Below are 72,089 nucleotides of genomic sequence, written 5' to 3'. Positions count from 1 at the left end.
CTCAAAGAGACCAACATAAACCAATTATTTCCCTAGCTGCAACTAAGGGACCAATTAGCAGCAGCTGACATAGAAGACTGCAGCCCAGTTAAAAAAGGAATAGCAGCCAGAGGGGTTAAGATCTATTTTGGAAAAGGGCCTCAGATCATAAATGTAGTTTTTAAAGAAAAAGAAGTATGTAGAACACAAAAGTCACATCTGTTAGAGATGAAGATAGGAGAAACCCAGAGAGGAGGAAAGCAGAGACCCTCATATGCTACTGACTCCTCTGACTCATATCTACAGGGGGCCAGGGAGGAATTGGCCTTTAAATGTAAAGGACAAGATGGGTCAACCTTCTGCAGTTGTAAGGGCTGAAGTGTGGGAATCAGACCCAGCAGACATTGCACTTTGTTTGTACTTTCTATTACACTTTGATTTCCCTGTTTCTCTGTCGTTTGAACTGGCTGGAATAATTCTAGCATGTCTCTTCAAAAGAAAGTGAAAAAGGATCCTGCCCCTGCAGCTTTGAACTGCTGCCTCTGTAATCTACCATCACACTGACCAGCTGAGCTGAATGATTTAAAACTTTCAAAAGGTTAAGACTGCACAAAGAAATGATGAACAGAGCAAGGTTCTCTCCCCAAATTGTGAAGTCAGTAAATTTGCTACATTCCATTCCATTTTGTTTTCTTCAATGCAGAGGTGTTGGTATAGTGTTTGAATCTCATTTTGAAAAGGAAAACAGAGGATTTTTTTCAGATGCATCTTTACAGTTAGAAACATTCCTTGTCCTGCAGTTTTCTACAAGGGAACTATTACTGTTTTTACTTTTCTATATGGAAAAAAAATCCAGCCTTGAATTGCTGAATTGGTCTATTCATATAAGTTTCTCCTTATTATTCCTTGGGATTTCTTTGAAATCAGGGCAGCAAATCTGAAGTGAAGAAACCCACTTGGATTCCTTTCCCTGTTGCTAGGTTATTTCAAGAACTGAAGTTAGCTTATTTAAAGGCAATTAGAAGTCCACTAAAACTCTGTATGTGACTTTACAGGGCACATGTCTCTTTAAATTTTTTTCCTTACTTTGACATTTCTGCCAAAAAGTGTTAACTGTTACAAGAAAATCTGTGGGTTTAGTTATAGATCCACACATAATATAAAATTATCTATTAATTCTTGCAATAGAAAACTAACATTCTGAGAAGCAAAAGTAGCTACTGTATATTGGACTGTGGATGTCGGGTGTTACATTTCTAGTACAGCTTTGTCAAAAGTCAGTGTCAGGAGTATCCTTAATACTAACTCTAAAAATCATGAGGTTTTCCAAAACCAAAAATTTCTATCTTTGTGTTAGCTTTTATCTTACTAATGTTTTCCTCTCTAATTTTTCTGGCACTTCCTAGTCCATTACCTTGAGCATGGCATTGTAGAATAGATATCAAAAAATAAATATCAATAGAAATTTAAGGGATTAACTGTTACACTGGTATATCATTAGTCACTCTTCATTTTTATTACCTAATCATAACCTCATCAATGTCTGTGTGCAAAATAAGATGACAAAGTAACACGGATCATAAGATAACCTTGTGTTTTGTGTTTACTTGTGTAACGAAGACGGTTGCATGTATCTGTTGAGATAGCAAGTGTAGGGACAATGCAGGTAGCTCAGTCTTTACGGTGGTACAAAAAATGACCTTTACTAAGTAGACAAAAAGTATAAAATGGCCACTAAAAATCCAATGGTGACTTTTGTTCTCAGGTACACTAATCCCACATATTCACCTATGACTGTAACCACAGTGAAGAACTTAAAATAAAAATTCTGCTCTTCTTGAGGTGATAAAACAAACTGGTCACACTGGTGATTATGCAGCTTGTTGCCATTGTTGATTTAAAACTTTTTTTAACTCAGCAAAGCTAACCACTTTTCATGCAGTTGGATGAAAATGTTTATGTTTCCCCTGAAGCTGACTGTGGACATCAAGACTTTTTTTATTATTTTTAATGCAGTTTCAATTAAAGAAAGGTCTCAGGGGTTTGTGATGTCATGCATACCTGATTTAGTTTGTGTTTGATATCAACATTAAATACTTCTGTAAAACTGTGGGTAAAAGCTGTTCAACTTGTGAGTGAGTGTGTGCACACTTACTTCTCTATCTTGCCTTTTATGTCTTTTAAAATACTGGCTCCATTTAGATTCCTTGATAATAATGTATAGTTGAAATGACTGAAAATAGAACTTGACATTGGAGCAACTCTATTAAGCATTTTAATTCTGACTGTGAAGTCATATTATTCATAACACAGTTTTACCCATTTGGTATTCTGCAATTATTAGCATTGTATTTAAATGTATTAGTCATATAGAATACTTCTTTATCATATAGTAGATTCATATATTGCCAATTTTATAAAAATAAAGGAAAGTTATGTCTCATATTGTCAAAAAAGAGAAAGTGTTCTTTTCTCTGTAATAAATTTCCTTGGGAGAAATCTTGTAAGATACTCATCTTAATTACACTAGTATTTTAGTAATGCTGCAAGGGTAAGATAATGATGAGGGTATGAGTCATGCTGAAAAGACCTACAGTCTAAATTAAAGATGATTATTTCTAACTTACTTAAAGCGTATTTCCCAAACTTTTAAACTACAAAGGGCATCTGTGTACATAATATTCCGCCTAAGGCTGAGTGAATTTGCCAGAATGTATTTTAATGTAGAAAATATGTTTTCTGAGGTGTATAACCAACACAGATTCATCCAAATTGCAACTACATTTTTTCTGTTAGTTCAATAAATAGAACTCTCACTTTGTAACTCCCACTTTTTAATTTGGACAAGAAAAATTTGACTTCCAAGCTAAACAAAGTACTATCCTAATATCTTTCACATCTATAACAAGCAAGCTTGTCAGAAAAACAGTCAGGAAAAAAAATCCAGAGCACAAAGGGTTGTGTAAGAAGAGTAAGAGTCAATTTGATATTGTTACCTAAACACAAGTGACCATACTTAAATGTTTAAAGTTTTGCTAGGTTAGTCCAAAGAAGTGTAGTCTGTTTGTTTAGCAGAGTCTAAAGAGATACCTGTTTTACCGACTGTTAGCATGTGGTGTGATTTCAGATTCATAAGTTATGAAAGATATGTGCATGCAACATCTCAGACAAGAAATAGAACATACAGGAAACTTGTCCTTCTGAAAAGCCAGGTGCCCCCCCCCCCAGTAGTTTGTATGGTGAGATGCCTACGTATGGACGAGTCAAGTTCATAGTGGCTGCTCCTGTGCTTAAGCCCTGATTTAGGCAACATAATCAGTGTACATTAAAAGTTTTTTTTAATTATGATGTCATGAAGAAATTCAGTACTTATGTCATGTTTTCAGGGATGTTTTTTATAAATCATTAGTAACAGGTACGTATTACATTCTATTCCAGGCTAAACTCAACGGTGCTTGAAACAGTGCTGCTTTAACCTTGGCAAACAGCCAAAAGCTCACCCAGCTGCTCCCTCGCTCCTCATCTTCCTCAAAGGGGAAGGGGAAGAAAATAGAATGAGAAAGATCATGAGATGTGATAAAGACAGAGAGATTGCATACCAAGTACTGTTGCAGGCAAAGCAGACTCAGATTGGAGAAAATTTATGTATAGTCAATTAAAAAAAGATTCAGGTTGTGAGAAACAAATACAAACATTAAACAGCACCTTTCCTTTCACCTCTTCCAGGTTCAGCCTATTGCCAGATGAAGAATTGTTTGCACCTGGTGGCTTAATACGATGCTTATTCCTCAAAAACTACTGGCATATGGAACCTCACAATGCTTTTTCTGTGGGAAGATCTGGAAAGTAACCAGCCCAGTTCTGCCAACTTTTACCAATTCACCAGGAGGTCAAGTATGACTTTGGGGTGCTGACCACCAGGGAACACCAAGGAGACCCCCAGGACAGAAGAGCTCATGCACAGAAGGGAGGAAACATATGCTAATAATTTTGAGGAAATGATTACGCTATGTGTGTTTATTCCAGCAAACTCAATGAATATGTATGTAAAATACAGTATATAAACAGGAGCTTTTTCTATAATCGGCATGTAAGCTCAGTGGTGTTATCCCCCATACATCCAGCTGAATGAATAATGCCAGCTTCTTAATGCTACACTGCTGCTAAGGAGTTTTATTTTTAGCAGGTTTTGGTAACAAGCCTCACTCCTCCACTGCTGACTTCTCTGCTACCCCAAGCAGTGCAGAGGGAGAGTGGGATGGGGGATTAAGGTCAATACTTATTGGTTCCTCTCTGCCACTGCTTTCACATGTTCTTCACCAGCACTAGCTTTCCCATGGAATGCAGCACTGCTCAAAAAATACCCCCTCAGTTTTTGCATGAGTCCTCCAAAGGTTGCTATTCCTTCAGGAAATGTTAATCTGCTCTGGTGTGTGTTCCTCCACAGGTTGCAGTGGATATTCACTCCATGGAGCACCTCCCTTCTGCTGCTCCCCACTATTTTTGTGTTCATCCTCTTCTGCCTGACAATCTCTTTTTGCCTTCTTAAATACTATTTCACAGAAGTGCCACCAGCTTTGCTGATGGGCTCAGCTGTGTCCTAGGGTGGGTCCATTGCAGTGTCAGCTGGAACCAGATGGAACCAGCTGTGCCCTGCATGGTGTAGGCCCCCGAACTCTTCCCATGAAGGGCACCCCTGCAGCTAATTCACTGGCAAAGTCTTAACACCTATATGCAGTTCAGAAGCCAAACAAAACAGGAAAAAAAAACCAAACCACAAATGTATTATTTACATCCAAATAATCCCTCTATAATTTGAATTCAGCAGTGAATCTGTCCAAAAGGCATAATGAGAACTTAATCAGCTCAGCAGTCATACCCACACCACTCATACCATGTTCTTATAAATGGTGATGAGAGAAGCTCCAATCTCCCTGAGATGATAACAGGGAGATCTTTGCAAGTAACAAATTATAAGCTGATCCTGTTGTTAAAAAGTCAGAAATTAATTCTAACCATTGTACATGTCCAGGACCACATTTCTCATCATTTCCTGCGTATCACCACTTATCTTCATATATATTAGAATGGAAGCAGAATCATTACAAATTTCACTTCTTACCAGCAATATTATTAAAGCATATATTTCTTTTCAATTCAGTAGTGAGGTTCAAATGTATGGATAGAGTCTTGATCTTATTTACTTGTAAATCATTTCAGTTGAAGTTGTCCAGCAGGTTGAAATGGTAAGGCTATGCCAGGTTCCCTTTATAATTACTGAAAAAATTACAAGTTTCCAGATGTTGATTTATCCCATCCTCAAAGAACAATATGGAATAGATTTTATGAACTGCTTTCTGAAAGTGACCAGGCTAGATTCAGCTGCCTAAGAAAGGCACCTAGTGCTGTTTTAAGTACCCCAGTGTATCCATTTCGGCCTCCAGCTGCTGTTCTAGAGAGGTCTCAGCATCCCATGGACTCCGTTCATATTTAGTTTATTTGTGTGAATTTCCTATATTCTCTCTGCCCCCAGTCTGTGTTCAGTGACTGATGCCAAATCACTCTTCACAAAAAGATGGATAGGCATCAATAACTCTATCAACTTGATTTTTTCTGAATTTCCATATTTGGAGTGTAGATAATCAGCATTCATGTGGATGTTTATACTCCAACAAATTAATTTAGGTTTTCTAACCTACAGCTGAATCTGATTCCCAAAATCAGTGAGAGGAGTTCCCTTCCAAAGTTGCATGTGCACTGAAAAACTAAGCAATGAACACTTGAAGTAACAGGAATATAACTACCTGCAGTGTTAGGTTTTTAGAATTTCAGTCAAGGTCACATCTCCCAAACTACTTCTGGCTATGCTTTAATAGTTAGCATAGGATAGATACCTTTCCCAGTAATCAGTTTGGATGTGATTTCCCTGGCCTGAGGTCTAATATAATTTATTAGTATGTATGTGGCCAGACTGTTCTAGCTGGCATAAAAGGCAGAAAACTCTGGCATTGTATTTACTTTGAAAGACATAGCCAGAAGGTGCCACGATTAGTCAGCTACAAATCCCCCTAGTGAAGAAGCAATTTGCAGCTAGTTAGCTAAATGCAAGAAAATTGTGTCCTTCTGCATTATCCACACACTCCTACAACCACACAGAAGACAGCACTGGTAGCATTCACCTATGAATATAAAGTCATGCTTAGGTTGTTCAAAATGCACATGTACCCTTTTTTATGTGCTGTGTATAAAATGAACCTGTTACAGCAGCACCAGTGGGCCATAGACTATCTTAGAGTAAGATAGTCTTCGTCTTCTCTGCTTCACCTCACTTTGGGGCATCCACTTACTATAGCTTTCCTACAGGCAAAAATCATAGAACCATAGAATGGTCTGAGTTGGAAAGGACCTTAAAGATCATTTTGTTCCAACCCTCCTGCCATGGGCAGGGACACCTTTCATGAGACCAGGTTTCTTGGGATGAGTAGATATGTTGGTTCTACAACCTGACTTTTAAGGTCAGAAAAGTGTAAGTCCCATTTTGATACCATGTATTCCACTTAGTCTTTCAGGAACTCTGGGGTTTTTTTCATGTTTCTTCTCTACATCTCTGTGTAAAGGAACAAAAATAGAAAAAGTAGGCACTATTTTTGTGTGCTGAGGGTATATTAAATTATTAAAACATAAAGCTATTCAGCAGAAAATACATGCTATGCTTTTCCCTTAATAGAAATTGGCAAATGCTCACTTTTTAATGCCATTTATATGCAACATTTTTCTGTTTTAAAATGTCTTATACTTTGTAAACTGTGCTTTAGAAGCCTCTAGAGATAGGATGATGAAATATTGATTGTCATTTTCTTGACTTTTCCCACTCCCCAAACCCTCTTCACCACCTGCAATTGTTCTGATTTATATTTTTTATTATTTTGACAAATTAAAAACACTTCATACTGTGAAATAACTGGTAACAAGGGAGAATTTCATATACACATACCTAAGAAAGAAAAACAAACTAGCATGAAGCATATATATTCCTATTACTGCTAGATGAGCTAACTTTTCAAGCCCTGAATTCTAGCTTTGCCTTTGAATTTATGAGTTGAATTCAGAACACTTAGTTCTTGATTCTGCAGACACTTGAGGGAATGACCAACTTCAAACTTATGAGCAATTATATGGAAGTCATATGTTAATAATTAAATATAGTGTTAAGTTCTTATAGGCTCTTTACTGTTAAGACAGCAATATTCTTGTAATTTATTTCAGTCATCCTAAGTTTGATCTGGATCATCTTTTTTCTTTTTTTAGCTTACTCCATGCCTCTTCTAAACTAGTCAAAATTAGGACCTATAAATTTAACTAGAAGTGATGTATTCTGGATTATGGAAATCCATGTAAGTTAACATCTCAGGTTAAAGCTGTGAAATTTTCCCTCTAGATAAGACCTAACAGGTAAATGTTTAAGAGCAAGCAGACCTTCAAAAACCTGAACGACATAAAATTGTACCCACACATACTGTAAGTTTTGTCTGCAAAACTACAACAGCAAAATTATGAGTGAAAGGCTCATGACGGCTGGAAGCAAAATTTGGTCTAACAAATCTGCATTCAAAATTTTGTTTTGCTGACTAGGAAACTGGCTCAAACTGTTGGTGACCAGGTTTAACTTCAACCCTTACCTTAAGGTGTCCCAAGAGGGCCTGCATCTACCTAATCCATGTTGAATCTTTCCTAATGCCCCTCAAAGTAAGGGGCATTAGGAAAGTAACTCCCACATGGCAAGAGTGTAAATCTCACCTGAAATCTACAGAAGAAGAAAAGGTATGCCAAAACCTGGGAGAAAACTTGTTTATTCATATAAAAAAATCACTTTAATATTCTATCATGATTAGCAAATAGAAAAATGCAATACATTCATGAAAAACATAATAACTCGTATTTCAAAAAGCAAAATGAAGTAGAAAGTCATTATATAACAGTATCTGGTGTCTTTTTAAAAACATGGACCATGAGAATCTATGAACATTTCACAGTCTGTCTTTCTGCTTACTCTAAGTTTTAAAAAACATAGGTCTATATGAAGGATATGGACATTTTTCAACATTCCACTTTAGCACAAAAGGTTTTCCCATTTTACAATTGGCTGTTATATTTCCATTGCAAATTCCGCCGTGTTGCAGTAAGAGGCAGACTAGCAGGCGATGACCCTTATCATTTTCACTCAGTAAGTAACTGATAATTAAAAAAGCACTGTACTTTAAAATAGCCTTTTGAATTATAACAGCAGCACAGTTTTAGGTATCACTGCTAATGCAGAAAAAGGGAAACTTGTACAGCTGAGTGCTAATCCTTCATACATGCTGTAAATTCAGTTCCCTTTTCAGATCTACCCACAATGACATTTCTGCAGTACAGCAGAAACAACTCAGAATAGAAACGATAGGACTGGCAATTACATCAACTAACCAGAAGCATTAGAAACAAGGTCATTTTTGGTACAGTAGTTATCACACACTGTTAATTCTTGACAATATACCACTTAAGATTGATTAATAGATCGTAGTTTTACACGTTGATCTGCATTGTTGGTGTCAGCATATAAAAGATTTGCCAATTCTTGCTAAGAGGTACTTTGAAACTTTTCTTTACAATTTGATCTAAAGGTTTTTATTGATTTGACCCCTATCTCACTGCTGTCACCAGCTCAACCAAACACTTTCAGTGGTCCTGATTCTTAACCGTGAGAGGTCAGAGCCATCCAATGTCTTCCACCTCTGCAACTTCTTTGAATTGAATTAAACACAAATCCTGGCTAACTACTGCAAGCACATTTTATTTTTAGAATTGACCTAAAGACTTCTGAGCACTATGGAAATTACAGCTATGGAGATAAAGAGCATGCCTTTTTCAATTTTTGCCCTACAGGTGATGCTACTGAATAGCTTTGACATTCAGTAAAGCTTTGCAGATACTTGCTTATCTTCTGCTACTTTATATCATTGTTCTAATTACAGATATCTTCTTTTCTTGTGTTTTACTAGCTATAGCTCTAAATGTCACAACAGCTGAATGGGGAGCTGATGTTGCTCGTTTGCATAGTCCAGGAAGCAGACCTGTTAACTATTTCACTCTTTGTTCACCATCCATTTACAGCTACACCCATTGAGTCAATATGGGTGTAGCTCTAGGCCTTAAATGAGGTTTCTTTTGGGAGATGAATGAAGAAGATTATTTTAGATGCTGACCTCTACAGAGAGTGTAGGGAAGGTAATATTAAATTTACCTTCTTTTAACCCATTCTTCAGCACTGATCAATTAGATATTGCATGCATACATGACATTTGTGCCTCCACAGCATGGTCTATGGAACACATCATGCACCTCTGTTGTGATGATATAATACAATTTTGTGGCAGACTATAGAGCAGCTGTCTCATTTTTCCTTGAATATTAAAAATATATTTAAACATTTCTTGGAACCAGAGTGATCGCCTCCTTGAAGGTCACAAAAATGTATGAATGATGGAATAAAACAAACAAATAAATCAAATCTCTGACAACAAATAATAAGATCTCTGACGAGGCTCCAACAGGAAATGCACATGGAATCTGCATTCAGTAGTAGTGTTATGTTGCAACAAAGTGGCACTTTCTTTTGAGACTGTGGTCTGTGGTCACAGAGGTAAGTATTGAAGATTTTATCCTAAAATTTTGCAAGCAATCAGGCTGGTTCTGCTAGAGAGTAATGGTTCAAGACTTGAAATTATACAAAGGCCACTGTAATTCTCAGAGCATTCAGCCTTTTCCTGGTCAGTTTTTCCTCAGACATCTTGGTCATTCCCTGAGTGCACACTTCCCAGATGCCCTCCTGTGAATTCTAGGCTTGATTAAAACATGTGTGTCTTCCGTCATTGTCTGTATATATCCATTAAAGAGACCAGGAGCTGTGAAACAGTAACTCTTGAAACAATATAGACTGGCACTTTGAACCACAGAAGCTGATGTCCAATGATGCGGAAAAAAAATCTATCTATTCATTCTAGATGAATAAATATAATAATCTTGTGAACACTGCTGAAAAAATGTCATGTTCCATTTAAGATACAAGTAATTCAGGCAACTAAGTCCAGTTGCCTAAAAGCTGGAATCTACCACATTTTCATATGCCTTATTTTATTTTTCCTGTCCATTCAATGGACATTCTCATTCTCAGGCCTTTTGCCACTGTTACTCAACCCATTGGGATGTGTCAGATACTCTTAAGGGCCCCAGATGACTATACACCTTTATTTGCGCAAAAAAAAATTGAGCCATGGAAGCCAAGAGGTAGAGGACTAGAAAAGACTGCCTCTCCATCACCTGCACAAAGAGCTGTCTGGATAGTTTTGATATATTTTTTTCTTTCCACAGTAAAATTACCCGGTAGTTAGAACAAAAACAGTAGAACCCAAAAGTTCCTATTCAGGAAGTTCTACTCAAATGAAACACACACTGCCTGGGGAGCATTAAAGCAAGAGTAGGGCAGGACTAAGCAGGATCAGAGGCAACTCTCTTATTGTATCACGAGCTGTGTAGCTCTGAAGTATATTTTTTAAAATTCATGGAAAAGGAAAAGATCAGTAAAGCTTAATGAGTCACTCTAGGAACATCAGAAACACCTTTTTATGAGAAGAATAAAAACTATTATTTCTATTATTTAAAGTTTATGTTATAGTTTTATAAGATAATGGTGTAAATCCACATGACATCTTAAAGCAAAAAGGAGGACTTTTTACAGTAAAAAAATAGTAAGACCTTGATCTTTAACCCATCTTTCAATCTCAAATTTTTACATGTAATTATTTTACTTGGGATCATCATTTTACAGTTTCTTTTTCTTGGTGGCAAAATGAGACAACGAGGCACCATTTCTAGAGCTGCCTATCTCAAATAATATTTAGCAGATACTGATTTCTATTTTGTTCTTTAAAATTTAATTTAAGGATTGATAAATGAAATAAAATTTAGTAATCATTAATATGTCTTTGGGGTGTGACTGAAACAAAGGTATATTATACATGCAAAAATCAAAACCATGAAAATCTGAATTATTCTATAGTATTTTATTTGTAAAATGTCAAATGGCATTTGTCAAACTAAAATACAAAGCCTTCCTACACAATTAGAGAGTTGGTTTCATATTAAGTAGTTAGGATTTAGAGTCTTACATCATGCATGAGCGTATATAAGATGGCATTCTTTTTGCCAAATATTTGCAGGGGTTTTTTTGTAGCTGGTTTATTAAGAAGTTATCTCACCTATACCACCCGGAGATGTTAAAAATTCATTCATTTTGAGTCTGAGCTGGACAGACAGGAGTGAAAATCTTTTAAAAATTGAAAACATTTTAAATTTAGCAATCTTGTCATTTGGGATTTTCTTCTTGAAATTTCCCATTATTTTGATACAATTTATTATGACACAAACTCCCTTGGATAATAGATTTAGTGCAAAAATCTGTTTCAAAAAGCTTTAAAAAAAAGACTAAATTCTGAGTTTCATTAGCTCATTCATCTTTTGTATTATACTGCCTTTTTCTCCTGTTCTGTCTATGGCTTGTGCATATAGGAGCACACAAATGATACTTCCATTGTATTCTGAATTTCTTTTCATTACTGTTCATGTGTTTTCATTACTGTTCCTGTGCGTCTCTCCCACTTTGTTGGTAATGAGATCAAGCTGGATTTCTACTAAGACTGTGACAGTTGTGCTGTCAGCTTTTAATCTATCAAGTCCCCATGAAACCTTCTTCAAGTGCTTTTGTGACTTAGTAGGTCTTTTGTAGTGTCCCTTTTTATATAAAATGTTTTGATCAAATTCCATCTCGTGTTCCATCCAGCTGTAACATGCATCCAGTCATTGTACAGAAATTTGGAGGACCACATTCCTTGCAGCTGACACACAACCTGTGTTTGGCTGACAGCTCAAGAAATTGCCATTCAGGAACTGGAATAGAAATCAGTCTTAGTCAAACAGACAGGAGTGTTGGCACTGCTGTGAATTTTACTCACTCCTTAGCAAGCTTGAAATGTTGTGACAAATGATAAGTATGTTTAGAATGATTGAAAAAATGGGTCTGCATAAAAAGATATTTCTTTATTAAAGATGTTTTATTGACATGACTGTCTTTGTCAGTCCCCCTGGCAACTCCCTTCAAGACTTGCCCCTCCATTTGTGCCTGAACTCAGGCTGTACACAGAAGGAGTGTATAAGGCTTGCATAGAAAAATAAGGTCTTTAAGAAACATAAGGTCAAAAACCCACAGTTTTAAAAAGGCATTTGACAAATTGACTTGTAATTCACTAGATTTCTGGGGCATCTTTGCAGTCATATTCTTTCCTTCTTCACTCCCTTGCCAATGGCTGGCATGCAAGTCCAAATCACTGAAGTCTGTTCTAACCCTTGAGTGATGAAGAATATCTGTTCCTTCTTGGATAACTCATTATGTCCTCTAAGGGAGCAGATATTTATGGTTAAAGATAACATTAAGATTAGTAAAATTAAAATTAGTAAAATTGTTTGAATTATCTATGGAATCATTAGACAGATAAAGTGACCAAAAGATCTGGAGAAGGATGTAGACTGTACAGGGCTGGTGGAACAGGTTTGGTATGCAATTAAATACATATCTAGGGAATCCCTGAGGACACAACGGAGAAAAATGCAGAGGATTTAACCCTAGACTGTTGTTCCTTTTAAAATACCAAGTCGTATCATAGACTTGGTGGATAGAAAATGGCATTCAAGGAACATGGACTTCAAAAGGTTTATTTTTTGTGCTTAGAATCTCTTAAGAGGTGGTCATAAGAAGTTGGTTTCCTTCAAGATGAGGAAGTAAAACAAAGAACTCTCCACAGGAGAGAAATAATGTCCAATTTAAGCTGGACAGAAAAACATTTTTCAGCAAGACTGGTTTAATTCTATTTACGTAGCAAGACATGAAACTACTGAGCTGGCTGCAAGGCTGACTGTAGTGCAGTGTCATAGAAACAGATGCTGGCCTCACGGGCATGACAAAAGTTGGAAGTCTCTGAAGGCATCAGAAGTCCTCCTTGCATATTCAGCTGTCAAAAGCTGAGATGGGGCACCTGGGAGCCTTGTTACATGCAGATCTCTGGGGACTACAAGGTCAACATGGCTAACAGTGTCAGAAGTGCCTTGTAAGCATGAAGTGTGGGATTCCTGGAATCCCTAACCTGCCCCTAACCTCTGTACATTTTGTTCAGAACAAGGCTTCCCTACAGGCTGATTCAGGGAAGGGCAGTAGAGGAATTCACAGTGCAGTCTCCCCGTGAGTCTTCCTTATGAAAGGCACCTTCCAAGGGTACCTGCATTAGCCATGTGAAGATTGAAAATGCCTTCACACCTTCATGTTCTTGAAGCCCTACAGTATTACAAAGTAGAATGGTGTGAGAGGAAATCTTCATAGGTCATGAACCTTGACTTATTTATTTGAATTTTTAACAATGCATCTCCTAACTTCTCTGGGTTTTACATGCTATGCAAGTATATCACTAAAAGATAATAATGGACCACTACTCAGGAATACCTCAAAGCACTAACCACAAGCATTCTTTTCTGTGAAATTAGAAGCATATTTAAGTAGCAGGGGCAAAAGCATTCCAGGGAGATACTTATAATGTAATCAAATTTACCACCTTTAAGTACTCTGGCATGAATTCCAGAAGCTATTATGCTCATTAAGAATCAGACCAGGAGGAAACTTCTTTGTATACAATTTAAATGCAGCCTGAAAATAAAAACTAAAATGTGAATATTGTCCCCTTTGTTCCCTATGGCCAACAAGCTATACCACATTATTGCCCCATATCATTATGTGTGATGAGTAGGCTGTAGAACACAAAGCCCCGGCCTAAGCTTACAATGGAATTGGAAGGAGTTCATTATTACTTGTTTCAGATCCAAAGAGAAGAGGCAGAAGGAAATAAATCACCAAAACACATCTGTCTGTGCTTGAACACCTCAGTTTTCTCTCAGAATCAACACAAACACAGTTTAGTTTAAACAAAAGGGTGAGGAATCACAACCAGCAGCATTAAATCATTTTAAAAATTATCAAATAAAATGTGGAAGTATTTTACGTAATCTTTATTTTTCACAGATAATTTTTTATTTGTTCAGTTTTAGAATATTTCCACAAAGAGACTCATTTTAGGTAATCAAAGCATACTGGATTTTCCCATTGTAGATCTTTGACTCCTAAAAGATCTAGACATTTAGTTCTCAAAAATATGTATGGCACCTATTTCTTCTTTATGCATATGTGTGTAGCTGTCAAATTCTTAATTTCACTGAACTCCTTAATTCTCAGACACAATTTATCAAAACACAGCTTCAGAATACATCTTCATTAAAAAGGTAGTTGAAGACCAGACTTTTCCAATTAGGAAAAAAATGAGACACTAATTTTTTGATGGCAAGTCAAGAAATTTATTTTAGAGTTAGGAACCTGATTTTCTAATGTCTAATTTACATGATTCAGTGTGCTCTAATGCCAGATCACAGGCTAACAAGACACACAGTTCTCTGAAACAAATTGCAAGTTCTCCTTGTGAAGCCACATCATCTTCTATAAATAATTGTTAATTTGGAACACATCTAGGATGTCTGCCTAAAAAATGATGAAGGAAAGACTGGTTCAAGTGACCCATTCAGATGATATTTAATTCCAAAAAGTTCCGTACAATTAACTGGCTTTGGTTTTGAGAGCTGCCAAGAGCTGACTCTGAGCCAGCAGAGCACCTTGGAAGCAAAGGAAGCCAACAGCATCCTGGGCTGTGTGAGGAGAAGTATTGCCAACAGGTCCAGAGAGGAGATCCTTCCTTTGTGTTCTGCGCTGGTGAGGCTACATCTGGGATCAGTTCCAGGCTTCCCAGTACAGGAGAAACATAGAGATGCTGGAGAGAGTCCAGTCAAGGGCCACTAAGGTGATTAAGGGTCTGGAGCATCTCTCTTCTGAGAAAAAGCTAAGACACCTGGGACTTTTTAGTCTGGTGAAGAGAAGACTCTGGGTGCACTTAATTAATGTATATAAATGCCTGAAATGGGGGTGAAAAGAGGACAGAGCCAGATTCCTCTCAGTGGTGGCCAGAGAAAGGACAAGAGGCAATGGGTTCAAGAAGAAATACAGGAAATTCTATTTAAGCATAAGAAAAAAAGAAACAAACAGTTTTTACTTTGAAGATATCAAACACTGGGATAGGTTACCCAAAGGGCCATAGAGTCTTTCTTCTTGGAGATATTAATAAATTGACTTGACACAGCCCTGAGCAACCTGTTCTGGCTGACCCCGCTTTGAGCAGGGATTTGGAGTAGACAAATCTCCAAAGGTCCCTGCCATCCTCAACCATTCTGCAATTCTGTGAAATTAAATCTAAATCACAGAGGCCAGACTCTTAACTAGGACATCATCAGGTTAGGAAGATACTTTGAATGATATTATAAATTTGTTTTAGTTAATTATTTTATTTTATACACAGATTTATTAACAAATAGAGTTTTTTTCAGTAGTGTTTCACAATTACTTATTTTCCTTGAGTATCATTCCAATGTTATTGCATGATAGTTCTGTCTAAGGCAATACCCTCTTCAGCCCTGAAGCTGAACATACGTATCACAGTAATACCATATGACCCAACAGGTTGGGTTGTGATCAAGTGACACTACATTAAATGGGATCTATAACAACAAATAAGAAGTTTCACACATCAGGGTGGAGACAGAAAGTAAACTGCCTGACACTAGGAGAATAATTTACCTTTGGTTCTTGGCAGATAAATACCTTTTCCCTTGCTATGTTTCACACTGAATTCAGCAATACTGTAAAAGGCATTGAGGGAAAAGTGTATCAAAACTATGGTGTAAGAAAATTAACATGTCCTTAGTTGTCGTGGCCAGTGAACCTACATTACAAGGGACAGAGAGTTTGCAGTAAGAAAAGTGCCTAGTACCACAAGAGCCACTTTAGGTTAGCGTGACCAGAAAGGCTTCTCCCAGGATGCATTGTTCTGTTATGTTAATCTACCCCAGTTTGGCTTCCCCGGTTGGCTGTCAGCCTTTACCCCCTCGTGAATCCCCCAGAGCTTCCCCACTGGTCCCCATTCCCTAGTCCCACCTTTTCCCTGCTCCCAGATAAAACCCCAGTTCTCCATTGTTCTCTCGCCTTTGCCTCTGTAACCTTCGAAAGCGTAGAAGCAATAAATGCTCCTGTTGGAATACACGCAAAGACCCTTCCTGTCTCTTTGCCATCGACTCTATACTGAAGCTAGCCGTGCGTTTGTGCGTGCATGTATGTGAGCTACAGAGCTGGACAGAGACAGTAATACTTAGTATCTTCCATTTTATACCTACAAAACCTAAAATACCAGTTTTTTAAAACATCAGTTGAAATTCTATGACAAGAAGGATGAGCTTGATTTTGATCTGAAAAATTTCATATTAATAATACATCTGTCGATCTCATCAGTTTTCTAGTCCTGATGACCTTCTCTTAAATAAGCACTCAGAGACAACACTGAATCCAGCAGTCCGATGAGCATTTTCCCTTTCCTGCCAATGGGGTTTACAGTTCTCTTATGTGGATTCTGATACCACTGGGGATTCACATTTCCTGTATGGTAACATCAACGTCAGGCCAGGCATTTGGCAGCTGTTATGATCCGGTTTAAACCCAGAAAAGCAAAGCAAGCTAAGTCTCTGTGCATAAACCGGAAAGAACTTAGAAGGTTCAAAATATCCCCAGAAACAAGATTAAAACCAAACTAGGTTAGATGTTGTTGCCAAAAAATTGATGTACTTTATTTAATAGTGGAGAGGCAAGGAGAAGGGAAAAGAAAGAAATGGAAAAAAGAAGTGTGCGGGGGGGGGGTGGGGTAACAGGGAGAGGTGACAGGAGTTAGGTGGAAGCAGATCACCCATTTGAGGGTCCCAACTACGCCTTGTTGCTCCCCTCCATCTGGTCTGCTGGTGGTGAGGGTCCCCCGTTGCCGCCGTGGCCATGCCGCTATATGGTGCCACATGCCATGTCACGCTGCCACACCACACGCCGCCACACCACACGCCAAAGAGTGCAGAACTCCGTGGATTAATATACACTTTGGGCCAGGTGGGAACGCCCACGTGTCTTTCTTGCAGGGGCTAGCTTGACACACTGTCCCTTGCAACACTCAGGGTGGGTTGCATCATCTCAGTGGCTCTGGTGCAGGGTCTGGGGGCCCCTGTGATGGGCCATGTCACCCCCTTCTGCTGTGGATAAGCCCCCCCGGTGAGGACCCCTCAGCTGGGCTCTGCACAGTGGAGGATGGGCACTCACTGCACCTCTGACCACAGGCTTTTCCAAGATACCCAGAGCCTCTCTTCCCCCCACCCTTTGGTGGAGGGTCTGTTCGAGCCTGGCAGCTGATAGCCCTGGGGCGGTGGTCTCTCCACTTTGGAGGTGTTAAGCTTGTGCTCCGTGAATGTCCCCAGCCCTGAGTTGTTACTTTATCTTATCTTCATCAGTGAGCAGTGTCAGGCCTCAGGGCCCCATTCAGGGTGTGGTAATCTCTGCAGCTTTTGTAATACAGTTTTAAAAGTCCTTTAAGAAAATGTTTAAGTCATAAAATATAATATTTCAGTCTCTGACAGCAGCATAGTGTAAAAACCACACAATCTCTTCTGGAGTTTTTAGACACCCACTGCCAGTGCAGTTGCCAAGAATTGTTTCTTGCAGAATAACACCAGTGAATGATCCCTGAAAATAGGAACCTTTGCCCAACAGAGCCATACCTGAGAGGAATGAGCCAGCCAGGTTAAGGCTATTCCCCCTGTAGAGCTGAGGCTGCTGTGGGGGCAGCACCCTTGACCAGCTGTGTTCAAAGGTGCTCATCGAGGGATAACCTTATGAAGTCCACCAGTTCAAGCAGGTCTAAGTGAAACAACATTCATACAAGAGATAGAAAAAAATGACATTACTGGAAAGATACAAAACTACAGAATAAAAAAAATATAAATAAAAGTGAAATGTTTTATTCATAGTTTATGGTCTCTTTCTTCAGTTGAGTAAATGTTGAAGTTCAGTGTAGTGTTGTCTGATACTGCCACATATCTGAGTTCTGTGTCATCACAAACATTATGTCAGAAGAGCTGATTTACTGCCAGAGTACATATCTGGTGAATGCCAGGAGATAATTTCACATTTACTTACTGTTATATAAAAGTCTCTTCCAAAATACTATTCTAAATTTTATTAGGCAACTATTTACCTAAACTTCCTTTTATGAAGTATACAGGATAGAGCTGATGAATAATGTGGTTTATCCAACAAATATATTCTGAGATCTGGTTGTTTTTTTATTTTTAGATACTCTTGATTAGTAAACAACTAGAATGATATATCAGAAGAGTGTGTGAGGAGGTTAATTGCACTAAGACCACAATACAGCTAAAAAAAAGTGACGTTATATTGCCTTATGTTCAAGTGTTTTGTATAATAATGTCTTTTAATAATACATTTTTAAAGGATACAAAAGCTGAAATAGCATCCTTACATATCATGCATCCACGTACAGAGAAAAACAACATAATGCTGAAATGTAGGGCTGGCAAAACTGTCAAGGGGTAACTTTTGGGTCGCAAAACCAAATTATTCTAATGCCAAAATATTTTGTGTATCTCAGACTGTGATATCTGTTTAAGAAACAGTAATTCCTACAGTAGTTTCCTGTGTCAGTGCATAGGATACAGGGAATATTTAATGCAACAGAGTATGGAACTACCTCTTCACTAATCTGTGTCTCCACAGCACAGCCATTCCATGTTTTATTTCAAAGAGGTTTTATAGTTGTTATTATTATTATATTTGCATTCTTCTATTCTAGCTCTGTAGAAGAGTTGACACACAGCAGAGAGCTTGGTGGGGCTGTGACACAAGTTTTACAAAATATCCCCCTTTACTCAAAAGCACTAAATAGACAGAGTTGAATAAATAAGAGTTTCCAGCCCCCTGCTGTTTACACCAGGCTGTGCTGATGTCTCCCTAGGAGCAAGATGATCACCTCCTGCTGCTCAAAAAAATTTCTTGCCCAGCAGAATGTGGAGAATTTCCTTGTACAGAAGAAAGTGCTACAGAAAGTGTGTTTAGGAAATGTTAGAAGGCATTGATTTTCCCTCACCTGCAGACAACCTGGGATATTCCACTGGTGGCTGGTTAATATATAATTTGTTAGCTACCTTTCAGGTATCTAAAAGAGTAACACTTGACTTCAAAATTTATGATTGCCACTTTCTTGTTCTGTCAGTTTGTGATAAGACCCAAGTCTATGTTCTTTCTCTATAATCTATTTTGGCTAATTTGCACAAGAAAGAGCTGTTAAGTGCCCCATCTTTTTTAGGCAGTAAGAATATTCAAGGCAAGTGTATCCTATATTTAATTATTTTTCAAAGAGGCAGAATTTCTTAAATACTTGTAAGTGCCCTGTCTGTATCTCTGGACTTCTTGAATTCCCAGTCAGTTCAGCCTAACTTTAAAGAGAAAAAAAAATGGATCATGATCATGGAAAAATTTCCCATCTACTAATTACAAAACTGAATCTCTGCTGATCTTCAAGTGGTTTTATCTTTGATTTAATGCCTGAATTTAATTCACTGTTTCTTTAGAAAAAGATAATATTCACATCATTGTCTTTCTCAATAACACCTAATAACACTTAATATTCACCATTCAGATACCCAAGGACATCACAAATCATATCTCCCATGGAGATGCAGTCACTCTGCTGTGACGTTCCTCAGTAACCTGTAGTCCTGCTGCACGAGAAGGAATACCTCATTTAAACCAAAACATAGGGTAGTTGAATAAAAATGAAAGTCAGGGCTGAACACTGTCTGTCCGAACCTGAGTGCCAAAGAAAGAAAATAATCTCCTAGATAAAGCCTCTCATATTTGACACAGATTGGCTCAATGGAACCGTTTACAACATGAATTCACAGGCAACTCTATAAGTACAGGGAAGGGGACAATAAAATGGAGAATAAGAGCAAACAAGTGGCACAGAAAAGGAGACCAGGAATTTTCTAATTGTCTTTGTCACTGAATATGGCATTTTCTACTATGACAGCCAAGCTGTGCTCATCTTTGTCAGTGTTTGATGCCCCTCCCTACCCTACTTGAGAGTTTGGCACACACATCAGGTATGTGTATTCTCAGTAGGGAGCTATAATCTTATGTCATATTTAAATCTGATTAAAAGTTAAACATTTCCAATCTCCCTCTGTCAGAACATTGCATAAGTGTGATATAAAGTCTACATCTATACTAGAAAATAATACTGTCTTTGGAACACTTTCTAATCCTGAGGCAAAATAACAGTGTGTCATGCATCTACATAAGCAAACTCCCTTGGTCACTAACACAGAACACAGGGATGTACTGTGGCCAATGGTAATTCCTTAGGAATTGTCCAGGGAGTGATTGCTAACTTAGACAAAGCCCATACCAGGGACTGAGCAAACAACCCAGGACCTTATAAAGAATGCTTGAGCCTATGCTTTCAGTGTCTATTTTAAAACTGTAGATGTAGCTGCCTGGTTAGATCTCCCATCTCAGGGTGAAGTTCTCTTACTGCCAGTGAATTGCAATAATGCCCATTACTGCTCACTCTCTATTCAGTTCTAGATCAGTATAGATTCCTGGGACAGAGATAAAGCTCACCACAAACCTCCACTTCTCTGCCTTCCTTTTCTCTCCATAACTGGCCCCAGTGGAGCAAAGAAAAACAAACAGGTTTCAAGAACAGGAGCTGGATTCCTTTTCTGATTTGTGGTCAGTGGAAGAAAAGGAAGCTCTAGGACTCCTGGCAAGGTAGATGGGAGCACATACAAGAACCAACTGCAGAAGATGGATGGTATTCACTGAGCAAAAGAACTGCATAGACCTTTTGCCCAAACAATTAGCTGAAGCAGAAGGTAGACAATATTCTTTTTTAGATGATATTTCTCTGAGAAACTCTGAGTCCCCAAACAGCAAAATTCCTCTTCCACTGAAAGGAAGGGAGAAAAGTGGAAGGGGGAAGGGCTGGGGAGTGGGGGACAAGGAGAGGTGTAAATGTATTTTTTCTCTTAGAAAGCTGATTCTTAGGTGATTAGGTATTTATGTTTTCTGGGTGCTCATCCAACTCACAGTGCATTGCTTCAACACTGTCTTTACTCTGGGTGGTTCAGTTTAGGTGGATTTGCAATTCAGGTGAGTTGCAAATTTAGCCACAATTTTTAAATAAACAAAAACGTTTTTTATTGAGCACAATAATGAAGCAATTTTTCAATTTTTCATCAAGTTTTGCAACTTAGAGGACATTTATAAGGATGACAAATCACTTTTTTTTCCCCAGAAAACCAACTCCTGTAAATTTCTAGTTCTTTTTTTCCAAATGAAGATGCTAGACCTTCTTTAAAAATGTTTGCAATAATTTTTATAATATATGAAAACAATATTTTTCTATGTCCTATTGTTAAGAAATGGAAGAATTGATTTTGTTCAAGCAAGCAAGCAAGCAGGAAATCAACCTTTTGCAGTTGTTTGGTGAGTAAATTTTTACCCCCTGTGGTTATGCTTTGTCAAAATTACAGGCCTTTGAAAACAAGGTGTTATAATAGAAAATGTCAGTCATCCTTAATAACAGATTGACTTAATAACTCTGCCTATGATGCACAATATTGTAAAAGAGAAAAGAGAAAAAGAAAGAAAAACAAGATTTTAAAAATATTTCAACTTACAGATCTGAGGAACAGTTTGAAATTCACACAGGATTTGTTTAGCCTCTGGTAAAAACTACTACCAGAAAAAAAAAAAAAAACCAAAAAACCACTACTCTTTCATCTCTGTAACACTATGAACTAAATTTTTAGCAAAATCTTAGACTTACAGAAATGGATGGCTCTCAAGGGGATGTGAAATGCACTTTCAAACCTCTCATTTTTCAGAAGAGGGGCTAAAAGCAGAAGAGATACATGAAGACTTCAAGATTTTTACCTTGGTAGCTATAACAATATTCAGTGTTTCCCAAACATTTTTCATATTCCCTTTGCTATGTCATACAAATGATATGCAAGACATATTAATAATGTTTGGAATATGGTAAGCCATGGAAACTGAAACATATTTCCTTTTTAGAGAAGTAGAGAGAGCCTTCAGCTAGGAAAAAAGGATAGTAGGTAATTTTGGAAAATATGGACAATTACTCTCCAAGCCATCTTTTCAACCGACTAGAAGCCCGGGGTCTCTGAAGTTCTTAATCTGGAATAGTACAACATTTTTGTGAAAAACTGACTTGAAGATATTTTTGGAGGTTGAACTTTTTTACATACTCTTAGCTGAAGATGGTATTAGGGGATATAACAACAACCTTACTTAAGAACCCAAAATTCAGATCGGTGGACTAGATATGTACACTTTGACTAAGAGAATTCCACAATTAGAACATGCACAACTATTTTGTACAGTCTAGGAAAGTACAATTAACAGTAATCAGAGGTCTGAAGACAAGGGAAAATGGAAAATTTCATATGGTAACTGCAATATCCAGTAAGCTGTCGATCAGAAATTGAGAACAATTCTATCACTGTTCTTTTATTCATAAAGTGAACATAATATTGTTCAAAATTGGTTTGTATGAGCCTCATGATGTTTGCATGGACCATTGTTTGATGTTTGGTAAATACATTGTTTGATAAGTATGAAATAAAGAGTCACATACAACAACAGGACTTCTGGGTGAATAACTATCTGAAAAGTACAACATATAAATTGTAAGGAATTCAGTTGAAACTGGACACACAAATTAACTTCAAGGAACTTTAAGAAGTGAGTTAAAACTGTTGAAGTGTTGTCATGAAAAAATGGATAGTACAAAACAGGGATATGAAGTTAGTAATGAATACAAGGAGAGGAGGTAGTAATGAAAGAGGGGAAATGAAGAAAATGAATGGAGGTATATGTATAATTAGATAATTTCATTTGTAAAAAAAAATGAAACTAAATAAAACAGAAAAGTGTTCTGGGATTTCTAACGTCTTAAACAAGTATGAAGTGTCATCCAATTAATCTAATGATACTGCACAGTCAATTTGCTGCTGTAAACATCAGTGAACATTTTGACAGCAGAAATCATGACTGACTGCTCAAGGACAGCAAATACAGCACAAAGCCTATCTTCTTTCCAGCTTACGAATTTACAAGATGCTGAGCATGAAAAGTGAGAAGATAAATGAAAGGCAACGTCTTTTAATATGCAACGTCTCCCTCTGCCAAAGTAGGAGAGTAGAGTGATTAGATTAAAAAAAAAAAAAGAGGAAAAACAAATTCAAGATGTAGTAAAGTAAGCATAACAGCACTGCTGGTTTGTAATGGCATTTCTGCCGTCATTTATCACTCAAAATATATTCGTACACCTCTGCTGCATCATTGCACCCCAGTGCAGTTGCGGCAATGTATTCATAATCACAGAGGGCGTGCTGAGGGGAAGAGTGGAAAATTTAAACAAGAGTGAAAATCTGAAAAAGCATCCTTTGTTCCTACTCAGTATGCAGTGAGAAGAAGAAATAATAAACAACATATAGAGAGAATAAGAAATAAGGACAGTAATAATCTTCATATAAGCATTGTATCACAGGCAACCCACAACCCTGACTGGCTTTTTAACATCAGGACAACAGGAGACATAAGGAATTTCATGTCACCTGAAAACATCAGACAAGAATTTCAGTCGTGTACCAAGCCCTACAGAGTTGCTAACCTGAACTTCACATAATAAAGCAGCCAAAAGTCCCATATATGAAAAAATGTGTCCCCTGATGTCCCCTGTTACCTAGTTCTCACTCACACATTGATTCATCACATGATCCTGAATAGAGAACTAAGTGAAGCTTAAGTTTTCACTATTCTCAAACATAGTTTATCACAGATGAAACCCGTCTGATCTTTCCTTTTCCCACATCTGTCCTCTCGAGACTCTGTAGAGGTAACAGCTTGGATTTTGATTACATGGTACTGTTTTATTCAAAGTTATTATTTATTAGTATTGCATTCATACGAGTACAAAAAAAGTCACTTTTAGAAAATTGCATCTTTTGACTCAGGTAGCTCCTACCTTCACAATCTCTCAAAATAAATAAGAATAAACTTACTCTTATTTCTCTTTGAAATCCTGTTTGACAATTTTGATTCCTACAAATAAAACTTAGAGCCCTTGATACTAAGTAATGATTAGCAACTAGAGTTTAAGGAGAAGAAAAAAGAAAAAAGTAGACTTTAAACTTCAAACAAAGGCATAGGTGAGGAACATACTGCCTTTGGAAGTATCTCCATGGTGTTATAAGTGGCTGAGCTAAATGGTTCAAAATTTTTAAGTGAGTGAAGTTAGGTCAGAAGAATTCCCACCTCTACTAACTCAGTTACAGAGTAGATGATAGACACTGACAAGATCTAGATGGATGAGAATCTTTTAACTGTCTGCTAAAATGAAACTTTTTTGTCCCACTGATAAAACTAGCTAGAGAGAGGAAACACTAGTCAATTCTAATTTATGGGCAAGGTGTTCAATCTCTCCTCAAAACACTTAAGTCATTGTTGACTCCCTGTTATTAAACTGGAGGTAAACCCTTTTGTATTTGTCAGTTTATCTCAGTTGTAAGGGGCCAAATTATAACCAAAGGTTTCGGATAAGTGAAATATTCTCCTAAACTTTTTGGTACTTTGTCTTATTACCCTTCTGAATGAGAAACTGGCCTTTAACTCTCGAATTGTTAATTGATAAATTGTTAATTGATAAATTGATCATTTAAGTGAATGTACCTAATTCAAGTCACTACATCAAAGTCTGTTCATTTAGAAAAAACATGCTAGGTTATAAAATGCCCACATATAATCTTGGAACATTGTGAGCAGGTGAAAAGTTAAGTTATGGACAGCATCTTAGAATTAATTTAATTTTCCTAAATGGAAATTTTAATAATAACTTTCAGAGTCCTGTGTGACCAAAGAAAACCATGTGCTTTCTGTGAAGGCTGTGCTGTGGGCCTTGCCTTTGCCAGGCTACCATTTCCAAAGTCAGAAACAGAGCGTTTATCAGGAAAAGGCATGAAGAGTGCCATGATTTCCTTGTGCATGCAACATGTACATTTCCCCTGGAATACTTAAGACAGCAGGTTTTAATATGTCTCTAAAGAGAAAACAGTTCTGCTGGATGAAGCCTGTCTTGTGAGAAACAGAAACATGCATATGAATTAATGAAAGACACACTAGACCTATAAAACAAGGTTTATGCTGGTGGGGAAAGTGCTCACTTATCACGACAGATGCTGGGATCATCATGAAATGGAAACTTGGTCACTGCTGACTTTGGTCCGTGAGTCAGCTGCCCTTGCTGCACAAGCAGGGTATACCACTTCTACTCTCACATGCTCATTCTTAGAAAAGTAGGTGCCAATATTTACTACACTTTCTGTGATTTTTACAGATATGAAACATGGTAGCTGACTATCTGTAGAGGGATTCCTTGTGGAACATGGGCATATGATACCCCAGGAAAGACTGGCCAACCCAGGATTGCTGAGGAAGAACCCCTGAACTGGCCCCTGGCTGCAGGCAGGACTGGAAGACACCTGGCAGCAGGCAGCCTTGAAAATCCTTGGCAAAGTTATACACTGGTCGGCTCTCCCGCTGCTTAGAGGCCGTCTCGTGGGAATAGAGCGTGAATCTTTGCAAAGTAGATATAAGTTGGTGTAAGTAAACAATAAGGGGAGAATGATGCTCAAATCATATCGGTGTTCGTGTCGTTACTCTGGCCGGCTCTCCTGCACTTGGGATCCCCCCCCCCCGCTGCTAAAACTATCCATGCAGCTCACCAATAGAGATTCACCAAAGTGGGATTCAATGGGATGTTGTCAATAGCAACATTTCAAAGGGATTTTTGGATCTGGACATGATTCCATCCAATTTACACTATACTTGAAATAACGGCAAAACACAAACACAAATCTCTATTTTTACACAATTCCCTTATAAATCAACAATCCTTCAATTAATATACACACTGGTACATTCAAATGTGGACTGCTCACAACCTAAAAAAGCAGTTTTGGTTGGAAATATGATACCAGTATGAGTAAAATGAAACAACAGTACTTTTGATATCACTGAATATTTACCTGTCCTTAATTGCATGCAATAAAAACATTTGCTTCCCAATAACTTCCCAATAACAATGAGGAATTATTTTGTAAGAGGGGAAGAATCAATCTGTCCTTTATTAAAAATTGTAACAGCTTTTATGCAAGAAAAAATTAAAATCTGGTTTTGTACTCATCAATTCCAGTATGGAATTATGATCTATCCTTACCTGAAAAAGGATCTTTTGTGGTTTATATTGAATTATAGAGAACAGTGTTTAAAACTCTTTGAACATTTAATAAAGTTTTACATTCCAGAAAGTATTAAGTAATTTACTAAGCAAAAAATGCTTTCTAAAGTAAGAGGCAAAATCTGGCTTGGATAAAATATTACACACTGAAGGTAAAGTATCTAAATAATGGTATTAAGGAAATGTCTTATTTTAGCTTTATTGAATCAGTCTGATGGAATTTATATGTCAGACCACAGAGCAACTTAACCGTAACTCAAACTGGGTTTGTTTCTTTTGGGAATAAATTACGGGCATGTGATTCAGTTAAACAAGAATAAAAAATGCTTTCTGCTGGGCTTTGACCTCATCTCATGCAACTCCCCACAGAAATTGGAGGAAAAGGTGTGACTGTCATCTACTCTTTCATGCAGGTCACATAACCCAGGACCTCTCCATATGCACAGTCACTTTAATGATTTCCAGTGTTATGCTTGCAATCACCACGGCTGGATTTTGTTCTTATATTCTTGGAAATAGAGAAATGGATGAAAGTAAGTGGCTTCAGCTCTGTCATCAGCCACAGGAAGCTAGGCAGCAAATAAAATTGTCAAAGAGCCCAAGTTCACAGCTATAGCTGTATATTTGGTTTCCAAATGCCCCTTTCATTCTCTTGACAGCCATTTCCACAACCTGCTCATTTCCTTGCAGTGAATTAATAGCTTCATTTCCTACAGCAGCAGCGATGATGACACATTTGGCCAGCCAAATTTTCCACAAATTGGGCAAACCCTCTCACCACCTATGGTTACAGTCCAGACCAAGGAAGCTGCACTATGTGCAATAAAGAAGCAGAAATCAGAGTGCCTTTCTGGACCATTGCTTCCCACTTTGCAAAATTGCCTTGTACTGCAATATCTTGAAAACCAGACAGCAGCATTTTATATCAATTTCTGAAATCATTTTATTTCAGTTGGCAATAATTAGTTTTAAAATTGAGTAGCTGATGGATGTTAAAAAAGGTACTAAATCAAAGAATAAATAGCTCAATAAATATTTACCATTAAAAGCGGTCTTTGTTCCACATCATTTCCAAAGTTCTTCTAATCAGCCTCTGATTTATAAGTCAAGAAGAAAAAAAAATGTACCTTATCAGCTCTCTCTGCACCCAGAATGTCTCTGAAGAGAATGTAAAGAGTGCTCATTTAAAATTGTTCTTTATTTATACACCAAATGAAAGTACTTTCTAGGCAGTTGTATTTCACTACAGGCTTATTTCAGGTCACCTTAGACAATATCTTTCAGATCTGATGAGGGTATCTCACTGCTTTTCATACTTGAATAACTTCACTGAATTCAGGTAGTCCTTTCTGATTTACACCCATGTAACCGAGCATAAGATCAGGCAGCTGTTCTTTCCCAAGAGACTGGAATTAACATTCCAATTTCAGGGAAGGTCTATTGCAAGGCAAGTAAAGACCTTGCAATGTCTTGATGTTAATGTGCTGTATCCCATCCATGCTAATCATACCAGGACAGAGTCTCAGCTGCTGCAAACAATTGTAGCTTCAAGATTTCACCCGAGTTATAACCTTCTCACTAGCTGAAAATCCAGCTAATCATTCTATAGTGCAGTCTGCAGCACACCAGGAGAGTATAATAAATTCTTTATGTAATTAAATGGGGAAATATACATTAATGGGGCATTATGGCTGTGGTGTTCTGCACACAAAAGACAACATATTTAAAATTATATTCCCCCAAGCAATTTTAACTCAGCTGCTTTGTATAAATGTATTAAAGCATTAAAGTTAATATCATGTGCTGAAAACCAAAATGCAACATATGTGCCAAGGGATTGAGATATCACCACAGTGGGACCTGTAACTATTAATTTGCTGATTTTAGTGAAAATAAAGACTAACTTCTGGCATTATTTTTCTCTATTTATTTATCATTTTACCTTTTTGGTTTTACTACAATTATTCCTACTTGACTAGGTAAAAAATTATACAGTATGAACATAGATGATAATTCACAAATCAACTAGATGTCAAATACTGAAACACAGTTCTAGGCAGAAAAGCCAAAGTTATATGGACCTCTTCCAGCCAAGGTCTTAAGAGCAGCAAAATTTAATTCTTAAAGACCAGTATTAAATGTTTTTTTTCTAATTCTTTATTAGACCCTAGACAGCCAAAGTAGGGGAAATTCTCTGCCAAACTAAAAGTAATCAGAAGCCAACCTTTACAGTTTTCAGAAAATATTTATAGCACACAATGTTATGCTAATTCACTAAGTCTTATTTCCACTAAGAATGTATGAAAACATTTATGAGTCAACAGGATATAAAGTTATGTGGCTGCCATTTATGTTGAAGAAAATAGCAGTAAAAGTTTCTTTTTTATTGTGGAAAGCAATAAACATGGAAACTTATAAAGAAGGATTTGTGGTTTGCATGCAGAATAAACTCTCACAGAATCAGAACTCTATAACCTTTCAGATATCCTTCATCCAAAGTAGCCTTAAGCAAAGATAAACAACCTCTTATAAGTTAAAAAAATAATTGATTCAGTTCAGTAAAGTGATGGATGATATAGGACTATAAGGTACCTAATTATTAACTGTAACATTAAACAAGTAGTTAACAAAGATTATTCTTCAAGATAGCTTACAACAAGCACAGATAGCTCATTAGATTACTCTATTTTTTTTGCCTGAATAATAGAAATAATGCACAATTCTCATTAATGAGGATGTTATTTCCTCTCTGCATGAAGACTTTGGCATTTTTTTTTTTGTTTAAACAGCATGTTTGATATGCACAAAAAAGACTATGAGCAGGTGAATCTTAATTGGACAAGAAACTAGCACTTAAACATGAATTCCTAATTACTTTTCTTTTTAAGAGTAACCTTTTCTATGTCGTTCTGCAAGATTGTAATTTATGACTAGAATCACTATTTTTTCATGTTGATGAGATATTGATTCAGTGTTTATTCAACATAATTTGTTGTTAAATGTTAAGCATGGAAATCCACATATTACCACAGAATCTTTCAACAGTCCACTAAAATTTATGCTTTGCACTTGGAACAAAATACAGGTCTGAAAATATGTTGTCTTCTGAAATGCTGCACACTTTTAAATAAAAAAATTGGTTTAAAAATATAATTCCAATACTATTTTTACAAAACACTAAGTCTATAAAAGTAGATATCTAGGAAAATCATCTAGATAGGTAATTGTTCTAGATTTAAAAAAAAAGTCTTTCTTTTAAAAGATAAATAATTGCAACAGTTTAGTTCCATTACCCGGAAGGAAAAATTGCAACTACCTGTCTAAAAATGCAAACATAATACTATGAGAATAGGACATTTCTGCGATGTTGAGCTATTTTTTGATGTTCAAAGAAGCCATTTTCAGCAGTATCCTTCTGCCTTGATGTATTACAATGCATTTAACCAGTATTCCAGATCCTTGCACATAGTTTTTTTCCTTTTCTTCACTGAATATTTTCAAGTTAACTGATGAAAAGACTAATTTTTTTTCCTTTGTTTAGGTAACTTAAAGACAATTGTCATGCCTGAATTCCAAAACTCTAGGAAATACCTCCTATCAGACTCTTTATTGAATAGGTTTTAATTAACTATATTTTAAGATTAAATAAAACTATATATAGAAAGGAATTTCTCTACAGATGTGTGACATGGATAATTCCATTTTCTTGGCTATATGGACCATCTCCAGCTATGCTTCAAATCTATTCTTTGAAGTGCCCCTCATTTAAGATTCTCCTGATTTCAGTCTTAATCTCTAGGTAAAGATAAGAAATATCAGTTGAGAAGAATAAGCATGAATAAATCACGTGCCTGTCAGTACACAGGCTATGTACAGCACTTGTTACAGCTAAAATCTCCCAAAGGCCTATGTTCTGCTTCTGTGTCATGAGCAAGTCATCCAGACAAACACTAATTTCACCACATTACTGAAACAGAAATAACATGACTAATTTTCCAAGGTAAATCTATATCCACACCCATACGTAATGCCTGATATCAGAACTGTTAGAACAAAAACCATTGCATCACATAATGCCATTTTACAGAGATCATGTCTTCTATTCCCCTTTATGTAGTGAAGTGCAACCACTGAGATACTACAGTTTCAATCTTGCAGGTCAGGAAAGAGTTCTGTGGACCTGAGTCAGAGAATCCAGGAAAATGCATAAATCATCTGTAGTACATAAAAGAGCATAAGGAAGTTCAGAAAAGAAAAAGCAAAATCCTCTTTAACCTAGTGTTCTGTGGCCAACAGATGAGGCCAATGAAAGGGAACCAGTCTTAATAGCACTTAATAGCTCATGAACTTGTCAAATCTGAATTCAACTTTTGCCACACATCACTGTATATGTTTCTGTTCTTTGAACCTCAGCTAGTTTTTACCACCGAGGTTATCCTCTGACATCTCATCTTGTCTACATATTGTACAAACCAATTACTTCCTTTGTTTGTTCCAGATGAGATAAGAACTCTTGTTCCCTATTCACCTTCCCCATGCCACTCACAATTCTGTAGGATTCTGCACAAAATCCATCTTTCCTTTTCTTGCACTTTAAAAAAGGTTTTCTTGTATCTTAAAGAAAGTTCATACCATACTTTTGACTACCTTGATAATCTTGTCAGTACATTTTTTTTTTAATGAAGGACACAACCAGCACGTACCACTCACGATGTGCACCACTAGTGCACATAAACTGCGCATTATATTTTCATTTTCTTCTTTGTTTTGTTACCTAAATAATTTGTGATATGTTTTAAACTACTGGGCACTGAGCTAACATTTTAATATTACAAAATTAGAATCCCAATCCTGTACTGTAATACTTGGAAATGAATGTTCAGTTCAAAGCTCATCTCTATGTTAATAGGTTGTTTCCCAATGCCTCACTTTCTAACCCATTTATTTGATCTTCTATTACTCAGTCAGCATTGGGATGTCCTTCTCCAGTTCTTCACTGTCAGCTTCTGTGCTTCTAAACAACTTGACAATCATAATAACTGTTTATCAGCATCTAATATTGTGAACACATCAAAGATCCCTATAAAATGCAGAAGTGCCTTCCCTTCAGAGTAAGACTGAATGTTCCCATAGTCTGTTTCCTATCTTGTAAATATTATTTATGGAAATACCATCTTTCATTTCTCACAATGTCTTTATTAAGAGATTTCAGCAATGGTGTTGCCTTGGAGAAAACTGTATATGTAATCTGCATGCCCTTTAATTATGCTCATTCATTCATTCATTCATTCAAAGCCCATAGATTCATAACAGATGACTTCCCATTACAAAACTGGTATAAACTCTTTCCTTCATCCATATGCCCCGTAACACTGCTCTGGCTAACTGATTTGATGCAGATTACCCTGTCTACAGTAGTCTGAATTCTCCCAGGTAACAGTTTTGGAAATTCACATCATAATTGTCAGCTTCTGAATCACTGGTACTGAGTTAAATTTATGCAAGGGTTTACATACCATGATCTATAATTCATCTAGTTCATACTGTAGTTCCATTAGATATCTTCAGATCTTTTTAGCTGTAATTGTTTATTGACATTTGCACATTAGACAAATCTCCAAATTCACTTTGCATGAAAACAAGGTCCATCATATGTTGTTTTCTCTCTCCAACCCCCTGAACATAGGTGTAAAAATTAGTTTTTCTGCCATTATTTTTTCAAACTTTATATATATCACTTTTTATATATTGATCTTGTTTGCCCTAAATACTCTCTGGCTTCCCCTTATCCCAATGTGTTTGATTTTTATTTTTTTTTAATTCGTTTTAGGCATTCTACATAATTTTCTACAAACCTCTTTGACAACCTTGTTACTTATTTAATTTTATCTGCTGTTTTTTATTTTATTTTCCTTTTTTTTCTGAGTATTTACCCCACCATTTAATTGGGGGGGGAATTGGGGATTTTTTCTTCCTTCATTTTCTTTCTAAGAAATCCCTGTTCTTAAATATTATTTGCATTGATTCTCAATCTTTTTTAAAACACTGATATCATATCATTATGGCACAACAGTCCACAAGTAATGTGCAATCCTATCTGTTCCTTTGAATTCTTGTTTAACATGATTTTCTACTTTAGGCAGATACCCTTCTTAAAATTAGGCATTATCACATTGGGGGTTGGTCTCTGCTCATCTTTCTGGAATGTAGTACCCTGCAGCCACTGATTTATAGTATTTTGTTAATAGACACACTTGTAACCAAAGCACATGCACTGTTCAAAAGCAGTTCTAGTTGTTCCATTATCTGTTCATTTACAGGATTAAGGAGTTTTGTGGTTTGATTTTTATAGAGTATGTTGTTAAGGGCAGCATTTTAATAGTAACTTATGAAGATGAATGGTATTTGATTACATTCTGGGGTTTTGGAGTTTTTTCCCTGGACAGCACAGGGGGTTTTTTCTAAATATGTTATGGTCAGTATTTGTCAAAACCTTCACCTCAGCTATTTCTTTTTACATTATTTTCTGTGAACTGCAAGAGAAGGGGCTGAGATATATTTCTTAACTTCTACACATTAAAACCAATTTTTCTAAGAGTTTATTGTTTAAAATCATTAGGAAACTACTTCTCCTGACATTTATTGTGATACTTGATAAATTTTTGTGAGTACCATTGAAATAATTCATTATTACTGCTCTATTAGTTTTCACTCTTTTAGATGTCCCACAACACATATTCTCCATTTGCTCTGATGATGAGGTCAGCAGTGCAAATCTATTACATTCTCTATGCTCTCCTGAGGGTTTAGTTCCACATGTCCATTTTTATTACCCATTTCCTTTCCCTGTGGAATAGTTTAGGGCTAGATCACAATGTATGATTGATTCTTTTCTTTCAGCTATATGTAATATGTATTTCAATAGACAAGTTTTCTCATTTGGCCAGCCTTCCTTTTAAAAATTTCCCTTTGATGTTCATACACACAACACATGCTGCACTAAATTTGGCTACCATTACTCACCATCACTCACTTGGCAGTTTAACTCTTTCTCTGGATTTTACATGGACACAGTGTATCCTATTGCTTTTTCTCTCTCTTCTTTGGAAATAAAATTGGATGGTATATTGTGATTAATTGTATTCAGAATGGAATTAATCAATGTCAGAAACTCTTGAAGACCTCTTTTACAGTTCTTTTCCAAAGTAGAAGCAGTACATAATTTAGCAGGATGTGAACTAATGTTTAAAACAGCAGCTATATACCTAAATAACAGATTTGTTTGCTTCACCAAACTCAGAACAGCATTTTTGCTCTACAGTGTTCATTTCCAGGTGTAACAGCAACTATCACAGTTTTAAGGAAGTTAATACCCTAAAATGAAAAAAAATCAATTTCTAATTAGGTCCATGTAAGTTTGTAATGACTACCACAAAAAAATAAAAAATTAAATAAACTCCAGCAACACAGGAGATAATTTTCTGGCAGATTCAGAGTACATTTTACAGCATTTAAAGGAAGGACTTTTCTATACCCATGGCATAATGCCAAATGTTATTATGCCTTATTAGGTTCCTAAAAACTTGATGATCATAGTTCTGCAGAGTCTGATTCCCTTTTTACCTCTGCGCTGATTACACATTTATTCCTATTCATTTTCTATTTTTTAAAGCTAAAAACTATTATCATCTTCTGCATTTAGAGTTCTCATTTCACTTTACAATTATTGCTTTATTCTGGAATCTGGCTTATTTTCTTCATTCTCTTTTACCTTTAGTGAATGCAGTTTGTGAGGTTTTAACTGATGTAACAAACCTCACCATTCAATTTCTTTTATTTCTCTTGCTCAGCAACACCTGCTTCTTTTTATGAAATTTTAGTTTTCAGAAAGACAGGAGATTGACAGGCTTGGAAGCAGAAGTCCCATTAGTATGTTTACAGGATTCGAGCAAGATGAAGCAGTAAAAGATTTTATCAAGGCATCCCAGCTTCCTTGGAAAGGCCACTGATGAGGTATTTAGCCCAAGTTCCCTCCTCTAAGTCTTTCCAGGATGTTGCTAGTGGGGAAGGGGTTTTGTTTTTTAAATGGATCATTGCCTACTGAACTTAGATAAATTGGCAATTTCTGCCGTAGGAACACAGAAGTTCTCTCTTAGGCCAGAAAACATCTATCAATTGCCTGGTTACAACTCCTGCATTCCTTTTTAAATCCACAGTACCTCTTCACCCTCTTCAACAACAAAGAGCTTCACAGTATGTTTCAGTGAAACTTTTGTGAGGTGAAGAAATGCTTCCATTACCATTTAACAGACAAGTAAATCAGGTAAAAGAGATTGAAAATGCAACTTCATATAGTATTCAAGCATTAGAGTTTATCCAGCTAAACACCTTTCTTTGATGATCTGGGTTTAAATGAGATGCTCAAGTGCACACAAACCAGCTACCAAACAGAGCAAAGGATTTAAGCCAACTCTGCCCACCATTATGTCAAGTCCTAAATTACTAAAGCTTTTTCATTTTAGTATTTCATGTAGGTTCAAGTCACTGAGATAAATGTTGTGCCCTGATGTGAAGAAGGAAACATCATTAGAAACAATGTCAAAAATAATTTTCTAAAATCACGGTTTTGTTTGAATTAGAGAAGTTTAAAATATTTGGTCAACTGCATAAAAGTAGTCACAGTTTATGACATTTTCATTACCACAGTTTCCCTCATAATAAAATAATTGTTGTCTGTGGTGGCCAGTGAGCCAGTGGTACAAGGGACAAAGACAGTCCGCTGGTGGAACAGCCCCTAGTACCAAAAGAACCTCCCCAGGCTAGGGTGACCAGAAAGATTTCGCCCACGATGCATTGTTCTACCATGCTAATATACCCCAGTTCTGCTTCCCTGGTTGGCCCGTTGGCCTCCCTGCCCCTTTGTACCTTATATGTCCCTGCCCTAGAAGGTTCTCCATTCCCTGTTCCCCCATTGGCCTTTGCCCCTCGCCACTCCCTCAGAGCTTTCCCATTGGTTCCCATTCCCTGGTCCCACCTGTGTACCACCCCCATGCCCTCAGATCATTGGTCCCTGATGCTCAATCAGCTCCCGTACTTAAACCTGGCGTCTCCATTGTTCTTTGTCTTCGTCCCTGGAACCCTTTATGAGCGTGACTGCAATAAACCTCTCCTGTGGAACTCTATGTGGAGACCCTTCCTGCCTCTTTGCTGTCGACCCATATACTGGAGCTATCCATGTGTGTGTGCATGTACGTGTGTTTGAGTGTGTGGTGGTCCTGCCGAGCAGCTTCGCTTTTTGAAAGGTTGTGGCACCTCGCGCTCTGGCACCGACAAGCCGCAATGGACGGTTGTTACAGTGGGGATTCTGTAACACGATGTATCAAACAAGGAGTCCCGTGGAAAAGAAGTATATATGGACCGATTCTTGATAGATGTTTCAGAGATGTTTGTTTCCCCAGCCGCATGGCTGAAGATCTGCTGAGGAACTCTTCAGTCATGGGACCCAAGGGTCCTTGCCCACGCAGAGGAACACAAAACAACCAATGGGGAATGAGGCTGACCAGGGGCCAGGGAAATCCCGTGTCTCCCGCCCCAGGGCCCCTCTCCCAGGGCTACATGGCGGGGGAATGTCATGACCCTGACAGATGGTTCACAACAGTTTTTACCTTGAAAGATGTAGCATTCAAGATGATCTTAACACTAGCTTCTTGATACTCCGTGTCCAGTGGCTTAACATGGAGACTGGTATTTAAAAATTGTTAAAGAAACCTGCAGTCCATTCACAAAGAGGATTTGGTCATATCCACCTAACATTATGTTTTCAAAGCACAGCTCACTCAGATACAAAGAAATTCTCAGCTTTTCTGGTGACTGGATCATTCTATCAATATTTTGGTCATTTAAGAATTACATAAATGATGTGAACATGGTGGTCATGGATGAAACAATGGAAAGTACACTTTGTATGACAAAAAATATGAAAAAATAGTAATGCTTTTCTACATGAATTACATCCTGTTGTCCCTTCAGATGCAGAATTGTATGGGTAAATCTCTTCTGAATTATAACCTTTGTATTTAAAACTTGTTCAATTCCTCAATCGCTAATCAATTTTGTTAAGAACAACACAAAACAACTTTTTTGTTAGGAACCCACAGGCCTTGGCTAAATTAAATGAGAGGTAGCCACCCAGCTCAGCTGCTACTAATTAACAGACGATCTTTTAATTTTGGAAGATAAGTCTTCTTGCTGATGTGCTGTGCATGACATGAACAGTACAAGTTCTGGGAGTAGCATCGATGTATGAAATGTTTCTTTCTTAGCTAATGATAAAAAAGTCTTTTGATTGTTTTACCTGTTCTAGTATTTAAATTATGTGAAAGCTGAAAATTTCATAGGGTACACTTGTAACGGAAGAGATGAAATTGAGTCCAGCTGTCCACATCTTCATTGTCCCATTGATGCGTTTTTCCTAAAGGCTCCTAATCATCATCCTTTCACTGTGAATATCAGTAACTCTGGAGCACAAAGCACAGTGTGTAGCTTTCTGACGTGCTATGGGAGCTAAGTATCTATAAGCACTCTTGCTATTTCTGAGTCAAAATTCAAGATAGAAGATACTGTGGATTAAATATTGACTGGTCCTCATAGTGCTTTTATTTTTTTTGGCTTCTTCTAAGTCAACTATCCAACTAAAAAATGACAAGTTTTAAAATCATGTAGTACAATTTCTGATTAGATTCACTTCAACTAAAATTCACTGTTCACTATATAGAAATTTAAATTTGAACTGAATATCTGCATTTCCTTTACAGTCAGTGGAAAGCAGCATATTTATTCACAATTCATTTGCTCTATTTTAAATTTCTGTTTGAGAATGTTTAAATTGGATGTTTTGTTGTACACATTTGCTGAGATTAATCCTCTGCTTTACATATTAAAAAATCTGATCAGTTCCACACAAAGATATGGTCGGGAGGGAGGGTTGTGCAGGAGCTGGATAGAGAGTTCCAGGGTGTGACTTTAGAGACATTAGAGTGATCACAAGCTGGTCATAGCACCTGTCCATGACAAGAACTTCATTAGCAAGCAAAAATTCTTTGGCACTTTTTAAAGCCATTGTCCTTCATAGCTGCATCTGCCTAGGGACATCCCTTTCCTACAGATCTTTGTTTTGAGTTAACTGACAAGAAGAAATTCAAATCTTTAGCAAAATATGTACAACAGTCTTTCATCAGTTTATGTGCCTTTGAATCTTCAGTGATTTGTAAAAGACAATTTAAAGTAATGCATGCAAATTTAGGGAAACACACTTTTTATTAATTTTTTTCTTGCTGCCATTAACATACCAGTAACGGCTGATTATTGCCACACTTAAAACAAGATTTGTCAGTGATACTACTTCAACACTGGCAAATGCATAGCTTCTAATGCACTAAATGACACTTGAATATTTATTGGCATTATAGAACCATCTGCTTTCAGCTTTCCCAGACTAAAACATAATTTCAGCTCACTGGAATGCTCTCATTTTGCCTACACAAGAAAATCCATGCAAGCCAACTAACAAAGATAAGAGAAACAAAGCTGAATTCAAAGAAAAAAACCAGCTGTTTTTTTTTTTTTTCATTTGGCATTAAGAACCACTTTCAGCTACAGACTCCTTGTGCTGGGGTACTGAGGTCAGAGGAAGAATACTGCTATGAGTTTGAGGAAGGAGTAGTAGAGGCGACTGAAGCTTCAGCTTAATTCCCTTCCAATAAAAAACCTTCAGGGTTTTTTTGTTGAACCATCCTCACTGATGCCCCTAATTACTGGCAGAGGGCTCCTCTGATTTTGAGTCATCCCTGTAAAGCTCTTTGTTGACATATTTTTTTGTTTTGTTCCATAGCTGCTCAGCATAAATATACAGCAAAGGACCAAGAATTGCACAGTTAGGATCCAGGCTCTCAGACAAGTGCCCTGAACTCTGGGATAGAATCTTGCTCTTTTTATTTTTTCTCCTTCACCTTCATGACTTGCACGCTTTTCTGCAAGGTAGTGCAGACTCAAAGGAAAAGTATAGTGAAAGATGCTATAGTGAAAGACCCTATAGTTCTAACATTGACCTACAAAATAGAAGTTAGGGCTCAATCTCTCACTGGATGAATTAATTCCCCAGGTGACGACAGCCTGCAAATTTGTTCTGGGTGAGCTCTCGAACAGCCAGACTAGGTCAAAAAAAGGTAGATAAGACCATCAATACCTGTTGTCATAGAAAAAATGCGTAAAACTAATTTAATTACTATTCCCAGAACAGACCTTTATTCTTTGGCTCCCGAGTGAATGGCAGCATTTCATTTAACAGTGTTATTCAGAGGGGAGAGAAATCTCTGACAGACTCTGCATTCAAAGGTAATGGTATGCAAAGGTAATAGCAATATTTCTGTACAGCATTCTAGCTTTCTAAATCACCTGTGGAAAGCATACTTCTCACCATCAACAGGACAAAAAGCTTACCAGTTTCAGTCAGTATAGATTGCCCTGTCAAATTGACTGTTGACTGTCTTAACCTGAATCTCACCCTAGAAGTAAAAGCTTACAGACTATCCATATGAATTCAAACAAGACTAAAATTACACTATCCAAATACCAGGAAGAACAAACAGAGATCTAACTAGAATACTCATTAAGTAGCTTTTCTGTTGGAGTTCTCTACATCAGGGCCCCGCGCACTCAAGGGTTTGACTGCCTAGGCTCAGGGTCAGGCTCACTGGTGCAGCCAGGCAGCCTGGAATCAGACACGTGTAGATAGAGTTGTGTGAGAAAATGCTCTGAAAAGCAAGGTCCCGTGCCCCTCAGCAGGAGCTGCACTTAAACTCCACCCCTTGCTTTGCTCTTGCTGTCATGGCCATGCCTGGCTGTGCACCTTTCTGACCCGGACTGGACCTCAGATCACTCCTTGGTTTCCTGGCTTGATGTCCTGGCCTTGCCACTGTGGATGAGTCCAAAGATCTCAGGATGAGCCTGGATACTGTTACCAGATCCACTCTGCTTTTCTTGCTCAGGTACAGTGGAACTGTACCTTCAGTGTGACCTTGAGGCTCCTGCTCTTTCTGCCTCAACAGGGCTCCTGTCCCCCCTGCTCATCTCCCTTACAGAGCATCTATGGCACATGGACAGTTCATGTGCCATCGCTTCACTCTCTGTCAGTAAAAGCACAAGTCAGGTCATACTGTTAAAACTGCTGACACTCAGCAACGACTTTCTGCAATGCACTGCGCCCATGGCTAATGACTGAGCTCAGGAAAAGTCCTTAGCTAGTGTGGAGCACATTACCACTCTGCTCAGCACAATGAACCATAACAAAATTGTTCCCTTTAATCTTCTTCTATTACCACCTGAAGACTTCAGTCCAGTTTTCAACCATTTGTGTTTGGAAAATAAAGGTATCTCAGCAACAACACTCTCATCTCCCTGCGACACAGTAAGAACTTTTTTTCCTTGGAATAGAACAGATGCCCAAACATTGAATTGAAGCTCTGATTCAGAGAGGAAATTTAAACAGTTATAACCTCAGGCATGTCTGCTGTCCCTAAAAGTCAGCTGAACTACTGACATGGTTGAAGGTTATGCATAAAATTGAGCACCTTTTTAATCGTGAACAAAATAGAAAAGATAAAGTATTCATGCTTGAGTTTGCTCAGCTGTGGAATGAGCTGCCTGAAGAGATTTGACAATCTAAAATCTGACAGCTTTTAGAGTGCTCCACTACCTCCTTTTTTAAGTTTCTGTTATAGCGCTTGAATGGCAACAGGAGCATAAATTGTCAGAGGCAAAGAAAGGGAGAAAAACCTGTTAAATAGACTCAGCTGTTAAATAGCTATTACAGTAATAGCAATTGAAAAATAGAAAACTGATAAATAATAATAGGAAAGAAAAAGTTTCTATTTGCTGCTGCTGCTTTCCACTGTTAATACTTTGAAGAAACAGCCAGATTCAGCCTGCATTTTATGAAGTCCCTATAGAACGTATTGGTACACAACATCCTGCTAAGATGCTGTTTGTAAGACGAGTGAATGGCAAGGGTGGAGTGATTAAAAATAAGACATTCATCTCCTAATTTCAAGCCTTTTTTAATAATTAAAATGTTTTGTATCAAAGCAGGAAGTCAGTTTCCCATTCAATTTACATATTAGCCTGTAGATAACCAAGGAAAATAATTACACCGTATCATTCAGGTAAATTTGTGTTTAGGTTAGTACTTAGCATAAGACTCTTATTACAGTAAATCTGCATTAGCAATTTCATTATTACCACAAACAATACAGGAAAAGAGAACAGCACAAAATTAGTTACAGAACCACTAAGAAATAAAACACTTTAATGCCTTATGGACACAAAAGCATGTGAATAGCAAGCTGTGCTATGTTGAACTCTTCCAATCAGCTGTCAAAGCCTTAGTAACCTGCAACTAATTCCAAATTATTAAGTTTCTGCCCCTACTTCTCTCAAAATGACAGCTGCTGTTGATTCCCTTACTGGAACATCAAAATGCCGCACAGCACGACTACAGAGATTTGTCAAGTGTTTCAGAGAGGGAACTTCAGACAACCTCTATATCACATCGTTTCCCTCATACTCAGGCCTGCGGTTCATTCACTCACGGTGCTGAGCTGTGACCTCTCTTCTGGTTCTGATCCTGCCAGATCAGAGAACAGCATTTCCCTCACTGTGAGCGAGAAATCTGGCAGGTTTGTCAGTGTGCCTAGGAACTATGGAACAAAGGTAAGAGAACTAACAGTAAACCACAAACAGACTTTGGAAGACAGTGGTCTGTTTGAAGTAGCAGAATTTTCTGTACACCAGAAAACTTAAGAGAAAAACACTACAAAAATCATAGTCATAGAAAGGCTTGGGTTGGAAGGGACCTTAAAGATGACCTAATTCCAAACCCTCACCCATGAGCAGGGACACCTTCCACTAGATCAGATTGCTCAAGGGCCCATCCAACTTGGCCTTGAACACTTCCAGGAATGGGGCATCCACAGCTTCTCTGAACAACCTGTTCCAGTGCCTCACTGTCCTCTGAGTAAAGAACTCCTTCCTAACATCTAATCTAAATCTCTCTTCTTTTAGTTTAAGACCATTTTCCCTTTTCCTTTTACTATGTCCATATGAAAAGCTGTTATCCCTCCTTCTTATTAGCTCCCTTTAAGTACTTGAAGGCTACAATGAGATGTCACCAAAGCCTTCTCTTCTCTAGGCTGAACAACCCCAGCTATCTCAGTCTGTCTTCATAAGGGAGGGGTTCCAGCCCTTGGATCATCTTTGTGGCCCTGCTTTGGGGCCTCTAGGCAGGACCACATCTTTCTTGTGCTGAGGACCCTAGAGATGGATGCAGCACTGCACCTGGGGTTTCACAAGGGCAGAGTAGAGGCAGAGTCTTCACCTCCCAAATCTTATATGCCACACAAAAAGAAGGGCTTTAAAGAGTTAAGCATCTTGGCTGTTTCACTCTTTTGACTACAGTCCTCTCATTTTATTAAAGTCCAGTTAGAAGTTCCATAGCTTGCTGTTCCAACAACAGAGAGCAAATTATTCACCTGCTTATCTCAGTCACCTGTGGTAGTGAATCTGCAGGCTGAAGGAAAATTGTGCAGAGCCTATTCAAGATACAGTGGAGAGAAAAACAGCTCAAGGAAGATTGTAAATCTTGTGCTAGAAGAACAGTGTGGATCGTAGACTCTCTTTAAACATCAGGTAAGAAGAGCGAACCTGAAAATATACTCTTTGTTTTTAAGAGGCAGAGCTCCACACAGGTGGAACAATGAGAAAAATCTACAGCTATTGCTTGGAGGCAGCTTGAGGATAAATTGGCAAGTAGCCATGTCTGTTTTATCCACAGAGCTGAAACAGAATTGTCTCTAACTGACAGTTTATTTTTTAGGAGTTAGAGGATAGTGGGACTAAAGGTAATAACACAAACCAGAAAAGACTTAATAGACACATTGATACGGAAAAAAGTAGAACTGGTCAAACAGGGCCATAAAACTGAGAAAACTAAAAATTAAATAATTTTATGTCTACCAAATGTGTAAATCATGGTCACCAACAGGAAAACATTTGCACATATTAGCAAAGATTTCTTTACAGTACACAATTATTATTCACAATAGCTTGGTATTAGAGAACCAACATGTTTTAGTGAATATAGTTTCATCATCAACACATAGGAAACCCACAGTGGAGAAAGGTCCACAGTTCAGCCAAATCTATGCAAAACCAGAAAACTTCAAGCTAAATAGACTGATGTGAAATGCTTTTAAGATAATAAAGAGGTTGTTAAGAAACTGTATGAAATAGGAAACAGATTCTGGCCATGGTGGAGAGCAATATCCTAAAATATCTTCTACCACTGCTTAAAAATTTGCACAAGTGAAAGCTGAGAAACAGGCCTCTTGGATTAAGCAAATCAGTAACAGAAATCTGGAATGATCTGATGCATATAAAACTAAAGAAAAATCTGATAAAAAATATCAAAGAAATTTGAGACTATTAGTAACAGGTGTAGAGATAACATACTTTCTAACCCTTTTTTGACTCAGAAATGAAAAATTTTGAGGAATTCTTTTAGAAAAAGGTGGTATGGAATTAGAACTTGCTGTGTAAAAGTGAAATCTCTAGAAAGAAATATGTCTTCCAGTAAAACAGGTCACTAGGATCCAGAAAGTGAAGCAGAAACTGAGATTTCCACATTGCCACTAATAGCAACAGTAAAAGGATTGGAGGCACAATCCCAGTTCAGCTGTAATTACTACAGATACTTAAAAACTTACTAAAATTTATTTGCTGGGGGGGGGGGGGGGGTGAGAGGGAGTAGTAGTAATGTGAACAAGCTCCATCTTTGTAAAATAAAAGGTAATAGAAGATCAAGGATCAGGAACAAAGTGAAATAGAGATGTGATTGCCCAAATACAAAGAAGTTAGCTATATGGATTCTTCTGTTTTAGGTTGCTTTAGTGAGAAGAAAGCTTTCCTACTCAAATTCATATATAAGTATCCCTTCTTGAAAAGAATCAAATGTCACAATGCATAGTATGCATACTCTGCAAATTACGCCAGAAATTTGGGGACAGTAATGAATACAAGACCTCAAACAACACAGATTTGGGAAACCATCCATATTTCTTTAAAGTGACTGTATCACCAGGCTCTGTACTTCAGCAACCTACCTTATGTCTGTATTATAGGCACAATATTTCATCACAATACAACTTCCACACTGGAAAAGCAGAACTCTTCATATGTAAGTATAAAAAACAGGACTGTGAGACTCAGTTTTGGGGTGATCCTAAACAAAGGATTAACAAAGATCTTGCTCCTTTCACCTGCACCTTTTCAAGGGAGGTGTCCTCCACAAGTCTGTCTTTCTAGCAGACTTCATTGTCTTTTTGTGGGTTTTTAGTGGGTTTATATAAACTCTGACTCATTTCCTACAGATTCCCTGTATTTCAGTCAGTTCTAAGGCATTCTGTAGCTCTGTTTCTGGATGTCACTCCTTTTCCACAGCAAGGTATCTGTCAGTTTCTAGCAGTGTGGTGGTTCACTGTTTTTGTACTTCTCCTGTTTCTCACCCATATTTCCCAGCTTAGTTTGTCTAGTAACTTAGGAAGGCACAGTTTCCTGCTCCCTCCATATGGCTTTTCCTGGCCCTGGGTACAGCAGCCCGGGCAGCCAAACCATCAGCTTTCTTCCCTATGGAATGCAAAATACAGTATGGAATACCTCCAGTGATACAGTTTGAATTTTATCAGTTAAATTAAGTCTGGTGCTTGTGTGTTCAGATTCTGCTTAGTTGTTTTCCACTGCACATTTACACAGTCGCCTGTGAAATCAAATCATGAGATTCAGCCACTCACTACAGTTTGCCAAAGGCAGGAGAGTGTCATGAAGCCAACAGGCTGCTGAAAGTGTCATTAGCAATGATTAGAAAGGACAACCTCTGCCAAAGGACTTTCTCTGTCATAATACATTGTTCAGCACACGCATGTTCATCCTGCAGGAGCACAGTTCCAGCATCAGTTACAGTGAAAAACTAAGCAGAATCTGAACACATACATCAGACAAGTAAAACTGGTGCAATGAAAACTATATCACTGGAGGTACCCCAAGAATTCACCTGGGATAGCAATGTAATCCAGATTCACCAGGATAAATGGATTAGTTTCTTTGTAGACACTAATTTTAACATAATTGTATTGTGTTTTGGAACAGTTACACCCTGGTCTAAGCGGTCTTGGTATCTCAGAGGCCATTCTTTGAACACAAGGTTCAGAGCTTCCCCATCTTCCCAGTTTAGTGATGACATCTGACATTTTAGGCCACTACATGACCTCTCTCTCACTCCAAGACCCATGTGAGATGGTGTCAGGAAGATGTTAGAAAACTGTGCCTCACTGAGGCATTGCAGTGATTTCAGAGATCAACATACAAGATGAAGCAGACAGGACCTTAGATTATGGAGAAATGTTCTGGTCTAAGTTTTACCTCCTGTTTGTCAGCAAAATGACCTGTGAATAGGTACACTGGACTCTAGAGAGTCTGTATCGCTCAAGACTAAGTACAGAAATGACTGTAGCCAAATAAAATGTCTCTATCTACACTACCTATTTACCTAAGAAATCTACTATTCTGAGTTGCCGAAATTCTGGAACTCTTTTGGTGGTATATCTTCAGAGTAATAAAAATAATTTTTTAAAAAGTCTTTTTAGTCTTTATAATAAGATAAAGACATCAATATTATGCAGTAGCCTGCATGCAAGCATTCTTCAGCAACTTTTTATTACATGTACTGTGTTGAGTTTACCGCTAACTTAATGCACAGATCTTGAATAAAACCAGATAGTTAATTTTGAATATCAAGGATGTAAATAATATGTTCAATTATCTTTATCCTAGTTAAGTTTCTATTATGGGCTATAATGCCTTCTTCCTTAAAACAGTTTTTTGAATAAAGTAGGCACACACTAAAAAATGCTTCTAAATTATTGGCTTGGTTTTCTGACTGAGTAGTCAGGCCACTCTGGTAAAGACTGTTATTTACACAAGCCTAAGACATTGCCCTCAGCTCCATCGTTCTTCAGAAGTCTGAACTTCAAACCAATTCTGCAGTGTTGGAGTCTCAACAACTGTTCTTCTTCAGTGTCATAATCTGTAATAGGAAACAGGCTTTTTTTAATGAAACAAATTATGCAGGCCATTAGTTCATAATTTAAGTAAAGAGTATTGTAGTTGAGAGATTGATGTGGCAAAAGAAACCTTTTTGTTGTAGCAGTGAGTGCAGGATTTCAATGACTAGCAGAGTCATGTAGCTTATTCATTTTTTAGGAACCTTCCCAACTTATCTTTTTAAGAGATGTTTTTATATCTTTTATCTGGCGGGCAGTTTTTGCCCTCAAAGCTATTAATGTTGTCTCAAATCTATGAATTCTCTCTTGAATCAGATGAGAGTATTAGTTTTAGCTGGGGGGTTTTTTTGGACTCTTTCCTGTAATAATTTCAAAACAAAAGAAAATTATTTTTAATGCAGACATTCAGGTCATACATTGGGTTAAAACCACAGAAGATAATAAGATAAATTTTGAGAAAAACTTAATCAGTGCCTGTCTTACCACCCTCAACAATGCCATCCAGTTTTTACTGAAGTCAACAGAACATATTGACTAAGATTTGGAGAGGATATTCTGTTTCCTCTTTGTCTTCTTGAGGTTAAAGTTATACATTAAGGTGTAGTCTTAATGGATTCAGCTGCTACTTTCTTTTAATCTTACTAGAATTAACTCCTATTTTATCAAGGTATACACTCTCACTCTTGGCAAAGTATTTAATTGTAACTAACTAACTGTGTATTCCAGTGGAAATCAGTTGTAGTTTCACCAATAGAATTTACTGATATTGACGTTTGTGTAGTCATCATCTGCCTTGGTGAAGCACAGGAAGACAGTGAGTAGCTACTGTCCTCCCATCCCACTGGTTGCTCCAGGAGGACACAATTCCTTCTCCTGCCTCCCCGAACTAAAGGCTTGCCCAGCTCCATCTTCTGTTACAGATCTCCTTCAATACTTGGTCAGGGAGACCTCTTACTAGACCAGGTTTCTCAGAGCTCCATCCAACCTGGCCTTGAACGTTTCTGAAGTTGGGACATCCACAACTTCTCTGGGCAACCTGTGCCAGTGTCTCACCACCGTCATAGTGAAGAATTTCTTGCTAATATCTAACATTACCTTCTTTCAGTTTTAAGCCATTCCACCTTGTCCTATCATTCTCTGCCCTTGTAAAAAGTCCTTCTCCTTCTCTCTTATAGCTCCTTTGGGTACTGGAAGGTGCTATAAGGTGGCCCCAGAGCCTTCTCTTCTCCAGGCTGAACAGTCCCAACTCTCTCAGCCTGTCTCCATTGGAGGAGTGCTCCAGCCCTCTGAGCATCTTCATGGTGTGATACCTTCTTGTAAAGTATGGTCATGGTGTCTTGAGCTTTGAGTGGCCAAACAAGGAAATTTGCTGGCAGGCAGCAAATGTTATGAAGTGAGAAAAGTGAGTAGACAAGCAGATGCAGAATGTTGTCACAAAGGTAAAAAGACAAGATTAAAAGAGTGGATTTGCGGCATAAATAATTTTTCCCTCTTGGGACCTTGGTGTTTCTCTGATGTTCTGTCCCCAAGAATGTATCCTTACCAGTGCCCAAGTTCCAGAATTATGCTTATATAGCCACGTGACAAGTCAGTTCAGTGAACTCCTTAATGTGAAAATATAATTTAAGAAAATAATTATGCTTCTCCAGGTGAATCATTCTCAGTTTCAGTTCAGTTATACTCCATGTATTACCAATATAAAATTGCAGCTGCAGTTAAGAGTCAGAAAAGTACCATCACATCAGCAGTGACCTGCAATTATATTGGCCTGAAATTATCAAAGATCTTCAGCTTATGCACAAAATTTCTACCTTCCTGCTTGCCTCGGCTCCATGTTCTCAGCCTGTGACTTGCAAGAGTATTGTAGGTGTGGTAAGTAAAATTGACATTTCTCTACCACCAAAAGATAGGTTATCCCCTCTCTCTGGGATCTGCATGATAATTCCTCAAAATCCTCTGGTGTCTCTCAGTACCTGCTCTGATATAAACTCACTTATTAAACCTAAAATGAATAAAAGAAAACAAACCAATGACAAAATATCCACTGTGAGCTCAAGTGAGCCCCAGAATAAGTAGAAGGGAAGTGAGAATGAAACATAGGAAGATGTATGTAGTAACTCTGTATTTCAAAAGCAGCTTCAGACTAACAAACTAACTTAACCATTTGTGATCTCATCTAATACCATCCTTTCTTACCACCCTCCCCAGGAGACCACTATCAGCCTTTGAGCATGTGTAGGTCCCTGAATACCGTCATATCAACACAACATCTGCAGCATGCACCTGTACTAAAAAAACTGTTCTGCACAAGTGAAATCTGAATGAAAACATTTCTCCAGCATTTACTTTTTTCTTCAAGGTTTTCATTTTTTAAGTATCCTTAGGCGTGCTTGCTCAAGTGGAAATACTTTTTTTGACACAAAGAATTCTCTTTCTGAAGGAATAATTATTCTGACTTCAGCAGCAAAACAACTTTAAGAAATTCCAACCCCCTGTCCTGTCATTCCAGCACCGCTGATTTGATACACCACCTCTCCAGCTGTGCTTGCACAGCAGTTTGTCTGGCCTCACTGGTGAATAGGAACACTGAAACAATCTACACTAAAAGTAGCACTCTGAAACAGACCAGTTTTTAATCCAGGCTGTTGCTGTCATCTGCCTCTGCTACAGACTCATAAACAGTTGTCTCAGCATAACAGGGAAGGTAGAGTGGAGTTTTAGATTTTCTTCACTCCATAAATCAATGTGTTATGTACAGTTCAGGGGCAGATTTCATCACACTTAACTATGACTACAATGAGCTGAAATCAAAACCTCTGAATTGAGGTATGTTCATGCATGTATTTATGTGGGTACCAGGTATATAAACTCTAAGGCTCCTAATGCAGAGAAAGCCAATGCATGCACAGAGTGATTCAGCTGACTTCAGACAGGAGATAGCCTGAGACACCTGTGTCTAATGGCTATCTGTGTTTAGGTGACTGAAGTCAGCTGTAGGAGCCTACCTGAGGGTAAACTACATTGGCATACAGCTCTGCTAACTGTTTTGACCAGCCATTGGCTAAAGGGGAGAGTAGACAGCTGCCAGGTCTGTAATCTTAAACTGAATCCTAATCCTAAAACTTTATATTCTCACCTAAGTAGGTCTTAGGTTCTGTGCCCACTCATAGGTGTCTCTTACTATTTGAGACCTCCCATGGCATCCAGGCTGCCTGGGACTAGTTGATACGAGATTCAGCCTGTAGCCTGATGAAATGCCAGGCAGTATATTTGGAAAGCATTACACACAAGTGTTCAGAAGGCCTAAACCCTGATTTATGTGTAGGCATGTCTCGTGTCCATAGACATTTCTCTAATCGTACAGCCAGTCTGTGTAGCCTTCCATGCCATGTCACCTCTTAGTTCTGCCAAGAGGATGCTCTGCGGGTTTCCCTGATGAATGAACCTTTAGGAAGTCATAAACTTTCTCTGAACTGATTTACCCATGACCTCAAAACCAGCTATATTGGAAGAAGTGATGTGATGGTACATGGAGTCACTGAGAAACTGGACAAGAAGGGGGCAGAAGGGGGAGAGCAGAAACTTAAACCGCTATTAAACCAGAAAAAAAAATCTGAAAACATACAATTTTTAAATATATATTTGACAAAATCAAAGCAAAATAACAGAATACCCTGAGAATCTGTAAAGTTTAATATGTGAACAGCATGCTTCACTGCCCAACATGCTGAGCAGTTAAGGTTTCCTGCTTACAGACAAATTGATAAGGCATGTGCATAATTTACTAATGCTTATGTAATGAAAAGTTAATTTAAGGTTGTATGTAATCTTTCCTTTCCACTTTCTATAATAATTAATTTTAAAAAGAAACATGCATGAGGATCATAAATGATGAAAAATATATTCTATGTTTCTAATACATTGAAAAATAAATACTTCAGAAAGGCTTCCTGAAATACAAGTGGGAAATTAATTTGAATCTAAATGTTTCACTGTAAATTATATATCACATTCTTCCAAAAATTACTTGTCCATTCTATGACAAGATACTATACGCATTATTTTCATCTCAGTATCTGTTCAGTTAACAGCCCTGCAGAACTGTATAGTCACTGTGAATGAAAAATGAAGATGAGAAACTGATATGATCTATAATTAGACTACAGTGGTTGTTTTTGTTCATAGGTTTTTGAATAGAATATGGTGCACTGTGTAGGAAAAAGTCTTTCAGTTTTTGCTCTCAGATTCAAGGTTGTGAAAATGTAAAATTCAAATTTCTGTATGTTTTGACTGATTTTGCATTCATTTAAAAACACCTGGCTTTAATATGTATTTCAAAGCCTTATTTAAAACCTACATTGAATTTTAAGTTAAGTTGATTTTTCTAAGATTTATAATACCAACATTTATCCTGGAAAAAGAGTATTTATCCATTGTAACGGAGCAAAGAAAACTAGAGAACAATATAAATATCTCATTTAAAAGCCGACTAAAGGATCCCTCTAGTAATTTTCTGGATGTTAAAAGTAATTGTATTTTCTTAAGCTCCTTGAGGTCTACACTTCCTAAAAGTAGGGAAGTTTTAAAAATATTTTCATCTCAATCTTTTGACCAGGAAAAAACAGAGGAGGACTGAGTTGTTTGGGAGACTGAGGAGATCTTATTTACTTGTAGAATACTTTAGATGTGACTCAGACAGCAAAAACTTGACAACTGTCTTGCCATCATGTCTAACTTAGTCATTCCTTAGAAAAGCAGGTGAATTTTGCACCTGTAACAATGGAGATTTAGGGTCAAGGGACTGAAAAGACAGGAAGGTCAATGGCACAGAGCTACAAAGGGTAAGTGGGATGCCCAAGGTGTGGGGGACGTATGAAGGCGATTGAAAGGTCTTTTGAGGAGGGCTTTATTTATTTAATATTCAGTGACATTAAATGCGTAAGGAAAAGGGATGAGACAGTCTGCAGACAAGACACTTGACTGGATGAATACATTTGGAATGGAATAGGGCTGGAGTAAGATCTTTCTGCAGAAATCTGGATGGCCTCTATTCTTTTGCCTTTTCTCCCTCTCCATCCCAGCCCTTCTTAGTCATTCCCATCCTTCCTAACCTATTTAGATGAAGTCTTCATCTCAATTTTGCATCTGCTGAGTGCTCGCATATCCTCATCAAGATCACTTATTTCTATCCCTGAATTTCCACATGAAGTGTTTCCTCCCCGTCCTCCTTTTCCGATTCCTCCTACCTTCTCCTTTGAATTTATCATTGGATTGAATTCAGATACCAAGGAACTAAAGGGAACTAAAAAAATAAAGTCATTCAGTCATAGGTACCCTGATATATCTTGATAGAGTATTTCTGTAGATTGCATGGATGAGAGCCATACAACGAGTGTAGCTGTGGAGGGGAGCATGAGAGAAGATCTGTTTAAGACAGGGTGATGAGCACTGTATAGACAGGGGCTTGGTTCTGAAAAACAGCCGGAATTAAAAATAAGATTTCTGTACCCAAGGTAATGACTTCCTCTTTCAGGCTCATTTAGCAGCAACCTGGGAACTCTGTCCTGTGGTGCAGTCACCCATAGTTGCCTACAAGTGAAGCACAAAAAAATAGCATAGGCGGAACTTTTTTTCACAAGATGACAAAAATGCTTTGAAACCTCTATGCATTCATCCCTCAAAACATCCCTTACCTCAGCAGAGCTATGACAGATTCTTTCCTCCACAGCTTTTACAGCTGCAGATGCAGACACTGCACACTCTTTGTCGCCATGTAGTTATTCTGGCATTTCTATTTTATGTAGAAAACAGACATGTTTTTTCCACAATGCTTCTACCTTGCTGATTCAGAGCCACTGTCTTTGGTAGAGTCTGCAAAGTGGGAAATGAATACAAAGCTTATTTAGCCCTACACAACCCAAAGTATAAACTATTTGCTATTTTTCTGTAGCAGCATCTTTTATCTTCCATCTTGTCTTTGCAAATCCTGAGAAAGCAGACATAGTGGGACTTGAAACAGTTCTCAGGGGAACAGGGAGGCCGGGTGTCTTTGGACAGAAAATGACTGCTGAAGTACCCTTCATAAAGAATAGAAAAAAAAGGCCTGCAGTGCTTTGAACGAAGTCACTCACATTTATAATACAAATCAAGCATTCTTTGTGACACTTCCCACTATCACATCCCACAGACATCAACAATCTCTATTGCCACACCATCTGACAAGGTCCTAATCTCTTTGCTTTAAAAGCCTTTTTGGACACCTATTGCTTTCTGCAGTTAAGCATGGTCTTTGTTGGCTCTTAGAGGCATTCAGTAGGATGCACTGTATGGAAAGGCTCCTAGGAAAAAGGCATATGGGCATATCATACTTGAAAGCATCTTGCTAAACACTGAATTCCTTTTTATGTGCTTTATGAGAAAGGATGTTGTGAGATTTTGCATTAAGTGATGTTTTACATGTAAAATACAAAGGAGAACTGGTTGGTGAATTCTTTCTGATGTTAGCGTTGTTCACTGGATTTGGGGATAGGCAATAAAAGAAGGACTCATCTGGCTGACACCATTAATTGCCAAATCTAGGCTAGTTATTCTACACTCCTAGACAGACAGTGTTGAATAACTGTCATTTCTAGAACATAATCCACTGCACTCTACAGTAGATATTTTGGATCTCTGCTACAATTAAGATAAATTGTGTCCTAACATTCTAGAAGCTAATGCTATCTTAGGCTTGGTTTTGTTTACAAGGAAGAAACTCCAGAAGAGCTACTTGGAAAAATAATCTTGGAAGCAGTAATCACAATTTTAAATTAAATAATCTGTAATTAAGGCACCCATTTCAAGATGGATGACTTTGAGCTATTTACTAAAATCAATGTAAATGAAAAATAAAGGATAGAAACACAGTGAAAGTTTGAAATTTCCTTTAAGGTACTGTGGAACATCTTAAATTACAAGTGAAAACACTGCATAAAAAGACTTCAAACTGTCTGTGAAGTATTCTGGAAGTAATATAGAGAATGAATGGGAAAGAAAAAAAAAATTAGAATAAAATGAAAGAGGTGTCAAAACTCAACCTAATACAGTTCTTATAAAATAAATCAAAACAAATGGAAAGAAATTATTCACTAAAAAGTGCAAAAGAGAACAAAGGAAATAGAAGCAGATATTAAGAAGCAAGAATGGAGTCATTATTTAAAATAATGTAGGTATGACCTATGAAACAGGTGACTGATGTGTATCACTTTTCAATTTGGCTGATAATATTGGCAATGGAAAAAAAGACAGAACCACTATAGACAGTGAAAAATAGTAACTTAAACTAAGGGAATATGAAATTTTATAATGAAAGAATAATAAAAAAATTGTGGAAGGGTAATCATGACTGAAGCTATATGTGCACATTTTTCCACTGCTTAGAAAAAACACAGAAATAAAAGCAAAAAGAAAGAATTGCAAACTGCAGCCAAGAAAGGAAATTCTGGGTTTAAAGCAGCCTGGATTAATCAATATTTGTCTGGATAAAAGTTACTTTGCAGGAAAAAAATAACTACTTCTTTTGGTAATCTAAATATTTTTATAATGTTTGTATGGAGAATAAACTTCACCTGAAATTATGATCAGCTATATCCTCCAAACTACAAGCAGGAAAACAGCAACAGTTTAGGGATATACCTGTAAGTGACTGTCACAATCTGGTACTCAGATTTTGGCTATGTGCCCTGACTGAATACCCACTCCCTTGTTTCAGCTCCTTTTTTCCTTCACTCTGCCTCCTCCTAATCCTTCTGTCCTGGTTCCAGGCAGACCAGGGTCAATTTTGGCAGTAGCCAGTAATGGGCATGGCTGGGACATGGAGGCGATTTTCTAGCACCTCACATCATTTTCCAGGAAAGGGGAAGGTGGTTTTTCCAAGTTGGCATAGTGTGGCCGGGAAATGGTAGGGTATTGCTGGGCTCCACATGGCATAGTGGTGACTCACTTGCCCCTCTTGCATGCTTTTGTTGCTGTTGCTGATCATTTTCTTTTCTCATTGCTGTTTCCAGTAAATTTTTCTGGTCTCAGCTTGTGATCTTCACCTTTTGTGCCTCCAATTCTCCTCTCCAGCAGAGCAGGAGGGAGAAGTGGGGGTGAGGGAGTGGTGTGAGGTTTCAGAGATAACACTTAACTGGAGAATACCATTCCAAAACCATGACACCTTCCCATCCTCTCTTTCTGGCCAGCAACACCAACAGCAGCTGTATTTTTAATAGAACTGCTTTTTCTGTATTTTTTGTCTGATGATGAACACCTAATACCTCCACCAAATAAAACCAAGCAAACAAAATCAAAATTGGAGTTGATTTATTTATGAAAATAAAGAGTTTTTACAGCTGACTTCCACCATGCAGTAAGGTGTGTGTAAATCAGTTTGGCATCTGGACTAAGCTCTCCAACCAACCACTATCTACCATAGAATTTGCCTTCAACCATTTCTACTTAGACATCTGTATTTAACAAAGTATTAAGCAGAAGCTGAAGCCCCATTAATATAAGTGCCTAAGTTGATACAGGTGTTGAAGTGTTACCTTGAATGAAGATGCTGCTCTGAGCTATAGTGTTAACACAAAGTCCTGCAAACCTTTTGGTACTAAGTGCTGATTACCCTCAGTTTTGTCTTTTTCAAAGAAATTGAGGTCACTCTGTGTAAGGAATGATTGGTGGATTCCTGCTCCCACAGAAGTCAGTAATTAAACAATCCACTGTCTTGGCTTTACAAACATTTTTTTGATATGTTAGCCCTAATTCTGTAATCACCTATGCTTTATATCTAGTTAATGATCTATACTTCTATCCTATTAGCATGGTGTGGTCTGGCTTTTGGAAGGGATTTCTTATGGCTGCAAAAGGTGGCCAGACTGAGGCCTACATCCCCAAAACTGTTCAAAGTAACTATTATTTCTCTGTCACACACATCTAAGTGTATTAAGAAACTCATGAATGCAGATTAGCTACAAAATATGTACATGTGAAGTTTTTATTTTAATACCCAATTAAGTGGTTGAATGAAGTTACTCAGATGGTTGAAATCTGCCAGTTACTTTAAGCATTCTTGTAATGGAGTAAACAATTCCTTGTAGGAGGAGTCAGGGCATTATTGTCACCCAGATATAATTAGGGATCAAAACAGTGCCATAAAGACAACTAGAATTTTGTGCTCAGAAAGGGAGAGCCCTTTACAATGTACCACAAAATGCCTCGAGGCTGTTTTAAACAAAGCTCTCAAGGAATGCTCTGGCAAATGACCTGACAGCAGTCATGATTTATTTGTATTTTCTTAGATGTTTCTCTTGAGTCATAAGAACAGATTATAACCTAGTTTATCTGTGACATGAGATCATTAACTTCAGGAAGTAAAAAATTATACCTCTCCTGGGCAGAGTTCTTTAAAATGCTGTTTCTAACAATTTACTGGCCTTAGAAAGTTCACTGCTTTGTCATATTTACAACTTGTCTCATATTAAAGCCTCACACACACATCATTTTGGGGGCAGATAAATGGATAATACATACTGTATTATAATGTGGTATGGCATTTCCAAGTATAGATCATTATAAAAGTGCATGGAATATTCCTAGATAACTAATATCTAATGAATGTTTTATATTTTCACTTTACAGAGATTTTTGATGTTTGGGAACACAGATGGTGAAATCAATAAAACAACAATGTCTGAATAGGATCTATCATTAATTATTCTTTCACCCACAGACAGAGTACTGCTGTGGAGGCAGAGATGAACAGAAGAGCTGAAGGAATTAGTTTCCCTTTTGTTACCAATGTATTGTCTTGATATCATATTCTTTTAAAGTTTAAATTAGCCAGATATTCAAAATAGTTTTGTTGATTTTTCTGGGGAAGTATTGGCTTTGTTTAATTTTTAAAGAAAAGTCCAAGCCCAGGATTTACTGAGATGCCATCACTCTGATAAACACTGACAGGTAACTGATTACAGGGAGCAAGAAAGACATCATTGCAGAAACAGTGGTCTTGGTGGCAATCAGCACTTCATGAATAAGTGAGTTCTGTGCTCTGTGGATACTAGTATCAGTGTAATGTAATAAAAGATGATCTGTTAAGCCAGTGGGACATCACTCTTAACTCTGGGAATCTGAAAGCTTACTTGAAAAAAAATTCTCTGGATTTTGCATGTAGTCAATGGCGAGGAAAAGCAGACCACCTACAATGATTGTCAGATAGAAAAATATTAGACAAATATTTCAAAATAGGGTGTGTCTCCCTTTGTCCACTGAATCGTAGAGATGACATTCACCTTTTTTATCTTTATCTATGTAAAAGTTAGTGTTCTAAAGGTTATTTTTGTCTATTGACTTGAAAGATATCTAGGCTATCTTTGATTGAGATATCTGCACAGAAGATGTGAGTTTAGGTGAGATGAAATCCTCTAATGACTCTGTATCATGAAGTCTGTTTCACTTATGGCACTCCAAGCAGTATTCCTTCCTTCCTGGCTCTGATAAATTTCACAGATTTGAAGAAACTTGCTGATATTTATTCCTTCGTACTACCTAAAACACAATTAGGCCAACACTTAACAAGAGATTCCCAAGCAAGGGTCTAGTCTACCCATAGAAATATGTGACTTAAGACTGCATTTTAGGCAATAAAATAAATGCACCATCACTTTACTATTTTCAGCAGTTAGAGAGAGAATCTTTCTTTGGAGGTATAGACTTATTTCTTTTTATTGACTGCATAAATATTGTAGGTATTAATTTAAGGCTAGTTCACTAGAGAAGGGCTCCATCTTGTCTATCTGTTAAAAAGTTAGTTATTTGGTTAGTTAGTTTGTTTGTTTGTTTGTTCATTTGTTCATTAGTTACCCTAAGTTATACTTTTTGATTTTGTTTCATTTTTTGTAGTTGGTGGAGACAAGCATCTAGAGGATGATTCATCCTGAAGCATTTCATCATTTTACTGGTGAAACAAATCCTAATTTAGATATATCAATCTCATATGCAAGAGAATAGAATAGAATAGAATAGAATAATAGAATAGAATAGAATGGAATAGCAACAATATTTCAATTGCAGTTGGAAGGGACGTAGAGCACTCATCCAGTCCAACTGTGTGACCAATTCCAGGCCGACCAGAAGTCAAAGCATTTTGTTAAAGGCATTGTCCAAAGGCCTCTTAAGCACTGACAGGCTTGAACTGCATAACTCTCATAAGGAATTGCACAAAAACAGAAACTCAGACTGAGATTTCCAAAACTACAATCTCACAAGGACAAGAATGAGAATGGTAGCTACTTATAAACCAAATTTTTTTTTTTTTCAGAAAGTTCCTTAGATTTTTTGCCTATAAAGGTAAAATACGAGAGCTGTTTACCAAATTTATATCTGTGGAAAATTAGTTGAGAAACTTTTTACCCATTTAATTTATTAAAAATAATTAAAAAAAAATTGTTAGACAATGCTTTTCATATGAGGAAAAAAAATCTATATTTACAATAAAAATTTATTTCCAGGGAAAACTAAATAGAGACACTCAGTATGGCCCACCTGAACCAACTGGACTCCTGGTAGTCTTCAAACACAAGCATGAGCAATAACAGCCACCATACCTGTAGGAGAGTTCACTCAGTGAATTGCACTGAGGGATGGACATTCAGATAAGTAACAACTTCCTCTGGACAGTGTAATCCTGACCTGAGTCTTTAGTGCCTTAATGTTTGTAGAGCCCTACAACAAACTGTAACAGGAAGGTACTGAACCTTACAACGCTGTAGCCGGGAATATGTTCTGCATACACTTCTAAGGAACTGGAAAAGCAGTCTCTTCATTCTGACATCCTGATCAGTAACCTGGGATCCTCCAAAGGTATGTGCACTTGTATGTATTAAAGCCTGCCAGAGATGAACTGAGAACTGAGGTCAAGCCCTTTGTTTTCCATGGAAATACTTGCTTAATTCTCTTGAACTCTGTGCTCTGTACTTAGTTCTAGCCATTTTCTCCTCATCTTGGTAGTGGGTTAAAAACAAACAAAAAAAGGCTTTCTTGTCACTTGTTTTCATGTTTCCATTAATTTTGAAGGCCCTCTGGGACCTTCTTCTGCTTCCTTTACTTACCAGAAAAGAAGGGTTCTTGTTTTAGTAATGAGAGCAAACATGATGGTTACCCCTAAATTTTGGGGTTCTGTTTTTGTCCAATCCATATTTTTCAGTCACAGCCTATTCAGCAAAAGGGACTCTTCCTCTGGAAAATCACTTAGACAAAAAATACACTTGTGAAGAGTTAGTGTAATGGGCAAGATAAAAAGACATTCTTTATCTAAACCTCATTTTCACATCTCAACTTTGTAAACTTTGCACAAGAGGTAGAAAAGTAATAATCAGATATTCTTCCCATGAGGTATTAACTGTTCTGTAACACAAGGGAGATCCACCAGGAGAAAATGAGCCCTAATGAGAAACTTTAGAAAGAAAAGAAAACAGGAAAATATGGAAGCTGAGTCATTTATGTAAAACTGGGTTCATTCCAGACAGACTGTTTTGTGACCAAGCTTTTTTATTAGCTACTTTTGTATGAACTGCCTTGTAAACAAAATAAATCATGGACAATAAAAGCCGTATAAAAGCCTCATATAAACCTTTTCAGAATTTATCTCTAATAAATATAGCCTTTTCCAATTAGGGGCAGATATTTAGTACTTGTTAATTGAAATTTATTTTTCAATAAACTTTTACTGCCAGTTTTTAAATTTACAATGAATATGTAATACTCTCAAGTTGGCAGTTCTCATCAGTAAGAAATATTTCATACAGACAAAATCTAATCTAAATGACATGATACTAAAGCTTCCTTGGTTAATCCATCTGCTATGTCCTTTAAGCACTATATTTGAAGAATTCATTCAGAAATTTCTGTAAAAGGTGTCTAAATAGTCAATGAATCAGAAAAGAATTCTTGTCCTTTATCTATAGGTCTCTCAATCTGTCAAAGTAGGTAAAGCAAGTAATTGTGATTAACTGTAAGTGGAACCTATTTTCCACCTACACTATCTTTGAGTAGAATTAGTAAATACTTAAGAAATTGTAATCTTTAATCTTTGTAACACTTGAAATTTCTAGGAAACCTCAATTTTGTCCAAGGAAATAGTCTAGAAGGGTTGAATTTCTCTTATAACTAGGACTGAAAAAAACTACCACCAAAATATTATGTTTAATCCCTCCAACAAAATTACATAGGTTAGTAGATCCCATTATCATTATGGTATTAATATCTCCTGCCAACAAATGAGAAGGCCCATTAAATCCACAACAGTCCAGCAGTAAAACATATTTACTACCATCAAGTAGGATCTTGCTGAAAATTATTCTCACACAGTGAATCCTTTACTCCTCTGGAGGGATTTAAACTCCAGTGTGCAGTGCAATGCATTCACTTAATGAAATACAAATTAATTTTCTGGCTATGCTGTCACTCCTTAATCTTTCAGATCTGAGCTACCTGACATGCAGGAGGGTTTGAGCTACCCTCAGTTTTTATTCTGTGGATCAAAGACATTCCTGATCAGCATATTATATGCTAAACCACGTTCTTTTAAAAAATACAGAAAAAAAAGCAGACAAACAAACCAACAAAAAACCCCCACCGCATAGCCCCTCCATAAAAACCCGTATCATAACAAACCAAACACGGACTATGACTGCAAAATTATCCCCTGGTAATAATCTCAGTATAAGACCTAATGAACTGTTTATTTGGATCTAACTTTGCCAGCTCCATAGAATGAAATTTCACTTTCTTATTCACAGAAGTCACTTTGTAATCAGCTTCTCAGTATTTTCTCTCAATGTTTAAAAACACTGAGTAGCTCTTAGGCTACTTACAGTTTAACTAAATAGATCGATCCACACTATTGCTCTGTTTTATTGGAATGAGATTTTTTTTTTTATGTTCCCCTAGGACAAAACTTTTTCATTACCTCACAGTGATTACCTCGATACTACCAGAGTATGCTAATAGTCTAAAACTACTTCACAAAGAATGTGGGTTCATTTCTGCCTGAGGTCATGGAAGCCAGATTTGCAGTATGAGTTTTTAAGGTAAAGACATTCATGAAGAGGGGACCTTCCCAATCAGTTGTTCAAAGAATGTGACTTTCTGAGCCATAGGCCAGACTCTCAGATTTGTTCCGGTCTTTGTGCAATACTGGTCATTGGACTAAACATCCCTGGGCATTTGTACCAACATTCGTACCCATTCTTGGCTGTACTGTAATACACAGTTATGATGGAGAATCAGTACACACAGTGGGAAACTGGGCAGAAACACTGGTGTTTTCGTAGGTAGAAAATATAAACAGCGTGGAATTTGCTGTGGCATTCAGGTCACACTCTAGAAAGCTAGCAGAAAATTATTTAAATGTCTTCCCCAGAGTCTACGAGTATGACACACCTGAGCATCTGGAGCATTATGGACAAACATGCTTACAGCAGTAGCAGTTGAGAGAGCACAGAACACTCACGGCTGTTTACATGGTTTTCAAAACAAAGTCAGGAATGAAAATGACAGAAAATCAAAATAATAGTAGAAACAGTACTTATTTTTTTTAAAAAATTAATCATTAGTGTAATCTTAATAATCTCAGATATCCTACAGTATAAGCAGTTTTGGAGAGGTATATTATTATTTATTTATTAAATATATATATATATTTATGATAACTAAATTATTTAGTGCTCATCTTTGTACCCTGAAATCTCAGAGTATGATTCTTTTTATTGCAGTTATTCTGTTACCCAGGACCTTGTCCAGATGGCTTTTGAATACTTCCAAGGATAGACTACACCACTTCCCAGGGCACCTCTGCCAGTTTTCCACACTTTCACAGTGAAGAAGTGTTTCCTGATGATCAGGAAACCTCCCATATTTCAGGTTGTGCCTATTGCTTCTGGTGCCTCACTTGGCATCACTGAGTAAAGCCTGCCTCAGAAAGGGCTGCAGATATTCACAAAGCTGAAATAATACAAATAGCCTCCAGGATAAAACCAAAACCAGAACCTTTCTATCCAGAAAAGAGCTTCTCACAGATGTTTCATATTATATGTGCCATCTGAGGAGAAAAATGTGTGGTATTATAGTAGTACTTCAGGCCATTTCTGAGTAGAGTCAGAGGAGAGGACTGTCTTCTATTAACTGTAGAATAAAGTGGCTGTTATCAAGAGTCATGGAGGTTTTAGTCTTTGTAAATGAGATTCGAATTTATGTAAAGTACTAGAAATGAACAAGAATGGAGAAAGAACTTTTCAATTATTACAGGCCAAAATACAACACTAGAGTTGTAACAATATAGTTCTCCACTTTGATTCACCAAGATGACTCATTCTAATAATGGGGAAATTTATTTTAGGGCCTTAAATGTAGTTTGGTTTGTATGCCCATGCAGTTCTGGCTTAGCTTATCCATTACTCATTTTGAACTGCTTAAGAACCCTTCTTAAATATATGCCAGAAGGGTTGTTAATTGTAATGGCTGTGAGATGCTGTGAACACCCACACTTATGACATAGCCAAAACCCAATTTATTTCTCAGGGATCACCATCAAAACAGTCTGTTAATAATATCTTATAGTTATGAGCAATGGAGACAACAGAATTATTTTTAAATTTGAAGTCACAGAAATAATATATGTAGGCTTAAAAAGTAATTTTTGAAAAGCTGACATTTCTTGCTATTCAGAAAAGGAATAGCTCACAAGCAATAGAACTCTAAAGCACTAGTCATTATGAGCTATGATTAAGCATGGTTTGATGATAAAATAAGTACTTTTGTTTGTTGCTTTTACATGCCATATCCACTAGTTTTCATAGACTTTGAGAGAGCAAGTGTGACATTACAGATAACTGTGATTCCTAAGAGTGATTTATTAATGAAGCCCTAATTCATGTATTAGTCAAGGGACTAAAGTATGCTGCATAATAACATTGTCCAGAGTTTTAAATATAGACAATCAAAGAAGTGTTGGGGTTTTTTGCTGTGTATCAGAGAGTCTGGAATCTCTTTTCAGGGTTGAATGCCTTTGTAATGGAAGATGCAAACTGCATGCACATTAAAAAATCCTGAGGATAATGAATTTTCTGAAGAAGATTCCTTTGATTTGCTACAGAAGTAAAGCATCATCAACAGCTACTATATGAAAAGTTAGTGTTCACACTGACTTTAATGACTCTATAAGTGATGGTATGGTACAATGGAAAATTGGTCTGTTTTGAATTTTAGTGAGACAAAATAAATGAGGCTCCAAAAACCATTTTGAATATGGTTCACATCTCTTCTCTGAACTTGATGATCCTAAAATCAAAATATATCACAGGAAACAAATCTTGCAAAAAAATCTCAATACATTAAAAGAGGTACTGCAAAAAGACCCAAAGTCAAGAGAGTGTGCAGGCACAAGAGCATTAGCTAGTCTGTCATAATTTTATGTGTTTATTGGCCAGAGAAAGTATCCCCATGAATGCATTTACATATGTAAGAGAGAAGCAGAAATATTTGAAACCTTTCAAATAAAGTCTTTATTATATTTAAATGCATATTCTACTGACAGTTTTCTTGTAGATATGCACTACATGAATGAACTACTATCCATTTCTAATAGATAATAAGTGGAAATCAACACAGAGAAACAAAGACAATAATTAGAGTTTTACTTTGCTGGGATGTTTAGAAAGTATATGTGAGTAACAATTCTCTGCCACAGGACAATAGCTGATACCCATCAAAATACCATGGCTCAAACTGAGCCAGCCACAGATAAGTGTGGCTCTTGTAGTCATGCATATTTTGAAAGTCCTTAATGATATATGTGGAGGATGTAATGGTATAATTCAGTGGTAAATAGTTTTCACAGATCCTGGAATCACAGGAAACTGGCTCATTATCTTTGCAAAATAAAATGTATATTAAAACAGGTAGCCCTCCGCACCAATCAGAAAATATAGTGCTAAAACTAGATAGCCAAGATATCTGTAAAAGCATAAGATCTGTGTGATTTTGAAAACTCAAGCCCACATTTAATTAGTTGAGTATAATCAAAGTTCAGATTCAAATCTCATAGTGTCTGCCTTTTGTTCTTTAATCAAGAGTAAAATATCTGTTTTAAAATTTATCATATTTAAGGATCCCTACTGATTGTCAGAGGAGGTACCAATGTGTAAATCCCAGCTAAGAGTTAGGGTTTCCACATCTCAGCTGTCTGAAGGAGAGACAGATCTAAGTTTTATAAATAATTAGGAACACAGACAGGATAGAATCTTAACAAAGTATATAAGCATTTGTTTGCTAATGATTGATGAGAGGAGCTATACTATAGAGAGCAGCACTGTCAGGATGAATTGCCTTTTCTTTCACAAGCATTTATTTTTTGAATCTATTGTGATATTAAAATGTAACATCATTCATCTGAATGTTCTCATTTAAAATAATGTGTATCTAATTTATCCTGGCAATAAACAAGCTAAATTTAGGTTGAAAGGCCAAGGAGATATAAATGAAGGCAATGGAAAATTCTATTCTGCTCAGATGACAATTTGTTTCTAAGTCTGTTTTTTATTGTTAACAGCAAGGAAAAGAAGCTTAAAGGGGCTCCTTTGTTTCACTACTTGATTTTGTTCAGTAAAGCTGTAAATGTTGTAAAAATCCAGTATGTGTCATCCTGAAAATATAGCTTTGAACTATTTCAAGAAAGAGTAAATGTATCTTTAAAAGGTCTGCTCAATCATAATGTTGAAGCTGGGCATTCTGTACTGATAAAAGTACAGAATCATAAAAGCAGCAGACCAAGAAGAAGTAGCAATGGATTTAATACCTCACTCACTTGTTAAATTCTGTGACCCATGTTATTCGGGTCAGAATACATGCTTTCAAAGGTGTACCAAATTAAAGTTAGAAACCAAATCCAGGGCATATGAATTTTATTACTCTCTGGACAGTACAAAAACTTTATGCTTTTAACAACACCTAAGAAAAAGAGAAGACATTTTCTTGATCATAGAACTGTCATTCTTTGGGATTCCACTTCACTTGTCAGAAATGAAAGTAGAATAAAATATTCAAAACCCAAAGACTGAAATAGCAACTGTCTTTTGGAACTGGATGTTGTAAGTAAATATAGAAACAGCAGTCAACAGAGTCAGGAAGCTCTGCAGAGGGTTCTGGACAGTCTCAGTCAATGGGCTGAGGCCAATTGTATGAGGTTCAACAAGGCAAAATGCCCGGTCCAGCACTTGGGTCATAACGATCCCCTGTAGTGCTACAGGTTGGGGAAGAGTTGCTGGAAATCTGCTCGTCACAAAAGAACCTGAGGATGGTAGTCAACAGCAGCTGAACATGAGCCAGCGTGCGCCCAGGTGGCCATGAAGGCCAATGGCATCCTGGCCTGTATTAGCAATAGTGTGGCCAGCAGGACCGGGGCAGTGATTGTCCCCCTGTACTCAGCACTGGCTAGGCTGCACCTCAAATCCTGTGTCCAGTTTTGGGCCTCTCACTAACAGAAAGACATTGAGGGGCCCAAGCAAGTCCAGGGAAAGACAACAGAGCTGGGGAAGGGTCTGGAGCACAGGTCTGATGAGGAGCAGCTGAGGGACCTGGGGGTGTTTAGCCTGGAGAAAAGGAGGCTCAGAATCACAGAATAACGAGGTTGGAAGAGACTTCCTAGATCATCGAGTCCAACCCATGCCCTAACACCTCAACCAGACTATGGCACCAAGTGCCACGTCCAGTCTTTTTTTAAACACATCCAGAGATGGTGACTCTACCACCTCCCTAGGCAGAGGATTCCAGTACTTTATTATTCTTTCTGTGAAAAGCTTTTTCCTAATATCCAACCTATACCTTCCTTGACGCAGCTTTAGACAGTGTCCTCTTGTTCTGTCAGTTGCTGCCTGGTGGAAGAGACCAACCCCCACCTGTCTACAACCTCCTTTCAGGAAGTTGAAGAGAGCGATAAGGTCACCTCTAAGTCTCCTTTTCTCCAGGCTAAACAACCCTAGTTCCCTCAATTGTTCCTCATAGGGCTTGTGTTCCAAGCCCCTCACCAACCTTGTTGCCCTCCTCTGGACACGGTCAAGCGTCTCAATGTCCTTCCTAAACTGAGGGGCCTAGAACTGGACACAGTATTGAAGACGTGGCCTCACCAGTGCCGAGTACAGGGGAAGAATGACCTCCCTGTTCCTGCTGACCACACAGTTCCTAATGCAGGCCAGGATATCGTTGGCCTTCTTGGCCATCAAGACACACTGCTGGCTCATATTCAGTCGGCTGTCAACCAGCACCCCCAGGTCCCTTTCTACCTGGATATTGTCCAGCCACACTGTCCCCAGTTTGTAACGTTGTAAGGGATTTTTGTGGCCAAAATGCAGAACTCAGCACTTAGACTTATTAAACTTCATCCTGTTGGACTCTGCCCATCCATCCAACCGATCCAAGTCTCTCTGCAGAGCCCTCCTTTCTTCCAATAGATCGGCACAAGCTCCCAGCTTAGTGTCATCTGCAAATTTACTAATGAAGGACTCAATACCCTCCTCCATGTCATCAATAAAAATATTGAACAAAACTGGTCCCCGAGGGACACCACCAGTGACTGGCCACCAGCTGGATGCAGCACCATTCACCATCACTCTCTGGGCCCGACCATCGACCCAGTTCCTGACCCAGCGAAGAGTGCTCCTGTCCAAGCTGTGGGGCTGCCAGCATTTCCAGGAGTATGCTGTGGGAGACAGTGTCAAAGGCCTTGCTGAAGTCCAATCCACAGCCTTTCCCGCATCTACCAGGTGAGTCACCTGGTCATAGAAGGAGATCAGGTTGGTCAGACATGACCTACCCTTCGTAAACCCATGCTGGCTGGGTCTGATGCCCTGGCCGTCCTGTAAGTGCTGCGTGATAGCACTCAGTATGAACTGTTCCATTACCTTACCTGGTACTGAGGTCAGGCTAACTGGCCTGTAATTACCAGGATCCTCCTTCCTACCCTTTTTGTAAACGGGTGTCACACTGGCCAGTTTCCAATCATCTGGAACCTCGCCAGTGAGCCACAGCTCTTGGTAAATGATGGAGAATGGTTTCGCAAGCTCATCTGCCAGCTCCCTCATCACCCTGAGATGGATCCCATCCGGTCCCATTGATTTATAAATATCCAAGTGTCTCAGCAGTTCTCTGAGTGCCTCTTCTTGGATGACAAGATGACCATTCTGCTCTGACACAACCTACCAACCCTTGAGGACAGTTGTGTTGAGGCTCAGGGGAAGCCTTACCACTCTCTACAACTACTTGAAAGGAGGGTGTAGCCAGATGGGGGTTGGTCTCATCTCCTGGGTAACAAGCAACAGGATGAGATGAAATGTCCTCAAGTTGCATCTGGGGACGTTTAGTTTGGATATCATTTAAAATTTCTTCATGGGAAGGGTTGTAAAATATTGGAACAGACTGCCCAGGGAAGTGGTAGAGTCACCATCCCTGAAAGTGTTCAAAAAACGTGCAGATGTGGCATTTGAGGACATGATTTAGCGATGAACATGGTGGTGGTTCTGCGTTAATGGTTGGACTTGATGATCTTAGAGGTCTTTTCCAACCTTAATGATTCTATTAGTCTATGATTCTGTACACCCCGCGCAATCTAGTTTTTTTTCTCTTGGAATGTTTTCTAGGACAATTTCTGATATGCACAGTGTTTCTTTCAGTGACTGAACAGTCTGTTGATAAGCTTGAAGGCTGAAATTCCCTTATCTGGCAAAAATAGATCTGAAAAGAAATGATGAACAATCCTGAAGGAAGCAGCAAAATCTATAAAGTAAATGTAAATCTTGAAGTATGATTTCCTGTTACAAGAGCTTATGCAAGTCCTTTTGAAGACATCTTTGCTGAGATGACAAGTCTAGATAATTTCCTTTTGCATAATATGCAATTAATATTACCTGAAATCAGGTAGTAGGAGTAGAACTCGGTAGGGAGTTCTCTTGTTAGATGTAATATAAAGTATTTTAAATGGATTAAATTTGGACTAAGTAAAATGAAACATTCTAGCCTAAGCATCTAATTTGCTTTGCACTTGAGCATTTACAGACATTGGCAAAATGAAACCAATATAACTGTGAGATACAATCAGATCATATTGTGCTGAAATAAAATTGGTACGTGAAATCAGCTGGGATTAGAAATAATAATAGGAATCCATGGAGATGTCATATTGAGCACAGGCCTAAAAAGGCTGGTGCTAGAATATCGGAGATTTCTGATGTACAGTATAGCTAATCTCCAAGAATTCCCTCAATTGCATACTAACCTTCCACTTTCTTTATCTCACCACTTAAAAGCTCTTTTTTTGATTATACATGAAGGCATTTTCAATTTATTTGGAATGTCATTTTACTTATTCCTGCCTGACTTTGATGAGAAAGCATAATACAGTTCCAAATTATTTGCTGAAGAACATTTGACTCCCAGTTGTCTGTGAGTTTGGAGGAAAGAGGAAAGACAGGTTAATAGCTGTGTCTTTGTCTAATAGATGACTTTCACTCTAAAAAAAGGCAGTGCAAGTTGTTTGCTTATGCAAGGCCTTTTATAAACCTTTCTTAATCCAAGGCAGCGACAAAATGAGAAAGCAAATGAACTCTTAAGATTGAGAGTAATCAACTTGAAATGTAAAAGAGTCAATGTTTTGCCAAGAGTTTAGATAGGAAGGCTGTTTAAGGAATATGTGAAGGAGACAAAAGACTTCTCAAGAGCACAAAAAAATATTTAGCAGCAAAAGTCAGGTTTATCTAAACTGGGAGTTACCACTTCTCTTTCAAGTCATCACCTAGGATAGACAGGGACTTCCAAGGGTCATTTCATCCCACATACATTAAGTACCTTTGCTAGAATTGTAAACTTGATTTCTGTCTATCCCTCCACAATGCTAAATGGAGACATATTTATCTCAATACATGAGGTAGAAAGGCTGTCAGTTGTGTCAGGTGTGTTAGATGAATTGTATTTTTTACATGTCAATATTGGTGAGATGATTCCTCAAATCCTTGATGATCAAGAAAAACATAAAAAGGTTATTAAGCTATTAAGAATGGGTGGCACTTGAATACAGAATGAACGCATTCAGCTATTTGAATATTTTATTTAGAAAGTTACACTCAAGGGCAAATATACTTTTGTTCTGGTTCCTTTTACATTGCTGTTAAATATTGCAAATTGCTTCTAAAAGAGGACATCATTTAATACCAAAGATCACAAAAATTTCCATATCAAGCATATAACAGTTAACAACCAAATGTGTTATTTCTTTATCACAGGCCCTTCAAATGAGATACAACGTCTGAAAATCTAAAGGATTTTGTATAGCTAACAGACCATGAATAAGGATTCAGAAACTCAGACTCACTATTTTTCATTCTTTTTGTATAGGATGCTAGAAGAAAGTTTTCTATCACATACTTTGTTCAATCTATAAATGCAATGAGTAAATTAAGCTGAGTGTATAATTTAACAGTCCAAACAACATGTAGTAAATGTCAATACCATATCAGTTTTAGCTACATGTTTGTGCTGCATTAGGACCCTGCCAAAAGTTTTACTAACACGTTTCTAGATTTTATTTAAGAAGTATAAAAAGGAGAAAAGAAGGGAAAAGAAGTTATCTTTTCCAGAGCTTAGAGGAAGTCTGTTGACTTTAATATCTGAAAATATTTATCTTGTAACCACAGAATAGGAATCAGAGGCTAGAAGTCATAGCTAGTCACTCACTAGGAAATACTTCACAGCAGTTAATAATCTGTAATATTGTTGGATATTCCCCAAATCTCACTTTTGAGCATACAATAAGACTTTTCTAACTCAGCTGGCCTTTTTGAGAAGCAGTAGAGCAGGGATCTTTTTGGAACACTTGTAAATTTTTTCTTCTTGCTGTAGTGCTCTATTTTTCTCACCTCTCCAGTGAGCTGAGGGGGGGGGAAACAGTCTATTGTTGTTCATTTTGTAATGTGGAAGAACAGTTTGAAAACTGTAAAGCTGCTTTTCTGATCACCTATTTTGTTCTGCTAACATTGCAACTTAACTGTCAAATTAAACAATGGACAATCAAGTAAAGAAGAGTGATTTCTGTACAGTAAAAACTTCCTTAGGTAAAAAATCTCTCCCCTCACACACACTGTTTTTGAAACAAGAGTAAAATATTATTTTGAAGTTAAAAAAGAATGTAGTGCAAAAGCTGTAGGCAATAAATAATTATACACGAGACTAGAAGGCCTGAAAGGGACTACAGGAGATATTTTACTCCAGTTAACTGCGTTGAAGGGGGCTTGAATACAGTTAGCTCATTTCTTCACCTTGACAGACTAGTGTTCACCTGGTAGTAAGAATTTTCTTTGAAGAGATTGTACAATCTCCTTGCTCTGCTCTAGTATTTCACTACCTGTGTAATGAGAATGCTCAGTTGATACTGAGAATGACTAACAAGTGAACTATGATTCTTGACATAGTTTTGAGATCTTGAGACTGATAACTAAGGTTTAAATTAATGCTTGGATTGGTTTGGGATTTTTTCTAGTTCAAATCAAGCAAAAGTATGCAACCTGTAAGTTCACAAATAACATGCTATAAATCTGTTTGTTGAAGGAATTTTCATTATGTGCATATGCAAAGAAGGAGGTCTACCCTTCTACCATAATTCAACTTCCAGGGCCCACTTATATAGTTTAGGAAGAAGTTGGACATTTTTTTAATTAGAATTCCTCCTGCAGTATCTATATGAACAGAGGAGGTACAATCATACATATTTCTTTAATTCATAGATTTTTTTTTCCCCTGTGGGCACATTATTAGTCTATTTCATGGCAATGAATGTTTAGCTGGATGATTAGAAATTCTTAGGACTCATTTCCAAAGCCAAAGCAAAAACCCAAACCAAATCAAACTACCAACAACAAAATAAAGCAGAGAAAAAAAAATTGCCATAACCATGCTTATGACTTTCATATGTCTGAACAGAGTGTGAATCTCTCATTAAGCTGTTTAATTCAATTAAATCATGTTTAACCTCCTTGGTTATAACTCCTTCTTCTAGTTGGCTTCTGACAAGAACTGTGTGGCTTCCTCGTCCATCTGTAGGTGTGGTGATCTGTCTGCCTGCCTGCCTGTTCCTCTGTCAGGCTTTTTCCCCAGCCAACTACAGTAATTTTTGAAGCTACTAGCTAATTGTAGTTAAACCTGAGAAATGTCTGGAGGCTTCAGTGATCATCACTGCCTGAAAATGGGAAACTGCTTAAAAAAAAAAAAAAGATAAAAATCAAAATTATCATTCTCCATCCACCCTTTGGCTAAGGCTGAAATGCGAAAGTAGTTATCTAATTATGCACAGGAGAAATCAAAGAGGAGAGAGCTACAGGAAACTAATCTGTAACTGGTGGTGCACACAAAATTTTGCACAGCTCTAGGTATGTTGAAATGAGTCAGGTAAAAAAGGAAAATTTCTAAAATAGTCTAAATAGTAAGGCTGCAGGTGGAATGGCCTCTTGAACTAACATGCCTGTGTCCTGCTTCAGGCAAGCAAAAGCTTTTCTGACTCTGGTGCCTTCTTTATCCCGTGTTCAGGTAATGATCATTTCCTCCTCTTGCCAAAGTCACAGTGAAGGACTCACAAATCTCTATCAAGAATTGCTAATTGGCACAGTCAGACCCTTGTGTCAGTCTCATCACTGGCATTTAAGCACTGCTTAAAATGTACTTACTTAGTGGCTTGAAGAAAAAATGTCTTATGCTGAGTCATGCCAAGACTTCAGAAAGCTGGAAACTTGAAGTTCATAGAGAGTTCATATCAATAAGTGACTCAAATGTTAAAAGCACCAAAGACACATAATGTTAGTATGGTGGGGAGATAGGTAAAGGCAGTGCAACATTTAACTTTTTCTGAAAAACAGCCAGTTATTGATATCTAATATTGATATCTCCCGACTGAGGAGCATCTTAAATTCACCTGGTATGTGAGCACCAGGCCATGTCTGACTGAATGCTTCACAATTACCATTTCCTTTCACATGAGATTCAAAATATCGGGTGCTCACTTGGGTTTTGCCACTCGCTCACCTTTGAACTGCAGCATTTATCTGTGTTCAGGTATCATCAGCTGCTGGTAAAGTCAGCACATTGCAATGAACACCCCTGGGCTCTGCTCAGTCACAGAGGGAATGAGGGATCCACAATGATGTGTTATCTCTTTATCTCTTTTGTGGTGCCTTCTGAAGTGTTGCCACTTGAGAACACGGCATCTGAATCACCGAAATTTATGTACCTATGCACTCACTTTTGGTGACCAGAGTTTTCCCATAAAAGTCTCATTTTAATAATTTCTGAAGTCATGATGTCTGATCAGATCATGTATTGCAACAATGCATTTCTTCAGACTAGGTGGTGCAGTATTAACAAAGTCAAACTCTGAGCTAATTTTTTTCATTTTTGTGAATTCACAAGCAATGGTGAGTAGTGTCCAAAAACTACCGATTGCTTCAGGCAGTAAATGCAAATCAATTGATACTAAAGAAAACAGAGATACTTTGTGCCCCATAAATACAGCCTTTAGAAAGAGACTGAGCCTGAGAGTAAAAAGATGTTGTTAACATCTATTCATCTAGCTTTGAACTCTGTAATTATCCTTCTCCTAAAGGAGAGTTATTTTATAACTTTCTCCGCAAATCCTGGAAAGAATTTAAAAACCAGAATATAGTAATCTGTTTCAAGCTGTGGAGAGCAATTCAGTTTGCTCAGGAGTGTGTGCCTGCATGCATGAACATTTGAATGTGTCTGCTGTTAACAACTGGTATCATGCCCTGATTGTTTTAATTTTATCCCAGTGTCATGGTTTAACCCCAGCCAGCAACTCAGCCCCACACAGCCACTGACTCACTGCCCCCCAGTGGGATGTAGGAGAGAATTGGAAGGGTAAAAGCAAGAAAATTCATGAGTTGATATAAAACAGCTTAATAGGTAAAACAAAAGCCACACATGCAAGCAAAGAAACACAATGAATTCATTCCCCACTCCCCATGGGCAGGCAGGTGTTCAGCCATCCCCAGGAGAGCAGGGCTCCATCACAAGTAACAGTGACTTGGAATGACAAGCGCCATCTCTCCAAATGTCCCCTCCCTTCCTTCTTCTTCCCCCAGATCTATATGACAAGCATGATATCATGTGGTGTGGAATATTCCGTGCCTCAGTCAGGTCAGCTGTCCCAGCTGCGTCCCCTCACAATTCCCTGTGCACCCCCAGCCTTCTCATTGGTGGGGTGGGGATGAGCAGAACAGACCATCATGCTGTGTGAGCACTGCCTAGCAGTAACAAGAACATCCCTGTGTTATTAACACATTTTCAAACACAAATCTGAAACACAGCTCTATACTAGCTGGTCTAAAGAAAATTAATTCCATCTCAGACAAAACCA

The sequence above is a fragment of the Corvus hawaiiensis genome, chromosome 3, assembly GCF_020740725.1.
Source record: "Corvus hawaiiensis isolate bCorHaw1 chromosome 3, bCorHaw1.pri.cur, whole genome shotgun sequence".
Lineage (NCBI taxonomy): Eukaryota > Metazoa > Chordata > Aves > Passeriformes > Corvidae > Corvus > Corvus hawaiiensis.
This window is presented reverse-complemented; position numbering follows the sequence as displayed.